The following is a 72,089-nucleotide window of genomic DNA, read 5'->3' as shown; positions in this document are numbered from 1 at the left end:
ACACCCACCTTCTAGTAATTCATATTAAGATTGGGGGTGAAAATTCTGCAAGATTCCTAATGGAATAATCCAAAGAATGGCTTTAGAGCTACAGGATGGATTGTTGCTGTTTTAAGAGCAAATGGAATCTTTATTCTGTAATCTTATCAGCATCAACCATTGCTCAAAAGCCTAATGCCAGGGTGGGCTGTGACTCCAAACTTGTCTTGACTGTGTCCAGGTCCATGAAATCCAGCAGATCGTCAAGTCAAGATTTTTTCTCTCTCATATTTTTCATGTTTCTAGAGAATAAGGTCACCTTTGTCAGACAAAATTGAAAATCATTTTTGAAAGCCCATGTTTCCTGGTTCAGCTTTTCCCATACCTTCGGGGACCCACTATCTCAATTTGGGAAGGTGCACCTGGTTTGGCTAGAGAAGGAAAAAGCATTCCAGAACATTCCACCAGGAGAGAGAAGTTGTACCAATCGTAGGTCTAGCAGCTGCTTGCTAGTCCAAGGCTGTCACTGCCCCTCTTGGGTGTTTTACTGAGCTCTGCTATGGCAGCTTCTCTGTGGACTCAGGTCAGGAAGGGGGTCAGAGCTGAAGCAGAGAATGCAAACCAGTCCCTGCAGAGCAATGTTTAATTTGCCTCTCATTCTATATCCTTGAAATAGAACACCTAAAAAAAATGTTGCTTATGTCCAAAACTCATTTTATTGACTATGAGGTAGGGAATACACATCTTGCCTAGAAACTACGCTCGTATATATGGGTACCTTCTGGGCCTCTTTGTATAGCCATGGGGGAACTGGAGCTTAGGAAGCCAGCAAGAAAAACTGAAATTATTACTTTTGTTGTTTATGGGAGTAATAAAACCCCTTGCTCTAATTCTGGAGACTCGGGTCTTCTTTTCGTGTGTGTAAAGCTAGCTTCATGTCTTACAAGGAGAACTGTGTGAAGGCGAGTACAGTGCCGTCTGCCCCGTACTCACCAGTCCCAGGAAACCATTCAGAAATCTAAACTGTGGCTTCTGTTGGTTTGTTATTTATTACCTCTGCTCCAGGTAGACCTTTGCCCTAGTGGCATATGTTGTATGGGAATGAGGTTGACTGGGGAAAAGCCCATCTGTGACAAGTAAAAGTTAGAGACTAAGAAAGTAACCTTGCTTTTCAAAGTCCTGGTCTTATTCCGATGTGTATCTGGGAGACGATGACGATGCTCACAAAGATTAACCATGTCGCAAAGCGTCTTGAATTGGAAAATAATAGAAAGCCGGGCTTCTGGCCTCAGAATTCTCCATAGCCCATCCACAGGTTATAGCGGTATTCTCTGAAGACCACTGTGCTAATTCCATTATAACTAACCTTGCCTCCCCAGAATGGGGCACTGCAAACTCGAAGACTGGATTCAACCAGTGGGACCTTTAGGCACTCAATAGCCAAGAGTCTCTCTGCAGGGGAGTAACAAGGCTCACGAAAGGAATCCTCGATTTGTTAGCCTTTGGCGTAGAGAAGTTAAGCTCCAGGGCATTGCTCAGCATGAAACACCTCCCTTTTAAAAACCATTGCACTTTGTGACATGCGGTACATAAGCGTGCTTGTGTCTGTGCATGTGGTAGGCATAGGTATGGAAGCTGGATATGCATGTACCTACGTGTAGAAGACCGGAAGGAGAAAACAGAAGAGGAAACCTAAATTGGACGGCATTACCAAAGCTTCATGTTGAAAGGAATACTGATTCAATGTTATTCTAGGCAGTACATGCAACTTTCAACCAGAGACTGGCAAGATGGCTATATTTTCAGATGAGCAAAGTGCATACTTCCAGGATGATGGAAGAATGTTTCAACATTAATTTTTTAAAAGTCCTTTTTATTGGTGAAAAAGTGCCAGGCTCACCCAGACTGAGCTGAGCCACCACTATTTGATCTGGACCAAAAAGTCCTCAAGGGACCAGGCCCCTCCCTGACAGAGCTGTCTGCACTTTGGAGGAGAAATGGTGTCTTGTGAGATGGTATGGAGGGAGCCACAAATCAACGAGATTTTCAGCCTAGTTTCATCAGAGTTCATCTGGCAATTTTCATTCCGCCTTTCTGAAGACCACAGAGCACCCAGAGCCAGTCAACGCTTGGAGCGCAAGGAATATTTGATGTCTCAAGCCTGAGTTGGGAGCCAGCAACTCTGGTTTCGAGTAGCCTTAGTCAACTTATTGACAACTCTTTGCTTTCGTTTTTCCATCTGTGAAGCACTTTTGCTCTTTTTGGCTAAATTTAAAACGCAGAAAGTAAAAGGTCTACGGTAGCTAGGCTTCAGTGTAAAAGCTTTCGTGTCTGGAGAGTTGCTGCAGGCTGCTTCAGATGTGCACAAATACCTTGCAGGAAACTGCCTCTAGTTCTCTCAGCCCTCACCACTGGCCCCCAGGAAACTGGTCATTCAGTGTGATGTTAGTTAGCTTAACTGAGGTAGACACGGGGAACCAATCTCAAACTGAGCTGAATTTATTAGTACTTTTCTCTGTCAGAAGAAACCACTTGGGAGCTTGACACTTAAGTGGCACAGAGTGAAGTTTAGGCAGCCTGCCTCTGTCAACGTCCTGGAGAATGAAACAAACTACACAGATGACAAAACCAAAGACTGCGGAGGGCCTGGCAGGGAGGTGTGTCTGCTGGTGCCAACCCATAGGCTAATTCCTCATTCTGAGTCTGTCCACACCCTGACACCTTTTCCGGCCCTCAAATTCCAAGAGATAATCTCAAATTCTTTCAACAGATTCCATTTTTTTAAAGCGTGTGCTAGTTGGAATGAGTCTCTGTTCTTTAGAAGCAAACAAAACTCCGTGCTTGAAATCATAGCCTCTGAGTCACATGTTTGGGAAAAGCTGTCACTGTTGAAGATATGAAAGGATTTGTAAAGGTGTAGGGGGGAGTAGTGTGTGTGTGTGTGTGTGTGTGTGTGTGTGTGTGTGTGTGTGTGTGTCTGTATGTATATGTGCGTGTGTGCCTGTATGTGTGTGTATGTGTGTATGTATATGTGTGTGTGCGTGTATGACTGTATGTGTGTGTATGTGTGTGTGTGTCTGTATGTGTATGTATGTCTGTGTGTGTGTCTGTATGTGTGTCTGTATGTGTGTCTGTGTATGTATGTATGTCTGTGTGTGTGTCTGTATGTGTGTATGTGTGTGTGTGTGTGTGTGCATGTGTGTGTGTGTGTGTTCCTGTGAAGGCCAGAGGTTGAGATTAGACACCATCTTCAGTTGTTGCCATCTTATTTTGGAGACCAGCCTCTCACTGAATCTGGGACTCCTCAATGTGGTTAGAGTGTCTGGCCAGCAAGCTCCACTGAGCCACCATCTCCTCCCCAGGGATGGGGTGGCAGACCAGCCGTCTTTTATGTAAATTCTGGGATTTGATCTCAGCTGTTTGTGCTTGCAAGGCCATAACAAAATGCCAGCTCCCTTATTCTTGGGAGTTCTTATATATTAAGGTCTAGTCAACTTGGAAAATTTACCCTAATATGTAATTGAGTAGAAATTCTGAACAACAAAGACTCATCTTTTACTACATTTATTTTTATTTTTATTTTTATTTTTACCAGAACACTTTTTGTACCACTCAGAGGCTAAACTGAGCACTGAGGCCTTGACTCACGATTTTTGTGTACGGTTGGTATGACTCTGGCTTTGGCCATGTTGACTCCATGTCCATGTATAAAATGCCATTTGCATTACCAATGGCCCATCCAGACTGTGATGTCAAACGGGCCAGAAGAATCAGAAACCGAGACACGAACATCACAGTTCGGCCTTCCCTGGAGTGTGAGAAGCCAGGGTATTGCCGTTCACAGGAAATTTGAGTGAATCATGACTCTTTCTGTCAGCCTGAGGTTGAAAGTGAAACCCTATCCAGCCATCAGGGTTTGCTCAACTGGAGGCTGCTGATGGTGGAAAACCAAGTACAGACTTTACTCATAGGTAATCCTAGACCTGTAGGTGTACCTGGCTCATCGCGTCATCAAAGGCCTCCTACCTCTGTCGTGTGTGTGTGTGTGTGTGTGTGTGTGTGTGTGTGTGTGTGTGTGGTGTGTGAAGCCAAGTCAAGTACACAGTTTCAAAAGAATTGACCTTGTGACATTTGTACAAGCTCCATGTCCTTGAGCATATTGCTAGCTTCTCTGACCTTCAGTTTCCCCAACTTTAAATGTGGATATTAGCTATCACAGTGACCCACAGGCTGACAGACAAAAACCACACGATCATCTCACTAGATGCAGAGAAGACATTTGACAAAACCCCATCATGGTTTTGAGACAGGCCTCTCACTGAACCTAGAACTCCCCGTGTTGGGCCAGCAAGTTCAAGGGATCCACCATCTCCTTCTCCCCAGGAATGTCTTGGAGAGATCAGGGGTAAAAGAGACACATAAACAAAATAAACTGTTCACTGGAAGCTCACAGCCAACATCTGCTTAAATAGAGAGAAACACAAAGCAATTCCACTCGCATGAGGAACAAAAGAAGGTTGTCCACTCTCCCCACTCCTATTCTGTATAGTATTCCAGGTCTTAGCTAGAGCACTAAGACAATTGAAGGTGATCGAGATGATACAAGTTGGAAAGGAAGAAGTCAAAGTATCTCTATTTGCCGATGATTCATTAATATACATAAGTGACCCTAACAATTCCACCAGGAAACTCCCACACCTGATGAACACATTCAGCAAAGTAGCTGACCCCCACCCCCAAATCAGTAGCCCTCCTAAATACAAATGACAAATGGACTGAGAAAAACTCAGGGAAACAACACCTTTCACAATAGCATCAAATACTATAAAATATCTTGGGGTAACTCTAACCAAGCAAGTGATGGACTTGTATGATGAAAAAAAAAAACAAAAAAACAAACAAACAAACAAACAAAAACCCCTCAAGACATTGAAGAAGATATCAGAAGATGGAAAGATCGCCCATGTTCATGGATCAGTAGGTTTAATATAGTAAAGATGGTCATCCTCCCAAAAGCAATCTACAGATTCAGTGCAGTTCCCATCAAAATTCCAACACAATTCTTCACAGATCATGAAAGGATGATTTTCAGCTCCATCTGGAAACAAAAGAAATAGACTAGCTAAAACAAGCCTGAGTAATAGAAGAACCATCTCCAATGTCAAGTCGTACTACAGATCTACAGTAATAAAAAGACCATGGCATTGGCACAAAACCAGACATATTGATTAGTGGAATTGAATCGAAGACCAAGACATAAAGCCACACCCACTGACACCTGGAGTTTTTTGTTGTTGTTGTTGTTTATTTTTTCATAAAGAAGCCTGAAAAAGAGCAACTTCTTCAAAAAATGGTGCTGGTCAAACTGGATGGTTGCCTGTAGAACAAATAGACCCATACCTACCGTCCTGCACAAAACTCAGTTCCAAAGGAATCAAAGTCCTCCACCTAAAAGTAGGTACACTGATACACTGAACCTGATAGAAAAAGAGAGGGGTGGGGGAGCTTTGAACACAGGAAAAGACTTTCTGAACAGAGCCTCAGTAACCTAGGCACTAAGATCAACAAGAAGTGGGACCTCAGGAAACCGAGAAGCTTCTGCAGGGCAAAGGACAGCACCGTTCAAAGCTGCAGCCTACAGAATGCACACTCAGTGGAGGACTAATATCTATGCCCAGGACCCGCTTGGGTCTGCACCAGGTTCTTTGCATATATATATATGCATGTATATATGTATATATATATGCATGTATATATGTATATATATATTATGCTTCCCACTTAAGAGTTTTTATGGGATTCTTAAGTGTGCAAACAAATGGGTCTCTGATTCTTGTGTCTTCTCTTGGAGTCTTTTCCTTCTGTTGTTTGTTTGGTCCAATTCTCATATGTTAGTTTGTGTTTTAGCATATTATATTATATTAATCTCTTAGAAGCCTGCAAACTTCTAATGAGAGACAAAAAAGTAGTGGATCCAGATGGGATGGGAAAAGGGAAGGAACCGGGAGGAGTAGAAAGAAAAGAAACTGTAATCATAATATATTATATGAGAAAAAAATCTATTTTCAATAAAAGGGATGGAGTCAAAGCCATGCATCATGGAGGTATGAGAGCATGTTATTGGCTACCTGACATTCTCTCAAGTTTTTACATATAGAGATCTTTTTTTTTATTAACTTGAGTATTTCTTATTTACATTTCGAATGTTATTCCCTTTCCTGGTTTCCGGGCAAACATCCCCCTAATCCCTCCGCCTCCCCTTCCTTATGGGTGTTCCCCTCCCCATCCTCCCCCCATTGCCGCCCTCCCCCCAACAATCACGTTCACTGGGGGTTCAGTCTTAGCAGGACCCAGGGCTTCCCCTTCCACTGGTGCTCTTACTAGGATATTCATTGCTACCTATGGGGTCAGAGTCCAGGGTCAGGCCATGTATAGTCTTTAGGTAGTGGCTTAGTCCCTGGAAGCTCTGGTTGCTTGGCATTGTTGTTCATAAGGGGTCTCGAGCCCCTTCAAGCTCTTCCAGTTCTTTCTCTGATTCCTTCAACGGGGGTCCTATTCTCAGTTCAGTGGTTTGCTGCTGGCATTAGCCTCTGTATTTGCTGTATTCTGGCTGTGTCTCTCAGGAGAGATCTACATCCGGCTCCTGTCAGCCTGCACTTCTTTGCTTCATCCATCTTGTCTAATTGGGTGGCTGTATCTGTATGGGCCACATGTGGGGCAGGCTCTGAATGGGTGTTCCTTCTGTCTCTGTTTTAATCTTGGCCTCTCTATTCCCTGCCAAGGGTATTCTTGTTCCCCTTTTAAAGAAGGAGTGAAGCATTCACATTTTGATCATCTGTCTTGAGTTTCATGTGTTCTAGGCATCTAAGGTAATTCAAGATTTGGGCTAATAGCTACTTATTAATGAATGCATACCATGTGTGTTTTTCTGTGATTGGGTTACCTCACTCAGGATGATATTTTCCAGTTCCAACCATTTGTCTATGAATTTCATGAAGGCATTGTTTTTGATAGCTGAGTAATATTCCATTGTGTAGATGTACCACATTTTCTGTATCCATTCCTCTGTTGAAGGGCATCTGGGTTCTTTCCAGCTTCTGGCTATTATAAATAAGGCTGCGATGAACATAGTGGAGCACGTGTCTTTTTTATATGTTGGGGCATCTTTTGGGTATATGCCCAAGAGAGGTATAGCTGGATCCTCAGGCAGTTCAATGTCCAATTTTCTGAGGAACCTCCAGACTGCTTTCCAGAATGGTTGTACCAGTTTGCAATCCCACCAACAATGGAGGAGTGTTCCTCTTTCTCCGCATCCTGGCCAGCATCTGCTGTCACCTGAGGTTTTGATCTTAGCCATTCTCACTGGTGTGAGGTGAAATCTCAGGGTTGTTTTGATTTGCATTTCCCTTATGACTAAAGATGTTGAACATTTCTTTAGGTGTTTCTCAGCCATTCGGCATTCCTCAGCTGTGAATTCTTTGTTTAGCTCTGAACCCCATTTTTAATAGGGTTATTTGTCTCCCTGCGATCTAACTTCTTGAGTTCTTTGTATATTTTGGATATAAGGCCTCTATCTGTTGTAGGATTGGTAAAGATCTTTTCCCAATCTGTTGGTTGCCGTTTTGTCCTAACCACAGTGTCCTTTGCCTTACAGAAGCTTTGCAGTTTTATGAGATCCCATTTGTCGATTCTTGATCTTAGAGCATAAGCCATTGGTGTTTTGTTCAGGAAATTTTTTCCAGTGCCCATGTGTTCCAGATGCTTCCCTAGTTTTTCTTCTATTAGTTTGAGTGTATCAGGTTTGATGTGGAGGTCCTTGATCCACTTGGACTTAAGCTTTGTACAGGGTGATAAGCATGGATCAATCTGCATTCTTCTACATGTTGACCTCCAGTTGAACCAGCACCATTTGCTGAAAATGCTATCTTTTTTCCATTGGATGGTTTTGGCTCCTTTGTCAAAAATCAAGTGCCCATAGGTGTGTGGGTTCATTTCTGGGTCTTCAATTCTATTCCATTGGTCTATCTGTCTGTCTCTGTACCAATACCATGCAGTTTTTACCACTATTGCTCTGTAATACTGTTTGAGTTCAGGGATAGTGATTCCCCCTGAAGTCCTTTTATTGTTGAGGATAGTTTTAGCTATCCTGGGTTTTTTGTTATTCCAGATGAATTTGGAAATTGTTCTGTCTAACTCTTTGAAGAATTGGATTGGTATTTTGATGGGGATTGCATTGAATCTGTAGATCGCTTTTGGTAAAATGGCCATTTTTACTATATTAATCCTGCCAATCCATGAGCATGGGAGATCTTTCCATCTTCTGAGGTGTTCTTCAATTTCTTTCTTCAGTGTCTTGAAGTTCTTATTGTACAGATCTTTTACTTGCTTGCTTAAAGTCACACCGAGGTACTTTATATTATTTGGGTCTATTATGAAGGGTGTCATTTCCCTAATTTCTTTCTCGGCTTGTTTCTCTTTTGTGTAGAGGAAGGCTACTGATTTATTTGAGTTAATTTTATACCCAGCCACTTTGCTGAAGTTGTTTATCAGCTTTAGTAGTTCTCTGGTGGAACTTTTGAGATCACTTAAATATACTATCATATCATCTGCAAATAGTGATATTTTGACTTCTTCTTTACCAATCTGTATCCCCTTAATTTCCTTTTGTTGTCTAATTGCTCTGGCTAGAACTTCAAGAACTATATTGAATAAGTAGGGAGAGAGTGGGCAGCCTTGTTTAGTCCCTGATTTTAGTGGGATTGCTTCAATTTCTCTCCATTTAGTTTAATGTTAGCAACTGGTTTGCTGTATATGGCTTTTGCTATGTTTAGGTATGGGCCTTGAATTCCTATTCTTTCCAGGACTTTTATCATGAAGGAGTGTTGAATTTTGTCAAATGCTTTCTCAGCATCTAATGAAATGATCATGTGGTTTTGTTCTTTCAGTTTGTTTATATAATGGATCATGTTGATGGTTTTCCGTATATTAAACCATCCCTGCATGCCTGGGATGAAGCCTACTTGATCATGGTGGATGATTGTTTTGATGTGCTCTTGGATTCAGTTTGCCACAATTTTATTGAGTATTTTTGCGTCGATATTCATGAGGGAAATTGGTCTGAAGTTCTCTTTCTTTGTTGGGTCTTTGTGTGGTTTAGGTATAAGAGTAATTGTGGCTTCATAGAAGGAATTCGGTAGTGCTCCATCTGTTTCAATTTTGTGGAACAGTTTCGATAATATTGGTATGAGGTCTTCTATGAAGGTCTGATAGAATTCTGCACTAAACCCGTCTGGACCTGGGCTCTTTTTAGTTGGGAGACCTTTAATGACTGCTTCTATTTCCTTAGGAGTTATGGGGTTGTTTAACTGGTTTATCTGTTCCTGATTTAACTTCGATACCTGGTATCTGTCTAGGAAATTGTCCATTTCCTGCAGATTTTCAAGTTTTGTTGAATATAGGCTTTTATAGTAAGATCTGATGATTTTTTGAATTTCCTCTGAATCTGTAGTTATGTCTCCCTTTTCATTTCTGATTTTGTTAATTTGGACACACTCTCTGTGTCCTCTTGTTAGTCTGGCTAAGGGTTTATCTATCTTGTTGATTTTCTCAAAGCACCAACTTTTGGTTCTGTTGATTCTTTCTATGGTCCTTTTTGTTTCTACTTGGTTGATTTCAGCTCTGAGTTTGATTATTTCCTGTCTTCTACTCCTCCTGGGTATATTTTCTTCTTTTTGTTCTAGAGCTTTTAGGTGTGCTGTCAAGCTGGTGACATATGCTCTCTCCTGTTTCTTTCTGCAGGCACTCAGAGCTATGAGTTTTCCTCTTACCACAGCTTTCATTGTGTCCCATAAGTTTGGGTATGTTTTACCTTCATTTTCATTAAATTCTAAGAAGTCTTTAATTTCTTTCTTTATTTCTTCCTTGACCAGGTTATCGTTGAGTAGAGCATTGTTCAACTTCCATGTATATGTGGGTGTTCTTCCCTTATTGTTATTGAAGACCAGTTTTAGGCTGTGGTGGTCTGATAGCACGCATGGGATTATTTCTATCTTTCTGTACCTGTTGAGGCCCATTTTTTGACCAATTATATGGTCAATGTTGGAGAAAGTACCATGAGGAGCTGAGAAGAATGTATATCCTTTTGCTTTAGGATAGAATGTTCTATAAATATCTGTTAAGTCCATTTGGGTCATGACTTCTCTTAGTCTGTCTACGTCTCTGTTTAATTTCTGTTTCCATGATCTGTCCATTGATGAGAGTGGGGTGTTGAAATCTCCTACTATTATTGTGTGAGGTGCAATGTGTGTTTTGAGCTTTAGTAAGGTTTCTTTTACATATGTAGGTGCCCTTGTATTTGGGGCATAGATATTTAGGATTGAGAGTTCTTCTTGGTGGATTTTTCCTTTGATGAATATGAAGTGTCCTTCCTTATCTTTTTTGATGACTTTTAGTTGGAAATTGATTTTATTTGATATTAGAATGGCTACTCCAGCTTGCTTCTTCTGACCATTTGCTTGGAAAGTTGTTTTCCAGCCTTTCACTCTGAGGTAGTGTCTGTCTTTGTCTCTGAGGTGTGTTTCCTGTAGGCAGCAGAATTCAGGGTCCTCATTGCATATCCAGTTTGTTAATCTATGTCTTTTTATTGGGGAGTTGAGACCATTGATGTTGAGAGATATTAAGGAATAGTGATTATTGCTTCCTGTTATATTCATATTTGGATGTGAGGTTATGTTTGTGTCCTTTTCTTCTCTTTGTTTTGTTGCCAAGACGATTAGTTTCTTGATTTTTCTAGGGAGTAGCTTGCCCCCTTATGTTGGGCTTTACCATTTATTATCCTTTGTAGAGCTGGATTTGTAGAAAGATATTGTGTAAATTTGGTTTTGTCATGGAATATCTTGGTTTCTCCATCTATGTTAATTGAGAGTTTTGCAGGATACAGTAACCTGGGCTGGCATTTGTGTTCTCTTAGGGTCTGTATGACATCAGTCCAGGATCTTCTGGCTTTCATAGTCTCTGGCGAAAAGTCTGGTGTGATTCTGATAGGTCTGCCTTTATATGTTACTTGACCTTTTTCCTTTACTGCTTTTAATATTCTTTCTTTATTTTGTGCGTTTGGTGTTTTGACTATTATGTGTTGGGAGGTGTTTCTTTTCTGGTCCAATCTATTTGGAGTTCTGTAGGCTTCTTGTATGCCTATGGGTATCTCTTTTTTTTAGGTTAGGGAAGTTTTCTTCTATGATTTTGTTGAAGATATTTACTGGTCCTTTGAGCTGGGAGTCTTCACTCTCTTCTATACCTATTATCCTTAAGTTTGATCTTCTCATTGAGTCCTGGATTTCCTGTATCTTTTAGACCAGTAGCTTTTTCCGCTTTACATTATCTTTGACTGTTGAGTCGATGATTTCTATGGAATCTTCTGCTCCTGAGATTCTCTCTTCTATCTCTTGTATTCTGTTGGTGATGCTCGTATCTGCGGCTCCTTGTCTCTTCCTTTGGTTTTCTATATCCAGGGTTGTTTCCATATGTTCTTTCTTGATTGCTTCTATTTCCATTTTTAATTCCTTCAACTGTTTGATTGTGTTTTCCTGGAATTCTTTCAGGGATTTTTGTGATTCCTCTCTGTAGTCTTCTACTCGTTTATTTATGTTTTCCTGTGTTTCTCTAAGGGAGTTAGTCATGTCTTTCTTGAAGTCCTCCAGCATCATGATCAAATATGATTTTGAAACTAGATCTTGCTTTTCTGGTGTGTTTGGATATTCCGTGTTTGCTTTGGTGGGAGAATTGGGCTCCGATGATGCCATGTAGTCTTGGTTTCTGTTGCTTGGGTTCCTGCGCTTGCCTCTCACCATCAGATTATCTCTAGTGTTACTTTGTTCTGCTATTTCTGACAGTGGCTAGACTGTCCTATAAGCCTGTATGTCAGGATTGCTGTATACCTGTTTTCCTGTTTTCTTTCAGCCAGTTATGGGGACAGAGTGTTCTGCTTTCGGGCGTGTAGTTTTTCCTCTCTACAGGTCTTCAGCTGTTCCTGTGGGCCTGTGTCTTGAGTTCACCAGGCAGGTCGCTTGGAGCAGGAAGGTTTGCCTTACCTGTGGTCCCGAGGTTCAAGTTTGCTCGTGGGGTGTTGCTTATGAGCTCTCCATGGGGGCAGCAACCAGGAAGATCTGCGTCGCCCTTTCCGGGAGCTTCTGTGCACCAGGGTTCCAGATGGCGTTTGGTGTTTTCCTCTGGCATCAGAGATGTGGGCAGAGTGTAGTCTCTTCTGGTTTCCCAGGCGTGTCTGCCTCTCTGAAGGTTTAGCTCTCCCTCCCACGGGATTTGGGTGTAGAGAACTGTTTATCCGGTCTGTCCCTTCAGGTTCTGGAGGTGTCTCAGACGCAGCGAATTTGCTGCTCCTGTGCCCTTATCCAAGGGAACCCAGAGGCCGTATACAGTTTCCTCTTGGGCCAGGGATGTGGGCAGGGGTGGGCAGTGTTGGTGGTCTCCTCTGCTCTGCAGTCTCAGGAGTGCCCACCTGTCTCAGCGGTGAGTGCTCTCTCACACGGGCTTTGGGAGCAGTGAGCTGGAGGCAAGGAGCGCGAGATTGGGACTCCCGATAAAAACCGGAAGTGTCCGGTCCTAGAGGAATTTTGCCTCTGTGTGTCCCGAGGCCACCAGTCAAGTCGCTTGCAGCAGAAAAGTTGTTCTTACCTGTGGTCCCGAGGCTCAAGTTTGCTCTTGGGGTGTTGCTTATGAGCTCTCCACGGGGGCAGCCTGGTTACTGGATTTTACCATTCATTTAAACACTTTATTAGCTGTTCTTATTTCAGTTGTACAGCTAAAACACAGAAGCTGGGTGGGAGTGGTGTACACCTTTAATCCCAGCACCAGGAGGTAGGTGGATCTGTGAACAGTCTGGTCTATAGATGAGTTCCAGGATAGCCAGGGCCTCTTTTTAATTACTTCTTGTCTTTTTTTCTGTTGCCGTTCTTTCTCTTTTATCTTTTCTGCTATTTTTTCTTTTCTGAAATTTTTACTTCTGGTTTGACTTCTGCTTCTTCTTTATTTTCATCATCATCATCATCATCCCAGTTATCCTTCACGTCCTCATCCTCGTCCTCGCCTTCCCAGCGGTCCCCGCCTGCCGTGCCACCGCCCGCGATCTTTCGCACCAACACATAGAGATCTTATGGGGAGAATTTAATTTGTATCCAGAGTAGCTCAGGTGGTCTTCCTGGGGAAAACTTCCAAGATCTAATGAGACCATTCCTATGAGAAAAATCCCCATGTTTCAGAATATGTTACCATGCTATTTTTGAAAACCTTAAGGAGTGGATTCAGGGAAACTGAATGTGCAGCTTTCCCCCTGCATGAGGAGTCCCATTTTAGTGCATTTTGTCTACTTTCTCCATCTTGACGTTCTTGTGGTTTTCCTCTCCGTGCCACACATCTGCTCCATAACCTGCGCTTTATTTTGATGGAGTCAATTGGCCAAGGAAACATATGTATGTGGTTTTCACTTCAAGGCCAGTGGGGTGGTGGTTTGATTCACACCAAGGGGATAGCTGGCAAGCATGGTGCTCACTCACAGTAGAGGGTGTCGTGCCAGGGTAGCTCCTAGAAGATGTGCCTACCAGAGCTCTTCCTGGGATCCCTATAAGAATTGGAAATTCTTATTTTCCTCCCTTTTAGCAACCACACTTCCCTATGGGCTTCTGAACTAACTTAAGCTGTTTCCTCTCCATCTCTGAGGGTCACTCGTGACTGGCATTGTAGAAGTCTACCTTTTGAGCTGTAAATAGCACTGGAGATGCCAAGACTCAGGAAGATAATACATACATTCACATAGATCCCATAATAGAATCCTGGCCTTATAATGAGCAGTGATTCCTATTCGAATAACTGGAGTCAAGGGATCCCCAGGAAAGGAAACGCCCTAAGGTATCCTTTAGAATTGAGTCAAGCTATCTGAGGAGATAAGTGTCACAGCGAGACAGAAGCTTGAACTTTCTCTAAGCTTTCACCCGCTCCCAAAGAAGCAGTATGAGGGCTACTTCTTTCTTCTTCATTAATTTATTTATTCACTTTACATCCCATCTGCAGCCCCGCTTTCCTCCCAGTCCCACCCTTACACGCCCCGCCCCATGACACCCCACCCGCCCCATGACACCCCACCCGCCCCATCCTTCCTTAAGAAGGGAAAGCCTTCTTGGAGAAGGCACCACCCTGTCCTGGGACATCCAGTGCCTATGATTCTTATTTTCTTTTCATTTATCGTGAGTGTGTGTGTGTGTGTGTGTGTGTGTGTGTGTGTGTGTGTGTGCGCGCGCGCACGTACACACACACACACACACACACACACACACACACGCACGTGCATGCTCCATTTTCATATATACCAGAAAAGTGACTTAGATTCTATTACAGATGGTTGTGAGCCACCGTGTGGGTGCTGGGAATTGAACTCAGGACATCTGGAAGAGCAATCTGTGCTATTGACTGCTAAGCCATCTCTCCAGAAAGGACTGCTTCTCAAGTCATAGCTCTAAGGAGCTGTCCTGCTTTAACTTCGAAGCCCCAGTGACAGACAAGAGGTCTCCTTCTTTGGGTAGCTCGGTACCTGAATTATCCTATCATGACTGTGGTTACTCTCTGGTCAGACAAGCCAGCATCTTTTCTAAAGTACGGGGTACACATCGGTTTCAGGGAGTAGATTCCTTGGCACAGGTGCATGCTCTATTAAGGTTTGCTGAGAATTCGAAAGCAAAAAGAAAGGGGGCTGGAAATCTGTCTCCTCTTTCCCATAGCTATGTGGCTGGTAGAGCAAAACACTCCCTCTGAAACTAGTATATTTTTTTTTATCTGTGCTTTAATAAAGTAATTGCTGAATTTATAAATACAAGTTGATTTTACATGTAAAATACCTACAAAAGCTTCAAATTAGCATGTGTTGATTACAGATTATTTAATGAGCATGGTAATTTATGTAGCAGCTATGGAGAAGATGGCGCACTCCCAGTCAGTACAAGTCAAGCCATCTAGTTGACCATCCTCTTTCAGAGCTCACGGCTGCCAGGTTGGAATGGCCAAACTGGCCCTCCTTAGCAGTGTCTCCTAGTCCTGCAGGACTGCGCATCTCTGTGCTTAAATGAGGGTTTTCTGTCATAACAAAAGAACACACACTGAGCAGCTTAAACAGCTGATGTGTGTTCTCTTGCTGTTCTCTGGGCTCTGTAAGATCAAGATTAAGGTGTCAGCAGTTTGGTTCCTAACAGGGTCACTCTCTTCAGAGTGTGGCTAACATCCTCCTTTCTGTAGCCATGTGATCCTTCTCTGTGGGCATGGAGACCATGGGCTCAAGCTCTGGTCCTATTACAAGGACTCAAACCTACTTCATGATCCAATTCAACCTTCACAATATTGCTTACAAAGGCCCATCTCCAATTACAGCCAAATGTGGTCCAATCATTATAGGGGTGGGGACACAAGAACGTCCATAGCAAGTCACCAATGTAAAGAATAAGAAACAAAATCTCAGTTAGCTCGGTGATGTTATTTTCTGTGATTACACAGTGTTTGTCTTTTATTTAACATTTGAAACTGGCTATTAAAGTACAAAGTACAAAGCATGATATTTTTGTCGGACAAATAAAGTTTTAGTTCACACCTAGAGCAGAATATTGTCTTTGGAGAAATCGTTTTAAATTAATGTCTTCACTATGAATTGCTGCTTGTAGTTATTGTTGAACTGAAAGATAGCATCCAGTACTCATTTGATTGCGTTCTTATATTGTTATTTTTAAGTATTTTACATATACACACTGTAGTTGTTTGAATATGCTTGGCCCAAACAATGGCACTATTAGTAGGTGCTGCCTTGTAGGTGGAAGTCTGTCATTGTGGGTGTGGGCCTTAAGAACCTCTTCCTAGCTGTCTAAAAGCCAGTATTCTGCTAACAGCCTTCAGATGAAGACATAGAACTCTCAGCTCCTCCTGCACCATGCCTGCCTGGATGCTGCCATGGTCCTGCCTTGATGATAATGGACTGAACCTCTGAACCTGTAGACCAGCCCCAATTAAATGTTGTCTTTATAAAAGTTGCTTTGGTCATGGTGTCTGTTCACAACAGTAAAACCCTAACACACAAACACACACACATAGATACACACACACACACACACACACACACACACACACACATCAAAAGAGAAAATCTTCCCTGTATTTCTCCAGTAGATTTAAAAGCATTATATTTTATTTAATGGTTATAATTGTACGTACCTGGCCCTGAATGCCAAGCCCCATTGGAATGGTTTCATCTGTAGAAAGGAAAATGAAAAAAGAAATCTATGCAAGATGCTCTATAGAGATCCTGAGGTCCCAGGTTTGTTTGAGTTAAGCTTATCTGCAGAGAGCTGGCTGGTCCCTGCTCAGACAGATATGGAACTTGGAAAATGTAAGCAAATCCGTTTCTATCCATCCATGGCTTATCCCCATTCCTTGGTTTTGGCCTCTTCTGCCCCATCCAGAGCACTGAGCACATAGCTATGGTCTACTGGGACTTTGGCCTGTAGGTTCCACCTACAGTTACCTCAACAGGCAGGCCTGGCAGGCCTAGGCTGTGTGCCTCAGCAATGACATTTATTCTCAGGAAATGAACTCAAGGAGGAGACAGCAAGGGAAGGACAGGTTCAAAGGTTGTTGGCTGGAAAACTTTGAAATCCCACATCTAGATCTTGGTGAGCAAGATCCTGGACAAGCATTTCCCCTTGTGTCTGCAGCTGATAGCAGAGATTGGCTGAGCAGTCACCCAGTGATCGAGGAACTAGTATTGACAGGCTCGATCCACTGGTAGACACAACTCGCCTGTAAAAGTGGTTCATGCAAGATGTACTTTCCCCTGTTTTTTCCTCACTAGCTCCCCGGATGGTCTGAATATCATGGAACTTAAGTGCCAAATCCTGGAACTGCCGTAAGAAAGCGTCCTGAAGACCTTCTACCCTTTACCATTGTTATCTATCTAATGGCTACAACAGAAGCTGGAACCATAGAAACTCAAGTCCAAATTTTAAACAATCCTAGAAAAACAAAAGTCCTCTGCCCCCTCCATGGGATAAGTGAACCAAAATAACTAGAAGATAAACTTGGAAGACTCTTCAGGTAACTTGATTTTATGTGTTTATATGTCCACACTTGATTATAACAAATGTGCGTCCATGTTTGTGTGTGTGTGGTGTGTGTGTGTGTGTGTGTGTGTGTGTGTGTGTGTGTGTGTGTGTGTGTATGCATGTGCACACATGCTTGCATTCATATGTTTGTCTGCTCTGGTGCACACAGAGTTATGCTTGTGTCCTTGGCTCCCCGAAGTCATATAGAGGGTGCTTTGTTTGGAATGCTGATGCCTGATCTCTTTCTCTCTCTCTCTCTCTCTAAAAGGTGTCAGCAGAAGCTGCAAAAAGGTTCATATCAGAGACTCTAACATCCCCTGAGGGAGTTTTCTGAGGTTCACACCTGAGGCGCCAGACTCCAATATTTCAGAGTAAGTACTCGACACGCTTTGCTTCCTGATTAAACCTGCATGTGTTTCGTTCTGGCTTATTACCGTCTGAGGCCCTGTGTTGTGAAACGAAGATTACTGGCATTTGCCTGCCAAATTCGGTGATTCAGAGCATTGTGAATTAGGATTCTTTAATTACAGAGATCAGCACCTGATAGGCTCATTTTGAAAGCGAAGCTAACCACATGTGCTCAATTTGTCTTTAACTAATTCTATCGGATCACATTCCATTTAAAGGTCTTATTGGTCTCATATCAATAAACAGCTTCATAACAAGGAGACAAGGAACAATAAGCCAAGTGCTTTGTGGAGATTCACCTGAGCCAGACAATGGGAAAGCGAGGTTCTTAATGCAATCAAATTCAAGCTGTGACGCTTCCTGCAGGCCGTTCCTTTGGTAAATTGCTAGTTGGTGTTATTATTCTATACAATACTTCAAAATATTTAGATGCAGAAAATTAGATGGTTTCAAATAGGAGAGCAGTTTTTTTTAGAAAGTGATTTGTGAGAAAAATGTAGAAGACTGTTTTAAGGCCACATTGTTTCCGATTACCTTCATTCACATTTAAATCTCTAAAGGAACTGCCATGTGGTGTCTGGTATTTACTGTATAGGTGGCTGCTTCCCTGCTCATAGATGCTAAATAGCTACATTAATAACTCGGGGCTATACACAGTCTACAAGGGCAGCTTCCTTAACAGATGCTGAAACAGAGTCCGGGGCTGAGGCACCAAAGCTATTTAGTTTTAAAGGTTATACACTACACGTATACATTTTCTCCATTATCTAAAGCGGTCTGCACTTAGCCTACGAACTCTCCACTCCACACTGGGATCTGGCCATCCCAAGTGTGGCGTGTCGGGCTGGTACACCGTTCAGTATGCTCTCAAGATCTTTCCATGTTGCCAAAGCCAGTGCCATTTCCCCATTCAACATGGGATTTTGCCAGTATCTACCTATGTCTTTTTTTTTTTTTTTGAAAGATTTTTTTTCAATGGGACAAGAAAAGGGGTAGGGGAAGGGAAACTTTTTGATAACAGTAGTTGTAGTTTTATTGTGTCCAACACATCAGTAAATGAACTTCAAGCCTGAAAAAAAAAAAGCGGTTTGTGGATAATAGTAATTTTAAAAATATGCAGAAAATAAAGTCAGAATAAAAGCATTTGTCTTCCTCTGCATCCATCACCGACAAAGTGTGAGCATGTCCAAATCTAGTTCCTCTTGCGATACTCCTATATTTTGTACAAGATGCCGCTAAACTTTTTAAGAAAGGTGACCTTTTATTCATTTTTTAAAGATTTATTTATTTTATGTATACGATTACACTGTAGCTTTCTTCAGACACATCAGATCCCATTACAGATGGTTGCGAGCCACCATGTGGTGGCTGGGATTTGAACTCAGGACCTCTGGAAGAGCAGTCAGTGCTCTTGACCACTGAGCCATCTCTCCGGCCTCAAATGCTGACTTTTTAAAAGGTATAGACACTATCCTACAATTTTCTAGGATCCTCCTCAGAAGCAGCATGTCTTGGTGCTTTTCAACTGTGCTTCTAAAGAAGTACGTTATCTGAGTTCCAATCTACATGATTTTCAAACAGAAGAGCATTCCACAGCATCGACAGTGTCCATATTTAGTTATCCTGAACACAAGTGTGGACACCTTGAGAGCCAACCGCAGGCTTCTCCTTTAGAAATACCTTACAAGTGGCTCAGCAATGACCTTCCCTTGGGAACTCTTTGAGACACGGGTCCCCTCCAGGAATCACTGTATTTTGTACTATGCATGGATACCTCACCCACATATCACTTGGGTCCAGTCCCCAGGAAGCAGGGAACGTTCTCCTTGCTCTTTGGATGCCCTGTAGCCCAGGGTTTTGATTCTTTGCTGTTGTGTGAATTACTTCCAGGTCAGGTCTCCTTACACAGTACTGAAGCACTCAACTGAGATCATGCTCTACGGTGGCGTCCAAGCGAAACTCTTTACAGAGTGAAGAGAAATCCTACAAAAGAAGACCAAGTACTCGAAAGCCTTATTAGGAACTAATATCCAAACTGTATATAAGAATTTAAGCGACTCACTACAAGACCGTAATAACTCAATTCTTATACCATGCAGCCATCATAATTGATAAGACAAAGAATGTGGGATAAAATGGGGTGGCCATCTTTGTTTCTAAATGCTAGATTATTTGTTTTGCTTATTCAGACCCCTAAGTTTCCTAGAACGTGTGGCCATGTTTATATACCAAAGGAGTGCTGTATTTTAGAATATTCATTTTTGTTCCCCTACTTAAAGGCACAAACATTCTTGGATTCAAGACCACTTAAAGCAAATATAGATTTAGAGAGAGTCTTAGGCACATTCTCACGCATCACCTGCCAAAGGACTGCTGTGCATTGCTGAGCACTTCAAAGCCATGATTTTGGCTGTGCCCAATTCAGGAATAAAATGTAGGATGCTCTGTGGTCCATTTGGAATCCTTTGCCAAGGTTTCCTTCCATCCCGTAGGCTTCCCTCACTCAGCTGATGGGTTTCTTTGCTATACAGCAGCTTTTTGCTTTCATATAATTCAATTTTTTTTCATTCTTGGGGTTATTTCCTATGTCACGGGAATCTTTTTACAGAAAATTTCTGCCCAGGCCAATGCCTTGAAGCGCATCCCTATAGGTTGACTCTTTTCCTTTCTGTTTTGTTTGTTTCTGTTTGGTTTTGGATAGACATTTTGTTTGAGACAGAGTCTCATCATGTCTCTTTGGTTGCCAACTCATTTTGTAGATCAGGCTAGCCACAAACTCACAGTGATCCGCCTGCCTCTGCCTCTGCCTCTGGAGTGCTGGGATTATAGGCGTGTGCCGCCAGGCCCAGCCACCTTCTGGGCAGTTTCAGTTTCAGGTCTTCTGTGTGTTCACAGATGCGTGGTAGGGGATAGGTCATGCAAAACATGGGAGAGTAAAGGAAATCTTAAGGTGGGGATGAAAATCAAGAGGCTGCTAGAAAACACGGGACAAGAAAAATGGGAGGCTGTTGGGGAGTGGGGGAAGAGGGGGATGAGCAGAGGGATTGGAGGGGAAGGAGGATCAATGGGCAATCAAAGTATGCACAGTAATGCCATGGTGGAGCCAGTTACTTTGTATGCTAACGTTTAAAAAGTTAATTAACAGAAGGCTTTGGGACTTGGAGCCTGGAGGTGGCTTTGGGATTGGAGGTGATTCTGTTTTGGAACTGTTGCGTTGTTTCTTTTTCCTCTTTTATTTTTTTTTCCCCTTCCTTTGGACAGGGTCTAGCTATGTATCCCAGGATGACCTCAAACTCAAGTTGTTCCAGCCTCAGTTGCTCAAGTGCCAACATTAAAGACCCATGCCATCAAACCCAGCAAAACTTTTTATAGATATAAATAAAATGCAAGGATATAGAAAGCAGAACTTTTAGCTCTCATACAATAAATACATTTTTCATTGCTTAGTGATAATTTCAAATCAGCCATTTAAACCCTTTTATTTTGTTCATTTCAAAGATGTTAGAACAAGTTTTCTTCTTTTTTTTTTGGATGGGAGGGGACAGTCTTATAAAACGGGGATCGTGGGTGGTCAGACTGAAATCTTATGGAAAAGATAAATCAAACGTTAAAACGGTGAGCAGCGCCGACCTTCCAAGTGCCTTAGTTAATCCTCGGAAGCGGGGAACGGTTTTAAGGATGTTGCATCAAACACTTAGAAGCCACCTGGGTACCCTGAAATACAGGGGAGCTCGATTCAAAAGAGCGAATGGTCCTTTTGCAAAGTGCTTGCTTAGTCCTGGGGGCGGTGGGTAAGTCGTGAGGAAATTCCAGCTCAGATACTTGTGGGCTTACCGCTGCCAAACCCGGGAGAGTCAAAGCGAAGCTAAGCCTTAGAAAAAGAATCTTGCCAAGGCGCTGTATTTAGTCCTAATTGTGGGCTGGGAGACTGAGGTCCTTGAGAATAAACTTGGACTCGCTCTAAGACACCCATCATTAAAACCAATCAAATCCAGCATGAAAAACTACATTTCACATAAGTGTTGTATGTTTCCAGAGAGAGAGAGAGAGAGAGAGAGAGAGAGAGAGAGAGAGAGAGAGAGAGAGAAGCTAAAAAGTGTTTTCAGTTTGGTTCACATGTTCTGAATACTGGCTAACATCCTAGCCCCAGGTATTTGGACAGCTTGGCTTGATTTGTAGAGTGTTTGGAAGTTTCTCTCATCACCTCCTCTAAAGGCGGGCAGCCTTGGGGGTCCATCATCACGTTTATTTTTTCACTGGTGTATCCATTTCTCTAGTTCCTGGCCCAGACTCAGGATGTAAAATCCATGGCTTTCCAAACATCTGTGATGTCAGCAAGATCCAAATCTGCTCCAAGAGTTGTATGTTTCTTTCTGAAGAGTCGTGTTTTCTCCACAAAGCGCCCGTCCAAGTTCTGCTTCAGGTATCTTTCTTTCTGAAAGTGATCCCTCCGCGTCCTTTTCTGGAATCACTGGGGGAAAGCTTGTGTGGTGAAATCCAATTGCTAGGTTAAAAGATGCTTAAAAGAAAGATGGGAATGATTAGTGGGGATGTCTCGAGTTGCGTCAGGCTTAAGGCCAGGAAGGAGTGATGGAGACCAGATATCATGCTCATCCCTGTAGCATCCAACTCTTACCTATGACATCCAACTCTTACCTATAGCTGACGGTTCAATGCTGTAGCATCCCACTGGGTCCTGATGCTATTTCTTGTTTACATGCTCTCTACAGGGGATCACTGAGAGGAGAAGAGAAAGGCAGTTAACTGGGCACCACTAATAGTCATGAAGTCCTCCAGCTCACCTGAGTATCAATGACCAGTGATACTTTACAATGAGGAAGATAAAGCACCAAGAGACCTGTATTGGACACAGATTTTGGTGAATACTCTAAGACCCACTTCTAGTTTCATGAATATTGTGTGCTCAGCTTTTCGTCATTGTAAGACAATATTTAAATAACCAGTTTATAAAGAGGAAAGGTGCATTGTGACTTGCAGAGTCCCCCCTGCCAGATTTATTTACTTTTACTTTATGTGTACCCGAGTCTCTCTCTCTCTCTCTCTCTCTCTCTCTCTCTCCCTCCCTCCCTCCCTCCCTCTCTCTCTCTCTCTCTCCCTCCCTCCCTCCCTCCCTCCCTCCCTCCCTCTCTCTCTCTCCCTCCCTCCCTCTCTCTCTCTCTCTCTCTCTCTCTCTCTCTCTTTCTCTCTCTCTCTCTCTCCCTCCCTCTCTCTCTCTCTCTCTCTTTCTCTCTCTCTCTCTCCCTCCCTCTCTCTCTCTCTCTCTCTCTCTCTCCCTCCCTCCCTCCCTCTCTCTCTCTCTCTCTCTCTCTCTCTCTCTCTGTGTGTGTGTGTGTGTGTGTGTGTGTGTGCGTGTGTGTGTGTACCAGCTGCATGCAATGTCTGAGGAGTCCAGAAGGAAGCATGGGATCTTCTAGGGCTGGAGTTATAGATGGTAGTAAGCTTCCATGTGGGTCCTGGGACCTGAACCAGGTCTTCTGCAAGATCAATGAGTGCTCAGTTGATAGCATATACATAGTATAGGTTTGGCTTTGATGTTTGTTAAATAGGACCTTTTTATACATCAAAACAAATTGCTATTTTCTCAGGCTTTGCTCTCAGTAGGTGATAGGAAGATGCACACTCAATTGCTTCTCTAGAAAAAGTGACAAGTTTAGCATGGGATTTAACTCCCTTTCAGTTCTCTGTTTATTGCCAATAATTAATATTTACATCAGAGAGCTCTGCATTGTGTCATGAAGCTATCCTGATAAAGTGTGGGGACTTTCCCAAATTTCAGTTGGAACAAGAGACATCAATCATGGTGTCTAATTTCAGATGTCTCCCAACTAGTATACCACCTACTACAATATAAAGCCTTTAGCCCAGTTCTGAACTGCAGCTAAGATTTGTTTTAAAAATATAGTGTTGGCACGTTCTAAACACTTTATGCATCTTAACTCAGTTAATACTACCCTCCCCCAATCTTGCAGATGAGGGGGTAAAGCTACTCATCTGTTGCGATTCTATAGAATATTACAAAAGGATACATTAATTCCAAGTTGGTAATGAATTTTAGACATATAAGCAAGGCAGTAGATGCTACAAATAATACCTTTATTGTTGCTAAAGGTGATAAATAAATAAAAAAAAGAGCCCCAGCTCTTCAGCCTTGCTGGTATTTACCCCAGGACACACACAATGTGTTCTTCCGCAGATCTCACCAGCCCATCACCGTTTTCTCAGAGAGCAAGCAGGCTGTTTATCTCAGGCAGCATGCATGGGCCTTGCAGGAAGCTTAAGCTGAAAGCAGGGCCAAGAAAAAAGAACTGAGCATGTGCAGTTCCTTCCCAAGGCTCCGTGCCCCACAGCTCCCCCTCCTGTGGGGAGAAGAAAATAGCGAGGAGGAAAAAAGGTAGTCATGAGGTGAAAGCATATCCAGAGCCTGAGATGTTCTCTCAATGCCATCATCACTGCTGTCACCACCGTTACCGTCACCATCTCAAGGTCCATTTCTTGATACCACACACGTAGAAATAAATCTATACATATAATAATGTGCACCCTGAGGATTACAGGCTTTAGTTCGAATGCCTATATTAGTTTTCAATACTTGATTATGAGTTTTTCAAATGTATAACAAAGTTAAAAGAAGTTGACAGGCGATGTGTAGCACGAAGCACACAGATCAGTTTAGTCCATGGTGCTTGTGGGAAGTCACAGAGGAAGAAAGGGGAAGGTGTGCCTGGGACAGGGTTGCAGTGCCTAACCGTAAACATGGCTACTCAAGTGCGCACCAGAGACTGGAGTCTCAGTGATGCACATGCAGAAGCAAGGGGGACTGATAAAAAAGTAATCACAGAGGGCTTAAATTTGTGAAAGTTGTTGACAAATTGTAGTCACAAGCCACAGTTTGGAAGTGTTTTCATATTTATTATTTGTGCTGCTCCAGGTATGTTTGTAGATGGTACTGTCTTAAAGTAACAGTCCTGAGTTCGTCACTGCTTTATGCTGGAGCCCTTGGTAGCAATCACAGGAATACTATGGCTCTTATTTTGAACATCTGCCTTACAAGGAAGATGGCAAATGTCACCGTATGATACACATGGTTATTATGTTTCCAAATCCTACAGTTAGTGCAAACATGTGTGATCTGCACTGCGTCATGCTCACAACACTGAAAATCAGAGTGTTGAAAAGAACAAACACCTAACCACGTGTAACGGCTTCATGGTATAGAAGAGAAATCACAGCGGAAAAAGAACAATCTCCATCGGACATATTTAGTAATACTGGTTTGTGGCAAGGGGATCAGACAGAATTTGGTGAATTCAGTGGTGATTAATTATTGTACCGGTTATCACCCCCTCCCTCCGTGTGCTGACTGTGCCGGTCCCGCCTGTGTATTATCTCAGGTCTTTAGAACGACCTCTAAAGAAACCATCGCTCTGGTGTTTTGGCTGAAGATACTATACAGGTAGTTGTCTATGGCCATACAGTTTTAACGACCACACACCAGAATCCAAAACTCCCTGGCTCCAAGAATTCATGCTCTTCTCCTTGAGGCTTCGCGCTGTGTAAGGTAGACCCTCACTATTTCCATAGCCTCGATCTGAACTCAGTAAAGAAATGAACTAGGGTTGGGGATTTAGCTCAGTGGTAGAGCACTTGCCTAGCAACCGCAAGGCCCTGGGTTCGGTCCCCAGCTCCAGAAAAAAAAAAAAAAAGAAAGAAGAAATGAAGTACCTAGATGATGAATCTTGTTCTTGTCTTTTTCTCTCAAACAAATCCTCCAACCCTTATTTCATGATGGCACTGTAACCCACACCAATAATAATAATAATAATAATGATAATAATAATAATAATGATAATAGGTGTCTGAGACACTGTTGTTCTATTGCTGTGAAGAGTCGTCATAACCAAGGCAACTGTTATGAAAAAAGCATTTAGTTGGGGCTGCCTTACAGTCCAGAGACTTAGTCCATGGCCATCATGGAGAGGAACATGGCAGGCAGCACACGGGCAGGCAGAAAGAGGCCAGGCACTTCGCTGAGAACAGTATTGGAGGGGAGAAGGAGGGACACTTCAGAGTGTGACGGAGGGTCAGGCAGCATTTTCAAAGGTCACTTAGAAGGACTGTAGGAGCAGAACTTAGGAAAGTAACATAGGTTTGCTCTTTATCACTGCATTTGGGGAGAAAGGCTCAGGCTGTGGGCTTCAGTTCAGTCTGCCCATTACCTGAGTCACCATTTGCATCCGACTCCATAAAACTTTGATCAAAGATCATTTTTTTTTAAACCCTTAAATTCTTCCAGGTAACAGATTGCTTTCTCTGAATCACTCCAATTTTTTGTTGTTGTTGTTGTTGTTGTTCTAAAATGGAGAGGAGGAAAATAGTTAAAATTAGCCACCTTTTTATAATGCATTTGCTGAAACTAATTAGTAATTATTTTTTAACATAGCAGTTGGTGTGAGAGGGGTGATAATGTATTTACAATATAAACTTAGCATCATTAATGAGATTGTTATTTCTATATGAAAGTGAGACTGCTGGAAGCTGCTCCCTTGGTGACAGAGCGGCGGACTGTTTATAAGACTCTTAAGAAGTGGCCCCCACCACAGTAACGTGTGACATGTCGTCTCCTTGAAGAGAAATGATGTGCGAGGATTTTCAAGACCTTCCATATTGAAAGAATAATTCTTTTTATCTTGATAGTTAATGTTTTGAGCTTTTAAACCCCACAAGATTATGGCTCTGATACGATAAAATACGGAAGACCAAAAGTCCCAGTTCCTGGCAATGAGTGTACCTTTCTGTACTAATTCTTGTGCAATCTAATATTAGCCCTTTCCCTTCTAGATTCCCATATTTGGATTCAGAGCGAGACTCTCCCTTTAACTCCTCATTTAGTCGATGCTGGCACTAGCTTAGCTCCCCCGTCAGCTTGATATTCAGCTTCGGTCTGACCTAATTCTACTCAAGCAATGAACGCTTTTTGGTCAAAAATAGTTAAGAGCAAGGAGAGACAAGGAGGAGTGGGTAAAGTGCCACACCTTTCTTACATGTGTGTTAAGGTATTTGCAGCATAAACCAAGGCATAGGTGTCTTTTGGAATCTGCAGGAGGAGAGGTCCTGTACCCATCCATACCAAACTCTGAAGACACACAAAGTCCTTTAGTAGAAAGTAGCGCTGTGTTGGCATTCAGTCTGTCCACCTTCACATCCTCCTGGATACGTTAAGCCATCTCTAGTCACATCCTCGTACCTTATAAACGCTTTATAAGTACCACAATGCTTAGGGTTGGAGGATGGGGGGGACAGCCTACATAGATTCAACACAAATGCAATATACCCAGGAATAGTTCCCACTTGGAGTTGGTTGCATCCGCGGAAGCAGAGAACACAGAAACAAAGAACTGATTGTATTTTTGCAATATTCCGTATACAGTGAGCATCTGGTTGCCCTATATCTTAGACCTGTGGTAAAGTTTAATTCACCTCATCATGCAGACACACAGAGGAACCTTCTGGGAGGCAGAAGTATCAGAGTTGGTGGTCTCTGCCCTTGGTGTGAGGTTCCCAGTGGCCTTCCAAGAATCAAGATGACTGTCCTTGTTTATGAGTTGGGCGTCACCAGATGCCCTGTTTCCATCTGTGTGACATGCCACGGGGAATCTCTCATGTTCAGTAAACAAAGGACTGGCCTTGGGCTGGCCTTAGCTGCGTGTTCTGCTTGCTGATGAAGCACTGCTCTAATACTCAGCAGGCAACCTAGGAGTCAAAACATCCATAACTCAGCTCCAATTTGAGGAGACAGAATTTATCATTATTTTTCCATTTTATACTTTTTATTTTGCCTTAGAACTCCATTCCCATGAACAGCCCCAGATGTATCACTCTGCTTTGCAAGACTTTGAGTTTCATGCCTGAAGTCTTCATAACTCTTTTTTCTTACAAAAAGATCAGTTTCCCCAAGCACACAGCCAGTCAAAGCTTTTGCTTCCCAGACTCCCTCATAGCTGATTATGAACCTGTGAAGAGATTCTGGCAAGCACGATGTAAGCTAAAATATGTCATGGAACTTCCAGAATACTTCCTCACCCCACCTCGCTGCCCAAAACACTGGCACCCTCCTCGGCTACCTAATTATAGCTTTTTTGCACTTCTACTCTGTACTCTTCGGTGGAATATATCAAGAACAACTTAAAGTCAAGGACTACTTTTTAAAGCAGCAATGGTGTGTGTGTGTGTGTGTGTGTGTGTGTGTGTTTTTGTGTGTGTGTTTGTGTGTATGTGTGTGTGTTTGTGTGTGTATGTGCGTGTGTTTGTGTGTATATGTGTGTTTGTGTGTTTATATGTGTGTGTGCATGTGTGTGTGTTTGTGTGTGTGTGTGTTTGTGTGTGTATATGTGTGTGTGCATGTGTGTGTGTTTGTGTGTGTATGTGTGTTTGTGTGTATATGTGTGTGTGCATGTGTGTGTGTTTGTGTGTGTATGTGTGTGTGTGTTTGTGTGTGTATGTGTGTGTGTTTGTGTGTGTATGTGTGTGTGTATGTGTGTGTGTTTGTGTGTGTATATGTGTGTGTATGTGTGTGTGTTTGTGTGTGTATACACTCATAGGCACACATGTAGAGTCTTTGGGAGCATCTGTAAGGTCATAGAAGTCATGAAAGAAATAATATTCAACATGAAATGAGTCAGAGTGTGAATAAAACTAAGTTGGCAGGAGTAAGAAAACACACAACACATACATAACCTCAAGGCACATACACAATACATATCTATTAATGCATGGCTTGACTGAATTTCTGGACTGGTGTTTGTAACTGGACTCTGGATGCCATTTACTTTTCTCGTCTACTCACAGGAATCTTAGCACATATTCATCTTTGACACCGTGAAGATGAGACGGAGGAAGGTTGGGTTCCCCCTTTACAGACACAGAGAGCCATGGATGCTCTGCTCCCTGCTGTCTCTGAGAGAGAAAGAGAGTCCCTTAGGAATAAACTCTGAGCCAGACACAGTTGTTCCCTCTTTCCAGCACCTGGTACCCCCATCTCCAGCTTAGCTGGAAAGCTACTGAGGTGACTTCTTGACATAGAACAGAAATCATTAAAAGATTTTCTAACAAATTCCTTCTAAACATCAAGCTTCTTAAGAACACGGGTGTGGATGAAACTATCTTTGTAGTGTTTCTGTAATACACATACATAAATGGAGTAGAATGCCCCACCCATTGTAAAAGATGCTGATGAAATTCAATTTCCCACAATAGTGCTAAGTCCAATAGTAGTTAGTTCAATAATATTCCCAGAGACATAGGATTTAATAGGAAATGTTTCAAAGTTATGGCAGATAAGGAAGGTTGGCATGGATACCACACATCTTTATCTCCCTCCTGATGATATCACAACTTGGCTTCTCCATCCTGTGATAGCTGACTAAGCCTGGGCTCTACCATAAATTGAATAGTGGTTTAAGAAAGAGTGAGTGATTTGGAGAAAGAACGTTTCTGAAGGAGTTTCATGGTTTTGTAATCAGCACAAATGTAGCCAAGATAGGAATGGCGACAGAGTCATAGCTTCACCCCCAATGCCCCTGCGCTGGGGAGTTGGACTGAGGAGTTGTAAGTGGGTCTACTCTGATTACTCTTTTGTAGAGAGATGTGGGTAGCTATGCTGTGTGCCACAGAGCCTGGCCACATAGGAACTTTGCTATGATTCTCCAAGCTCAGGAATGAAGGAATGAAGAAGGCAGGAGCTGGGGAAAGCACGACAGAGGTTGAGCATGGTTCTCTGATGCCCCGTGGAGCGCTAGATAGGTCTGAGACTGATCGTTGTGGGGATAAAAAACAAAGTTTGTGCTACGTCACTAAAAATTAGGGTTTCCACTGTCTCGACAGTGAACCTAATTAACATGGCGAGCTGTGGGGCACTATGCAGTCTTTCCCTTCCCTCTGCTAGGGCCAACATCTCCTCTCATGGATAGGGATTAATAAGAAGGTTCTTTTAAAAAATGGCTTCACTTCTTTGCTCTTTATGTCTTTCTGCTTTTTTTCTGACAATGTCTCCTTTGTATGGACTGTTAATCCATCAGAGAGGGATGGTGGTGTTTGTAACAAGGTGAGTACTGCAAAAGGCTGAGCTGAGCCCCATGGGGCTCTTCCCATAGTGTCTTCACTTCTGTGAAGTTTGCTTTCTTCATCTCAGAGCTACCGGGGCCATACTCCCAGGCTGGCTTGCCAGTGTTCTGCAAGGTTGCAGGGAGGTGACTTTGCACAAATGGCTCTGGAATCTTTGGGGACAGGAAAGTACCAGGGGCTTGCTGCATAGAGGGACCCGAGAACATGTAGGAAAACCAACTTTCACTGTGTTCGATGACAATGAGTTTCAAGAGGTCTAGATGTGCCCCATCCCCTGGCCACCTTGATGTTTTCTGAGCTTCTGACACAGAATGACAACCATTTCTATTCTTCCAAGGAAAGTCAGACAAATGGCAGCAGACTCCTTTGTGTGTCTCTGCAGTTTAGGTCACTGTAACTTTCTAGTCCCATGCTGTTAACAGAAAACTGGCTTGAGAAACCATCCATGCTGGTGCTTTTCCATTGCACCCTTGAGGTCAAGATCCAGAATGAAGGAAGTCTATCCCAAAGAATTCCGATGAAATGATCACACATATGGATCCAGATGTGTTTCTGGTCACTTTCATGCCAGGTCATCTAGACCAGTCCCTGAAAACTGCATATGAGGGACCAAAACCAGGCTGGTTTTTAATCCATCTCAGTTGAAGACCAGCCCCAAGGGGCTATGACATCAAAGAAAGAGGCAGCCACATCTAGAACCACACACAGTACAATGTACTGGGCACTTCCTGGTAGAGTTTTGGTCCCTGCAACACCAAGGCCAGGAGAGTCCCTGAGGCTCAGAAAAAGAAGCCTACTGCCTTCAGCTGATAATAGAATTAGTCACATTAGTCACATCCCTGGAGTTTCCCCTCTGTTGAAAAGGTGCACATACCACTCCAGTGGCTTCTATGGTTTACCGAGAAACTACGTGAGAAAACTAGCAAGGGTTATCCTGGACACCTGTGGTTGACTCACGATAACTGCAGTCATGTCAAGCTGAGCTCCTACAATGAAAGGATTTGACATGAGGGGTGAAGGGTCCTTGCTTCTGTTGGCTGCTGTTTTAGGATGATAGTGATACTCCGCTTACATTGCCCTGAGTGGGTTCTGCTTCCAACTCTTACCTGCCGTACAACTTTGGAAAGATAATTTCCCTCTCTAGCTTCAGTTTCTTCTTCTGATCCATGGGGGCTATGATGGTATCTTCTCTGTAAGGTTTTCTGAGGACAACATGAGGTATATACTCCTTGACAGAGTGCTATAATAATAACCATCGCTTTATATTCAGTAATACTACTAGTAATTAATGCTATTAGTAAAAAGAAGATTGCATTATCCACTGCATTTAATGACTGTGTTCATTGTGAAAGGTCTCTAAGAGACAGAACAGTCTGGAGTTCTTTGACAGAGCATCAACTGATATAACAGCTGTGTGGCATTTACTTATCTGTCTCTGGTTCTTGTCCAGGTCAAACCAGCAATATCTATAGGTGTCCCACTCTGCAACTCACCTCTCTCACCTCCTGCTGAAAAGAGATGGTCTTTTCACAGTGGCATGTCCGTGGACGGCTCTTTTTCTCTGATACAAGGAGAAGATACTAATGTGGTCTGGGTGGACCAGGTTACCAGCCAAAGGGCCCATTCATTTTAGCCCATGCGTAAACTATTGAAGATGCAGTGAGACCTGCAGGGCCTGGTTTTTCTGTTCATTCTGTCCTTGGGTTGAATACTGACCCCAGTTCCCACTTGTACTGGCTAGTTTTATCTGTCAACTTGACACAAGCTGGAGTTATCGCAGAGAAAGGAGCCTCAGTTTTGGAAATGCCTCCATGAGACCCAGCTGTAAGGCATTTTCTCAACTAGTAATCAAGATGGGGGAGAACCCAGCCCATCGTGGGTAGTGTTATCCCCTGGGCTGGCTGCCTTGGGTTCTATAAGAGAGCAAGTTGAGCAAGCCAGGGGAAGCAAGCCAGTAAGTAACATTCCTCCATGTCCTCCGCATCAGCTCCTGCTTCCTGACCTGCTTGAGTTCCAGTCCTGACTTCCTTTGGTGATGAACAGCAGTGTGGAAGTGTGAGCTGAATAAACCCTTTCCTCCCCATCTTGCTTCTTGGTCATGTTTGTGCAGGAATAGAACCCTGAGTAAGACACACCCATACTTACAATGCCCTCCTCACCTTCAAGGATGCTTCAATATCATTGTTTCCTTCCCCAGATTCATTATATATATACACATATATTATACACACACACACACACACACACACACACACACGTGCACACTTATGTGTGTATGCAGGTTCACTTATGCATGGATGCCAAAGGGCAACCTCTTGTGGTTCCTTAGGAGCTACTCAACTTGCTCTTTGAGACAGGTGCTCTCCTTGGGGCTCATTAGGTAGACTAGACTTCCTGGCCAGCAAGCCCAGGAACCCGCTTGTCTTTGCCTCTCCAATGCTGGGATTACAAGGATACACCCATGTCTGGCTTGTTATGTGGGTTCTGGGGATCACACTGAGATCTTCACGTTGTGCTGCAAGCACATCACTGACTGCACCATCTGTCCAGACCTCACAACTTCATACATTCAAGATCTGACTTGTCCTAACCTATCCTCATGAAGGGACTGGTTCTTTCAGAGACCCACAGGCATGCCATGGTGCCCATAACCCTTCACAACAGTTTATTTGCATAAGTGTTTTTATGTCTTCTCTTTGTCTCTCCAATTCCTATCACAGTACCAGGGATGCTTCTTATTAAAACGCATGAGTCTTCTGCTTTACTAGAAATGGATCATTTTACAGTTTGACCTAGAGTAGGTACTTGGGCAAAAACCTACTCAACCACTGCTAAATATTCCAAGACAGTGTGGGGTTTGGTAACTTAGCAATAGGCTACAATCAATCACAGCATTACTTGAAAGTCAAATACATTTCCTTGTTCAAGTCTCAGTCCTTAAAGTTATGAACCAGTTTTCAAAGAGACAAGCACAGAGCAATGGTGAAGGCCAGTGGTCAGGCTACTGTGTCTCACTTGGTGGAGACTGTTCCAAGTCACATTTTCCTGATTACTCCTTTGATCTTCTGTAGTCAAAGAAGCAAAGCCATTGGGGCTCCAACACCTCAGATATAGATTACCACACTGTGATCAACTTGACACTGAGATGACGCCTGACATGGCAAGAGTCAAGTGTCTATCCCTGTTCTATTGATGAGCCACAAGGGGCTTTGTGGATTCTGTGACTGGAAGAAGAGTAAAGTCAGATGCTTATAGAGGCTGAGCTGTATCTATCCATACAGATGAAGGGGGTAAAACATGGAAGACAGAAAATAACGGAGGGACACGATGCAGGATCCTGAGAAAGCTGTGGCCATCCAGCCCTAGCACCGGCTTCTCCACCCGGTGTTTCTAGACCACAATCTTTTGGTTTGGTTTGGTTTGTTTTTGTAACTGTTTATTGGTTCTTTGTAAATTTCACATCATTCACCTCAATCACACTCATTTCCACCTTGGACCGGCCCTCCATCCTTGGAACCTCCTCCCCTTCAACAGAAAAAAACGTTATCCCATTATGCAAGCTGTAGTGTGTCGCAGTGTGTCCCACAGTATACCCTTTTGTCCACACTTCTTTGCTTGCAAATGTTCATTACAATGACTTGTCTGATGGTTTGTTACAAGGCTTCTAGTACTCTGTCAGTACTAGAACTTCTCTGAGACTCCTCTTGAGTATCCTGTTGTAGGTCCGTGTCTTGGAAATCTTTGGAGATGTGTTCTGTATCTGTAGGCCCAGGCCCTTCACACATTCCAACAGCTCATTGGTAGGGTAGATGTTGAGGTGAGCCAATTCAAAGCCCTGGATCTGGCCTGAGAAGTATCTGAGCTGGTCAGACCCCGGGCTCACCCTAGGGGCCTGGTTTACCTATACCCTCATCACCAGGGTTAGGTCTACTGTGCTGCCCGGGTGAGGTGCAAGGCACGCTCTCTCACCTGCCACAGGTGGTGAAGGGGGAGCGGGAGGGGGAAGGAAGGTATCTTTCCCTCCCCCACACTACTCAGGAGATGTGTGGTAAGCCAGCTCTCCCACACTCACCCACAACTTCCGCAATGAGCAGGCATGTTCTCCTGAGTACTGCAGCTGGCTAGGGGCAGGTTCAGTTCTTCTACTCTCATGCCTCCAGGGCCTACTCTCCCACAATGCCCAGGTGAGGGGTGAGGCCAGTTCTGCAAAGTCAACATGTCCCCTGGTAGCAGCACAGACCACAGACATCCACCTGGCCTCTGGTGATAACAGACTCCTGCTACTGCAAGGCCACAGACATGGCTCCTAGTGGCAGCACAGGCCAGGCCCTCACCAGGGTCCCAGGTGGCATCACCAGCTCTTCATATCTGGCTGTTCCTCACTACCCTGGAGTCTCCAGTTCTTCCTTTCTTCTGTTTTCTTTTCTCTTTCACTTCTTAGCCATTTACTTGCTCCTTAGTGGTTCCCGGGCTCTCTGGGTGATGGTGCCTGGCAGGGCTAATCTTGAGTATGTTCTGTCTAACCTTCCCCAACTCCATGCTGGTAGACATCTCAAGCTAGCTCCCTGACCAGACTTCATGATACTATTCTGGTGGTCATCTCAGAATCATTCCTGCCCTGGACCCTGGCACGGAACTGGGAGAGACCTCACATATTTCAAAGAGAAGTTGTAAATGTAGATCTTTATACAAAAAATTCCTGGTTTTTGAAACACAGTCAAGTGTAACACACAATCTAACCTTGGGCAAGCAGGCAACATAAGAGCTCCGAAAATGAAAGGGAGTCCTACAGTCAAAATACTCAAAGAAAAATCTAATTTTAAACACTTATCATTCCTGAAAATATTCTGGTGCCTGTTGGAACACATGTCCCAATTTTTAATTTAGAAAATACAGCTTTGATACTTCTAATTTAATTGCCACTTTAGACTGCCTTAGATATTAATAGTAGTCTCCAAAGTCCTAGACTCAAAGAAGAAACAGGCTTTCTCATATTAAAGGGAGAGAAGCAGGCTGAGTTACACGGTATTTATTTTAAAGAACCAAGAATGTTATAAACTGCCTCCATGTTTTCTAAATCTCAGTGCATTTTTCCTTTGCATTCACTTGCTCACATCTCTCAATATGTAAGTGTTTGGCTGGATTATTAGGAAATTATACTTGAGTCACTCCAAGAGATTTGGTTCATGATGAGGGCACACATTATTAGGGAATTACTGCTCCCTCCTAAAAGTTCTGATCCAATAGCAGGGAAAGCTGACAGAAAGCTCCCCAACCCACTACCCAACAACATCCAGCATCCTGCTACCCAACAGCCCACCACCCAACGACTCACTCCCCAAGAGCCCACCACCCAACGGCCCACTACCCAATAGATGGTAGCACTAACTTCCCTGAGATGTGCACCATCCATCGCTGGGACAGAGCATGCAGTTTGCTGTGGTGTGGCAGTGAGCACAGAAGACCACAAAGTGAGTAGCAGGCAGAAAAGGTTAACCTGAAGAAACCCTTATTCCCTCTTGGCCTTTCACCCTAACTAGGAAGCCTGGGGCATTTAAGGTCTGCCACATTTCTCTGAAGAGCCAGAAACAATATCTGATGAAGCAAAGCCTTTGAATAGGAAATGGGCAGGTCCTCAGTTCCAGAGCTGGAGCCGCTCACAAGGTAATAATGCCACTGCTTTTCCTGGTGTCAAATGCAAACACGTTCAACGGCCCAATGGTTGTAGACACAAGGGTGTCTTCAGATGCTCATATGGAATATGAGAAACAACAACAAAAACGACATCTTGCACTCACCCAAGTCAGATAATTACACTGACTGCAAAACATGCAAGCACAGAGCACTAGAAATCTTTCAGGGGGTCCTTTGTGCATGCCCTGCCTTTTCCAGAATGAGACTAATTTGCTCTTATTTCAGCCAGCTCCAGCAAAGAAAGTGGATGAAGGAGAGAAAGGAGAATGAACTGTCAGCGTTATTGAAAAGACTCATGGTTAGTCACACTCTCTCACAGGCACCACACCACTCATTAGCAGACCTGAGAACTGGCATGCCTCCCACAGCTGAGCTCAGGGCCTGGCAGGCCCCGGGGGACCCATGAAGCCCTGTGTTCTCCCACACCCTCCAACGAGAAAGGCCAGTTTGGGCAAGCCTTAATACAATTGAGTACCTGGATGCTAGGTGAATCTGTTTTATGTTCTGTGTTGCTTAAAATATAATTATTCAGGTGTTCAGCTGGTGTGAGTGTCATATCTGTGTTAGGATGACACAGTTACCTACCAAGAATGGCCATTTTTCTTTCCAGGTTTCCCACGGAGCATCCAAGAAACGGCTAACTTGTCTGCCTTGTCTCCACCAGTTAAATCTGTTCTTCCTGGAGCTGGAGGCATGTGTCTTGCTTGTCCAGCACCAGTAATCATAACTTAAACTATAGGGATGGCCACTGAAGAACCCAATCATCAATGACACAGCCAGGAGATTGACTAGCTGTGGAAAAGCCAAGTGACTTACTGCATAGCGTAAAGCAAAGAAGTTAGGTACTGCTCTTTGTGTGGTTTCATCCCAGTTGTTGGAGCCGTATCCTTGTCTAAAGATCCGATTTCTACTCAGGACAGCAAACCACCCCTGGTATTATTGAAAAAAAACACTGTTCTAGAGTCATAACTCCATAAAGTTAGAACAAGACTAAGCAAAGAGATCTGGCTTCTGTTAGGAAGGCTTGTACTCTCTACAGAGAATCTCAAGTAAAGTACACGAGGCCAGGATAGTGTAAATGAATGCGAAGAGGTGTCAACCACAGGGAATCATGGGTAACATTAAGCCATGATGGCTTGGATGAAGAGAGAAGCATAGACAATTGCATGCTTAGTTCTGGAGTCTCTCCTGCCAAAAGTCATCGAAACGTTGGGTGTCAAGGCCATATTACACGGCAAACATTCTATGCATGCTTAGTTTGACTACATTATGGTACCTGAAAACAGTGACTTTGGCCCTAAAAGAAATCCATCGTGATGGTGGGGGGCAGATGTGATAAAGCCTTGGAAACACTTGTGTGGGCTTTTAGAGTTTTCTAAACTCTACAAAACTGTAAAGCACTCCATCTAAAAGACTGATAGAAATGTGAAAGGCATATGTCAATGGACATTCAACTTATGCCAAGCATAACAGTTGCCCAATCTGCCTCCCAGGGAAGGAGAGGCAGGCCTGAGCAAATAAGAGCTAGTTAGTTATACAAGGTGGCCTGAGGTACCATCTCTCCTTGTTGGCTTCACCTGTCAACTCAGCACCAGCCAGAGTTATTTAAGGGGGGGTCTCAGCTGGGGAGTCATCTTGATCAGATTGTTCTGTCAGCTTGTCTACGGGGCATCTTCTTGATTGCTAGTTGATGTAAGAAGACTCGGCCCCACCATGGGCAGCATCATCCCTAGGCAGGTTAACCTCCACTGTACAAGAAGGGTAGCTGAGCATGAGCCTTGGAGCAAGCTACTACCCACTGCTCCTTCATGGTTTGGGCTCCAGTTCCTGCTTGAGCTTCTGCTCTGATTTCCTTCAACCATAGATTGTGACCTGGAAGTCTAAGATGAAATGAAATAAACCCCTTCTTCCTCAACTTGCTTTTGATCATGGTACTTAGCCGCTGCAAAAGAAAGCAAACTTGGACACCTTCCCATTATCTGAGTCCTCCAACCTCCCCTTCCCCACCCCATTGTCTGTGCTCCTGAATAAAGAGGCAAAGATTCATTAGTAACAGTTTTCTTGACCACTGAAGGAACTTATGAGTTGCTGGGATTCCCTAGAACCTCCTAACCCAAGGAGGCCGGACAGCTGTTTTTGACCACAATGCTCATCTTTAGTCTGGCTATTACACGTATCATAAACACACACCAACCCACTTCTAAAGGCGTCTCGGATGCACACAAATGGCTGTAACAAGAAGGTATCCATCAGCATGCAACACTTTCATTGCAGGGCAGTCATAGCTGTTGAATGAAGATTTACCTGTGCTTTGACAGTATCTATGAAAAACACATCTGCATTGAACAAATATAAACTTTTTCCTTTTCTTTTTTCACCATACAATATACACATCCATGACAGCTAATATTCCCTCACTGTTTACATTTTTATTGTGCACTATAAGTAATACGAACATTATTTAAAGTGTAGCGAGTATGTGTAGGTTATATGCAACTACTGTGCCATTTTATATAAATAACTTAAGACACCTTAGAGTTCGATGTTGGAGCAGGATCCTGGAGCGCGTCTCTCATCACCCCAGTGGACAGCTTAGCTTTCAGAAGAAAGTAATACAGTTCTCATACTTTTCTCACATACCATCCAGAGTGCTGTAAGTGCACTGACAACATTGACACTCACCCCTAGGAGGAAATAGTTTTCCCATTTCAGAGACTCACTCACCACACCATTAGGATATGCTAGAGTTGTGACAAGAACCCACCATCTTATGGCTTAACTACTATGCTATTTAAGATATGTGGGCATGATTTCCTGTGGACACAGGTTCTTGTGCACTCAATGGACTTCTGAGAGTTTGGGAGGATGACTATTTGGTGACAAAAGGGCCTGCCTATAACAGGACAAATAATCTGAGGAAATAAGTCTGTGGGAGGCATGGCTTTTGCAGGTAGCCAGCTTGGCTCGTCTTCCACTGATGGGGATTCAGCAGGCCACCTTCATCTTTACAATCTTTATCGTGACCCACTGGAGTCCATGTCTCATGGGGTTCAGGAGCTGATTCACAAAAATAGAGCTAAGCAGAGGTTGGCCACTAGAAATGCTGAACATCTCTGAAATGAGGTCACTTGAAGTTAAAAGGACATAAATATAAAGAGAAGGTTTAACATTATCTTCTTATTTGTCATGGAGACTTGTAAACCTCCTCTTAAAAGTTTTCTTGAAAATGGCTGCTTTTCCTCTCTTGGCTGCAGTTGCCATCTCTGCTTAGTTTTTTTTTCTCCCCAATATTTGGTAAGTAATTCATATCTTTTTTTTATGAAGTCACAGGGGAACCTCGCTGTGCCATACTTCAACTCTGAACCTTCCAGCTGCTGTTCCTGCATTCTCTGCGAGCTTCTACTGCTGTATGTCGAGCAGCTCAGCCCTGCCTTGCCCTTCCCATCACTGTCATTTGCACTGACACCGCTCCTCACAGCTTGGACATGTGTTGACAGGGCTCTGGCCGTGAGCCTGCTTTCCTCATAGAGGTCCAGACCCTGTAATAACTGGATTTTCTCTTGTGGTGAAGAGTAATTGGGTTAAATGGAGCAACATTTGATTCTGACTTACAAATGGCCTGATCTAGTTTGGGCATCTGTGAGCCCCAGGCAAGAATGAGCAGAGCAGTTAGACAGATGTCCTCTGGCTGTCCTGCGACAATTTCAGTGCCCACTCAGGAAACATCACATGGAAATTTCTGGACAGGCAGCATTAGGAAGGAAGGAAAGCATCTGAGAGAGTCAAAAGAGCAGGAAGCAAAACTTGATCATATCACAATCCAAACCTATGGCCACGCAAACGGTTTGATGGGAACGGAGGGAAACGCAGACCTTCACTGACATTTGTGTGGGAGGGGATGTCGGGTAACACTGGCAAGCAGGAAAAAAGCGGTTTGCTCTGGTGGTACTACAGAGTGTTCACAGTCAAAAAGTCACATGCTTTGGTGAATAGGCACCCCAGGTCAGTCTTTGTCAAGAGTAAATTATGCGGGTGTCTTGGTTATCTAAAGGTAAATTTAAGAAACAAAAATGTGTGCCTTTAACCATCCAAATAAATCATTTCTTCTTTTTTCCTGGATAACATTAAATATAGGCACTGGCATCTACTGTGTAAGGGGGAAATGGTAAGGAACATGGGGGTTATACATCCAAACCTTTTTCTCCTTTGACATCACTGTTGTTCCTCTGAGACCTCTACTCATATTTCGTACATCAAACCAAGTCTCCTTGTAGACTCTTGACCTTCCTCTCTAAGCGCCTCTGTTTTATAATCCCACAAGGTCAGCATGGAAACAGAATGATATTTTAGTGCTAAGAGCATCTGGAAATTCAATCCTGCTGAAGATTCCTTCTATTGCCAGCAAGACCTCTCTCTGTCCCTCCACTCTGGAGGACCCCTCCCTGTTGGTTGGTGGCTGGAGAGCTGTTGAAATGTCCAGTTGTGAGGAACAACACTTCACCTTAACTTCACCCCCAGTCTGCCAGAAGTAAAATAATAGCTTGAGATTTTTAAGATCAGACACGGCAGCCAAGCAACCAGAGGTTAGTAGGGTAACGTTATTGTCCTATCAAAAATCTTGGACTAGATGTGCTTGTCCAGATGCTAACAGAAAAGAGGGTTGGTTGTGCGGTGAACACCCCTGACTTCTCTTCAGGAGCTTCAGCTTGAATATGAGCAAGTGCATCTCAGGGTTGTGAGAGAACGGAAGTCCTCAACACCCAATAATGTTTAAATTATGAGTTAAAACAAATTAATGACTCCCAGATGGGAAAAGTTTCCACTGGGACATAGGAGTCATCACCCTAAGAAGAGGTCCCAGTGCCCTCTGTGAGTGCCAAATTGGTTCCCAACTCAATAATCCTTTAGAGTCAACTGTCTCTTCCAGGGAGAGGCTGTACCAGGAGGTGGCATGACTCACTAACAGGGTTGCCACAGCAGAGACCAAGTCCTAGCTGAACCCTGAGGAACCAGCCAAGGTCTGATTCAAACCTAAGTGAGGATGATGAAGGAGCAGAGAAACAGACCAAAGGTGCGCTCATCTAAACGTCTACCTGTGGTTGGACATCACCAGGGAGCCTCTGGATGCACGCAGTCATACTCTTCAAAGAGGCGCTCCCTCACGTGACCTTGCTTATTCCCCACCTTGTGCATGCTGTCAAACTAAATGAAAAGAAAGTGGGATGCAGTGATCCAGTGCTACCTCAAGTAGATCTGAAGGCAAGTGACCCGGGCAGGAATTCTCCCGTACAAGTTGGGACAGCATCATGAGGCCTCTGGACCTGGCTGAAAACTTGAGCTGAGGAGAGGAGCTGTGTGTTCCTTTTCTGTAGTGATGTTCCTCAGACCTTCTCACTCTGTACACACCCCCTACAGAGGTGTATTCACAGCCGTGGAAGCCTCGGTTGCCACACACACACACACACACACACACACACACACACACACACACACGATCGACAAATGCCCAATTCCAGATCCTTGGGTCAACAGTGTCTCCTAAGCTTCACTTCACTCCACAAACACTGATATTGAGCCTCAACGAAGCCAACTGAGAACTAGACACAGGGAAATCAGTAAAATGTGGTGTTGGCTGGCAAGGCTCAGGGATGGCTTGGGGTCTATTGCTTTTTTTGTTGTCTCACTCAAACTTGTAGCAGTAAAACCAGTAACAATGACTTTTTAAAAAAAATCTGCTATTTACTTGTAATTTAGCAAATTACTTCATTCTGTCTGCTCAGTATAAAATACCTTTTTGCCCCCAGAACATGCGCCACATTCTACTTCAGTCTGAGTGAATTATTTTAGCTTTCAACTCCATTGTGACATTATTAAGGGCGAGATGGTTAAGGGGCTCACATTCATAACTGGGGTCAGGAACCTTTTGAAAGGGTTTGGGAGAACCAGTGTCTCCTTGTTTGTCTTTCCCTTCTTTTACCACAAGAGGACATGATTTTTTTTTCCCATCCAGAGGACACAGGAAGGAGAGAGAGTACCATCTGGGAAACAGAGACTGAGCCCTCACCAGACACACCTGCAAACCCCTTGGTCGAAACCTTCTCAGCCTATAGAGTCATGAAAAGTGAAGTTCTGCTTGTAAATCTCCCAGTTCCAACTGGTTATGACACCTTCCTCATGTGCACCACGCCGGGCTCAGGCTTACCCCCTCAGCACAGGTCCCTGCCAAGCTTAACTGACAGAGAGTGACAGACCAGCTTACAACTCAGGACTAATACGCTATGGATCATTTTAGCAGTGATACTAAGAGCACTGTGCTTTGTCATTTCGCTTTCAGATACATGAGAAGAAAAACATGGCGCTGAGGGATAGCAATTTAAAATTGAAACAAAACAAGCTTACCACTTCTATTTGTGCTTCCATACCAATTAAGCACATTTAGAGATTACGAACTGAGTTCCTAAAAAAAAAAAAGGGCACGTTTTTCTCAGTTTAGAATGAATCAGAGACTTTTCAATATCATCTAATTAGAAATATATACATATATGTATATAGATGAGGCTGAGTGTATCATATACAACCACAAATTGTGTGTTAATTAATACCTGTTTATTGTTCCCAATGACTGTGTAAGCGCCACCAACTTGAAATTACATAGTAAATGTCCCCTGATACAATTATATTTTATTTGTTTCATATGCTGGGATTATCTGTCAGATTTTGTTTGGGGAGGGGATATTTCGCGCTAAAGAAATTTAAGACCATAGAACACACTTAACAGTTCACTGGCCCCTCCATTGCCCTCTGTGTCTCTTCGGCCTCCCTAGCCCCCACCCCGAACTTATGTCTTCCTTCCTCTGCTATGTCCAGCACTTGAGGACCCTTTCTCTTTTCACCTTCCATGTCTGCTGTCCATCACATTCCGGCTTCTCCAGACATGAGACATGCGTTGCCATGGGAATGCTCACCTGTGCACTTCCTGTGCGGCTGTGATCTTTCGTTAGCATGTCTGGGTTCCTGCATGGGAAAGGCTGTGCTTGACACATTTAGGTCCATGCTGGCTGCTCACTGCTAGGCTCACACTGTCTGCTAAATAAATGTGAGTCAGCTGGAAGAAGGAGCAACCGAGCAGGAGAAACAACAACCAGGATTCAGTCCTTAATGAACTTAAGCGTTAAGACGTTCAAAACATTTGCGCCTGGTATTTACTGCCTCCTAAGCTGCTCTGTTCCTAGGACTGCCTCATTTGGCCTCAAATAAGCTCCTCGAAGTAAGGAATATAATTTTCATGATCATTTGTTTCGAACAAGAAAATAACGAATGGAATAAATGATGTAACTTGATCAGACTTTCCCAGCTAGGAGAAGGCAAAGTAACGCTTGGATCTCAAGCTCCTTCCTGTTATGAATCCTTCCCAGAGTGTGCGCTGCTGCCAGCACAGCAAAGCCTACGTACAGGGAAGTCGGGTGTTTCCTTGGTTCTCCAAAGGCTTGAGACCTGTCTGCCAGAATAGGTTTGTCAGTCGTCTACATTTGGTGGTCCCAGAGTACACTGAATTTCTCAATACTGATTCCAGTGCTGTCTCTTCTTGCCAAGCCAGTGTGGCTTGTTCCTACATTGGCCTGTCTTTGGGAAAGCCAGCGAAAAAGAAGTCGAGGGACCCCGTGCCTTAAACACCCGTGCAAATGCTACTCTCTATTGGCTGGCTGAGGCCCTCTGAAGCTGCTCAATAATATTTTAAGGGCATCAATCACCCCAGTATACCACTGCCTGCTGTTGGGATGAGATACACAAGGAATGCCTTGTCTACTAAATCCCTTTCTTACATTCTAATGACTTAATTGCAACGTGTTGCGGAATGTGAAAGCAGTGAGTGCTTGCTCCAATTCTAACGAAGGTTGGTGTGAATGAGATTCAGCTGTGGCATTCTGGTGTGATTTTCCTGACTGGTGCTGAGGTGTGAACACAGTCCTGTGCATGTTAGACACATGCTCGACCACTGACCTACATCCCTGTTGAGATGTGACGTCTGAGCTTGGCAACCCTGAAGTTTTCTTGCCTTTCTTCCTAGTGGGCGTGCATCTTCTAGATAGGCGAGGCTACATCCCAGATAAGCGAGGCCATGGTAGCCTTACTCTGTATCTGGCTCTCCACGTGGTGGCAGCACAAAGCACTTCCTGAGGGAGGAGCTAGATTCAATCTTTGATTCTCAATCTCTTCCTTTTCTTCAGAGGCAAATGGCACAGACTTTGAAGTAACAGCAAATATCGTTTGTGTCTGCTGTTCTGAAGCAGTCATTCAAGAGAGACGTGGGGCTTTGTCAAAGTCACACTGAACACATTTCATCATGCCATTTTCCACAGGGAGGTTTTTTCCTTTCACAAAATTATCTACAATTAAAAACCGGAGAGAGATTTCTCCAACTGTCACAGCCTTTTAGAACGTAAACTTTTTTTTCAAAAACAGTCATTTATAATGCCAGTAATTTTCTCTCTCTATCCTACCATTATTAAGGCTACTGGTTTGGGGGTTTATTTATTTATTTGCAGTTTGTTTTTTAAAACTCAGTCCCAGTCTCTCTGTAATGCTCACACAATGGCCTGTCTCTAACTCCACCCATTGCCATGGAAGTAATTATTCTACTCACTCAGACAGTCAATTTGCTACAGAATCAAAGAGGAAGCAATTGGGTTCAAAACGAAAAACAGTCCCTCCATGGAGCGCGATGAGTAGGCAGGATGGAGAGAGCACAGATTTATGAGGGAGGGTGCTTGCCAGCCCATTGTGAAATGAAATATCATCTGAATAAGACAATGATATTGAAGTGGACAAAATAATTATCAGAATCCATGATTAGGAGATTCTGAATGAATGGCTCGCTATAGAACTCATACTTCACACAGCAATATTCTGAGTGAATCCTTTCTTTTTATGGGAAAGGAATCACAAGATCCATGTTTGGACATGATTTAAGTCATCTTGTCCTTGATAGGTTATTTCTCCAATGGTTAAATGAGCCAATTCAAGCCAAATTAGACATATTAAAGGCAGGTTTATTGGGAAGCGCTCTCAGGAAAGTTCACAGACCCCAAGGATTGAGGTGGGGAAGGGGACGTGGGGGAGAAAAAGAGAGAAAGGGCTTCGGCAGAGAGAGAAGGAAAAGGAAGGACTATGAGCACAAGGAGGACAAGAAGAGGAGGAGGAAGAGAAAGAAGGAAAAGGAGGAAGAGGAAGAAAAGGAGGAGGAAGAGTAGGAAGAGAAAGAAGGAAAAGGAGGAAGAGGAAGAAAAGGAGGAGGAAGAGTAGGAAGAGAAAGAAGAAGAGGAGGAAGAGGAAGAAAAGGAGGAGGAAGAGTAGGAAGAGAAAGAAGAAGAGGAGGAAGAGGAAGAAAAGGAGGAGGAAGAGTAGGAAGAGAAAGAAGGAAAAGGAGGAAGAGGAAGAAAAGGAGGAGGAAGAGTAGGAAGAGAAAGAAGAAGAGGAGGAAGAGGAAGAAAAGGAGGAGGAAGAGTAGGAAGAGAAAGAAGAAGAGGAGGAAGAGGAAGAAAAGGAGGAGGAAGAGTAGGAAGAGAAAGAAGAAGAGGAGGAAGAGGAAGAAAAGGAGGAGGAAGAGTAGGAAGAGAAAGAAGGAAAAGGAGGAAGAGGAAGAAAAGGAGGAGGAAGAGTAGGAAGAGAAAGAAGAAGAGGAGGAAGAGGAAGAAAAGGAGGAGGAAGAGTAGGAAGAGAAAGAAGAAGAGGAGGCCAAGGTGTCTAATTGGGAGCAGGGAATGCCAGGTAGGAACTGAAGGATGCTGGGAAAACCTGGGGGCCAGGTCTGCTTTGATATGTAATATATGCACCTCAGCCCCTTGTCCTGGGGTCTAGGGTCTGAAACCAAACAGTCGATCTCTCTGTTCTGGGGACGGTTTAAACCAAAACTTCCCCAAGCATATCAAATCTACACTAGAAAGATCATGGAATAATCCTGAGGTCAAGGATCAAGAGGGCTCCAACTACATCGTTAAAGCTTTTGTCACACAAAATACACAGAACCCATGGTCGGCAGACCCTGATACAAGCGGGAGTTCTGTTCCTCTGCACCCTGAACACAGTAACCTAAAACCACAGGGTTATTCAATGACGAAAGGAGTCGAAGGATGAGACTGCTTTGTAGACCAACACTACCTTCCAAATGCTACTCACTGTTCTTTCCGCTGTTTGTCACCCACTGTCACACACACACACACACACACACACACACACACACACACACACACACACACACACACACACACACACCAGTGAGTTACAGAAGGCAAGCTTTACCAGCAATCTGTTTTTTGTTTTTTGTTTTTTTTGTTTTGTTTTGTTTTGTTTTTTTTTTTATTAACTTGAGTATTTCTTATTTACATTTCGAGTGTTATTCCCTTTCCCGGTTTCCGGGCAAACATCACCCTAGTCCCTCCCCCTCCCCTCCTTTATGGGTGTTCCCCTCCCCATCCTCCCCCCATTGCCGCCCTCCCCCCAACAGTCTAGTTCACTGGGGGTTCAGTCTTAGCAGGACCCAGGGCTTCCCCTTCCACTGGTGCTCTTACTAGGATATGCATTGCTACCTATGAGGTCAGAGTCCAGGGTCAGTCCATGTATAGTCTTTAGGTAGTGGCTTAGTCCCTGGAAGCTCTGGTTGCTTGGCATTGTTGTACATATGGGGTCTCGAGCCCCTTCAAGCTCTTCCAGTTCTTTCTCTGATTCCTTCAACGGGGGTCCTATTCTCAGTTCAGTGGTTTGCTGCTGGTATTCGCCTCTGTATTTGCTGTATTCTGGCTGTGTCTCTCAGGAGCGATCTACATCTGGCTCCTGTCGGTCTGCACCTCTTTGCTTCATCCATCTTGTCTAATTGGGTGGCTGTATATGTATGGGCCACATGTGGGGCAGGCTCTGAATGGGTGTTCCTTCTGTCTGTTTTAATCTTTGCCTCTCTATTCCCTGCCAAGGGTATTCTTGTTCCCCTTTTAAAGAAGGAGTGAAGCATTCACATTTTGATCATCTGTCTTGAGTTTCATTTGTTCTAGGCATCTAGGGTAATTCAAGCATTTGGGCTAATAGCCACTTATCAATGAGTGCATACCATGTGTGTTTTTCTGTGATTGGGTTAGCTCACTCAGGATGATATTTTCCAGTTCCAACCATTTGCCTATGAATTTCATAAAGTCATTGTTTTTGATAGCTGAGTAATATTCCATTGTGTAGATGTACCACATTTTCTGTATCCATTCCTCTGTTGAAGGGCATCTGGGTTCTTTCCAGCTTCTGGCTATTATAAATAAGACTGCGATGAACATAGTGGAGCATGTGTCTTTTTTATATGTTGGGGCATCTTTTGAGTATATGCCCAAGAGAGGTATAGCTGGATCCTCAGGCAGTTCAATGTCCAATTTTCTGAGGAACCTCCAGACTGATTTCCAGAATGGTTGTACCAGTCTGCAATCCCACCAACAATGGAGGAGTGTTCCTCTTTCTTCGCATCCTCGACAGCATCTGCTGAGTTTTTGATCTTAGCCATTCTCACTGGTGTGAGGTGAAATCTCAGGGTTGTTTTGATTTGCATTTCCCTTATGACTAAAGATGCTGAACATTTCTTTAGGTGTTTCTCAGCCATTTGGCATTCCTCAGCTGTGAGTTCTTTGTTTAGCTCTGAACCCCATTTTTAATAGGGTTATTTGTCTCCCTGTGGTCTAACTTCTTGAGTTCTTTGTATATTTTGGATATAAGGCCTCTATCTGTTGTAGGATTGGTAAAGATCTTTTCCCAATTTGTTGGTTGCCGTTTTGTCCTAACCACGGTGTCCTTTGCCTTACAGAAGCTTTGCAGTTTTATGAGATCCCATTTGTCGATTCTTGATCTTAGAGCATAAGCCATTGGTGTTTTGTTCAGGAAATTTTTTCCAGTGCCCATGTGTTCCAGATGCTTCCCTAGTTTTTCTTCTATTAGTTTGACTGTATCTGGTTTGATGTAGAGGTCCTTGATCCACTTGGACTTAAGCTTTGTACAGGGTGATAAGCATGGATCGATCTGCATTCTTCTATATGTTGACCTCCAGTTGAACCAGCACCATTTGCTGAAAATGCTATCTTTTCTCCATTTGATAGTTTTGGCTCCTTTGTCAAAAATCAAGTGCCCATAGGTGTGTGGGTTCATTTCTGGGTCCTCAATTCTGTTCCATGGTCTATCTGTCTGTCTCTGTACCAATACCATGCAGTTTTTATCACTATTGCTCTGTAATACTGCTTGAGTTCAGGGATAGTGATTCCCCCTGAAGTCCTTTTATTGTTGAGGATAGTTTTAGCTATCCTGGGTTTTTTGTTATTCCAGATGAATTTGCAAATTGTTCTGTCTAACTCTTTGAAGAATTGGATTGGTATTTTGATGGGGATTGCATTGAATCTGTAGATCGCTTTTGGTAAAATGGCCATTTTTACTATATTAATCCTGCCAATCCATGAGCATGGGAGATCTAGCAATCTGGTTTTGATGTTGATATTGGCTGGTTTTCCTTCGGATTGTGTTGAGTTTAGGTTTTTTTGAGGCAGGGTCTCTCTGAGTAGACTCCTTTGACTGTCCTGAAACTTAAACCAGGCTGGTCTCAGAGTCGGAGACCCTCAGCTTGACTCTTTATCTCCTGAGTGCTGGGATTGAAGGTTTGCCCAACACGACTGGCTCTGATCAAACTGTTAAAGGGCATTTCAGAAGCTTCGAAGCAGGGAAGAAGGTATGGTCTGAAGAGGAGGGAAGCGTTGGGAACCATGTACAGGGAGCACTTCTGCCTCCTTCTATAGAGGTGCAGAACTGGACACAGAGGGTGTCTATGACTTAGAAAAGTGACGACCTGTGGTGCTGTTGGGAGGTAGTAGAATCTTTCACAGGTGGGGACCACTTCTGACCACTAGCGATTGTACTTCTTATGCTTAAAGTCCCGCCATGAGGAAAATAGTTTATTCTACCACATCCTCCTTACCCCAGCTCCAAACCATCAGAGCCAATTGGTCACAGTCTGAAATCTCCACAACTGTGAAACAAAATGAAAAAAAAAAAAACTCCATCACTGTAATTTCATTAATTGGGGAATTTTTTTAGAGTACTGAGCAGCTAAGGCACATGGGAAGTTCAGCCTGGACAGTGAGATTGTAAGTTTGAGTGATGCAGACCTGGAAACTGCCACTATCCAGTCATGTGACCCCCAGCTATTCCTTCACATATTTGATTACACATTCAAATCATGCGCAGAAACACAGGATCTCAAGTCAGGCAGTGTGAGTTCCGATCTTGATTCCTCAAATGACTTGAGAGGTTATCTGGAGATAAATGCACACACTAGCCAGTGTTTATGGGGCATTTATGAATGCTGGCACTGTTCCAAAGGCCACCCAGGTATTAACCCAGGCAGCCTTTGCAATTACTGTATGCCTTAACCCAGTTATTACAGCTACCTCCCAGCTCCTAAAACAGAGGACAAAGCTGGACCCAAAGTCCTTCTGTGGCCAGGCAGAGCTCCCATGGCATGTGGGCGGCACATGTATGTGTGAACATACATCACAGGCATGCTGGATCCTTCTGAAGAAATGCACGAAGCTCACTGACTGTCCCCTGGTGAACACTTGAATTATTCACTACTAACCGTAGTTCACTGTTTGCTGCAGGCCTGTTGTGCCAGTTGTCTTGTTAGATACAACCGATGCTCTCACCTCTAGCTCGACTCCATAAAGACCACAGAACTCCTGTTCCTCGTGGCTCCAGGGATCAAGCACAAAGGGAAAAGAGCTTAGGATGGATAGGTAGGTCTGCTTTTGGATGTGCCCAATAAAGGCAGGGCAACCATTTCTTTATTTTAGCAGAATCTGATCTAATTCCCTGTAAAGGGAAAAATTCAACCCAAAAGATATATCCAACGACAGTTTTGAACAAATCGACATCCGCTGATACTGTAGCAAGTGTCTAGAATCTGCTCCCATTGCCAAAATAACCACTTTGGGTGTGATCCTTGGCTTGGTAAGCTAACCCCAGCCCTGCTGTTATGACAGTGGACACTTACCGGAACATGAAGTGCCTATTGGTCCAGGGCTTCCTGACCCTATGCCTAAAGAGTGCAGTCTTCAGGGTCTTGCAAACAACACCTGTCCCTTTGCTTTGTATTGATTGGGTGTTTATAGACTGTTCTCCTGAATGCACTCCCTACCACCCTGGTATACCCTGTGCTATCAGTTTTGAATTGTAAAGATACCAGGGCAGAAACCAGTGGCCTATACTCTTTTCCATGTCCAAGAACAAACTACAGACATACCGTGAACCTGACAGAGAGTCTGACAGTGCACCATGATTGTTTCATCACAGATTTCTGGGAGAGACAAGCCCACAGCAGTGTGCCACTAATCTGATTTAGTGGGTATTTCCTGACCTACTCTGACCTGAAGTCTCAGATGGACACTTACCAGTTCTATTACTTTCCACGTGACTGAAAGTCTTGTTCTTCTGCTTCATCATGTGTAAAATGGAGAACAGACTACTTGTGAAGCACATAAAGAAGTTGTTACTTTATTTAACCTTCATGGGCCCCAAGTAGGAAGTGCTTCTCTTTTCTCATGCCTGCAGAAGCATTCAGCTTCGTGAGTAGCACACCTAAGTCCTCCCGGTTTATAAACAGCAGAGTGGAGACTCAAATACAACTTCGTTCACTTCAAATGTTTCAAAACTTTGGGCTGTTTCCCCTTCTCCAAAGGGTGAGGACAAGGAAGGGCTACCCTCAATAGGAGAGATCTACGCAGCACACATCAGATCACATTACCATTCAGCTCACTGGTCCTTATACTTTTGTTTGAACTCCGGGCCCAGGATTCCTTGGTGTCTGTGTTTGCAGGCCCATGCTCAGAGAGATTCCTGGTAACGGTTTCAAAGAGAAGCAAAGGTGAACGGACTTTAAAGATCATCCTCCTTGCCCTGTGCTGGAGGTCAAGTCTTTCCACTGAGGCAGCCCCCAGGAGGAGGTGCACAGAGCAGGAAAGCTGGTTCCAAAAGCCTTGCTGGTCACTGGGGGCAGGCGGCCTCCAAAGGGGCTTTATCTAAAGGGACTTGTCATTGGAATTCAGGCACAGGTAAATACAGTTTATTTGTGCCAACGGTTATACACCCAGCGGAGCTGCTGACACAACCAGGGTCCCTTGGGGTTGTGGCATGCACTGTGGAGGAATTGTACCACGGGGCTGGCAGGCGAGTGACAGTGGAATTCCTCACTTTGGAAATAAGGATTTTGGAGCCTTAACAGTGTAAAATGGTGCCTCATGCCATTTCACTATGCTCCTCGGCCATTCCTCCTCTTCCCTCTCCCTTTTTTATTACCATTCACTTATAAAACAGTGATCATTTAATTCAGCATTGTTTCTGCCTTGTGCAGTTAGAATTATTTCTTTCACCCAAACTTCATCAGATGCCGCCTCCATCAAGCACCCCTCCCCCATTTATACTAAAGGTAATCTGTCTCTATTTTTCTACCTGTTTCATACTCACTCTAGAAAACATTTGTTTTTCTTTGTATTGCCACAGCAAGACGCTGAGCACGAACACTACCTTCTTGCGATCTGTATAGATCAATGGGTTAAATAAATGACCAAGTAATACGTTTGGAGTAAATAACCTGTCGAAATAAAAGTTTATATCTAAAGATAGTAGGCATTCTGTTAGGTTCCCAAAGCAAAAATTCAGTGGTCCTTTGTAATCAGAACAATCTGTTGTGGTGTGAAGTGCAACACACACACACACACACACACACACACACACACACACCCTTAGTGCTAACAGAGTAGTTTGCTCACAAAGTTTGAAGGCCCCTCTCTAGGACTTGTACTCTTTTCTGAGGCTATATCTTGTCTTTTCCAGGAGGAAAACCCAAAGTAGCCATTAACTAAATATTTTCTTCTTCTTTTTTTAAAGAACTATTTGTTTATTTTATGTATGTGAGTACACTGTAGCTGCTTTCACACACACCAGAAGAGGGCATTAGATCCCATTACAGACGGTTGCTGGGAATTGAAGTCAGGACCTCTGGAAGAGCAGTCAGTGCTCTTACGCACTGAGCCAGAGCCATCTCTCCAGCCCTACTTTCATGTTTTTAAATCATTACATTGTGTGTGTGTGTGTGTGTGTGTGTGTGTGTGTGTGTGTGTGTGTGTGTGTGTGTACGCGCGCGCGCGCGCGCGTGCGTGCACGTGGATATACAGAGATTAGAGGAAAATTTTTAGCCCAGGTCTTCGGGCTTGGGAGCAAGTACCTTTCCCTGCTGAGTCATCTCACCTACCCCAAATACTTTTATTTTTAATGCTATAAAAGGATTCCACTGGGGCTGGAGAGATGGCTCAGTGGTTAAGAATACTGACTGCTCTTCCAGAGGTCCTGACTTCAATTCCCAGCAACCGTCTGTAATGGGATCTAATGCCCTCTTCTGGTGTGTATGAAAGCAGCTACAGTGTACTCATGTCAAACAAATAAATCTTTTAAAAGATGTTATTTAAAAACATAGTGAGCAGAACATTATAAAGTGGGACATTTCAATGTTTTGGGTTCTCATCATTCCCTGACCTTTTCTAAAGAGAAGAGGAGTCATTTGGGAGCTGATGCTATAAAGGCGGGACAGCCAGCCCTTGTGTGCCTGAGCCCTCAGTGGGGTATGTGTGCATCTCTTGTTTTTCCTGGACTTCCTTCAAGGGATGCTCCCAGTGTCTCTGGAGAAGTGCTAGCCACCCATTCACCCCAGTGGAAGACACGTGATCATCAAATCCCCAGAAGGGCCCAAGACGCTTACTGCAGAGCTATCCATGAGGGGTGGCCTTCTAACCCTTTGGAGGACAAGCTGAGAGTCTAGGAGCTTCATTCCTAGGTGATGATGCTATGTGGACTCGGCCACAGTCAGGTCTACTTGGTGGATGACTGATGCCCCGAGAGTGTTTCCTAAGAATTCTGCACAGAGACTTCCGGGAGATCCCTCTAAGAACTTGCAGGAAATTATTTCTTCTTTGAAAATTCAGGTCAGACTTCAGGGATCCATATTTAATGAGAGCCTCAGTGGTTCTCACGGTATACCTGAAGCAGCCAGTATCAGCTGGATGGTGCTTCACTGGCTTTTCTCGGATGCAGAGATTTACTCTAAAAGTCTTGACATTTGTCAGAGTCCCCAGGACCTGGTCACCTAATCCCAATACACACACACACACACACACACACACACACACACACACAGAGAGAGAGAGAGAGAGAGAGAGAGAGAGAGAGAGAGAGAGAGAGAGAGAGAGGGAGCTTTAATAGGCTTACTCATATCTATACAATAGCTAAGGAAGTTCCTTGGGTCACAAACGTTTCCCATGTCTTCTATTCTCCCCAAAAGGACACCCAGATTGTTCATTAATCCTGAGTTAGGAGAGAAGCCATCCATCAAGTTCTATTTTTAAGGTACAGAATACTAATTGCCCCATAAAGCCTTGAGAGCCAAATCAGAAGTGTTGGGAGGTTTAATCAAAAGACGGTGCTGCTTCTCCGAGTCCTCAGCTTTCATAAACGCTAAAATTATCCCCAGCTCCTCCGAGCGTTATTTGCAGTTCCATATGGTCCCTGTGCTAGCGATCCAGCAACTCATCAATCTGTTTACATACTATGGTATACTTAGATTGATAGTTGACTTCCTTCGGAGACGCTGCCTCGCAAAAGACTTAGAAATGACTACTTTGCAGTAATAGAATAGATGTCACGCTAAATGGAAAATAGTAATCATTCGACTACAAACCAGGGCCCTTCCTTTATATTTACACACACAGCATCCCTTATTTATACACAAGCACAAGGTCTGACTGGGTCAGAGTCCCCAACATTTTCAACTACGTCAAAGGCTATGTGTTGATTTCCGAAATAACAACTAAAGTTCTAGATATAAACAGCCTCACGTCGAAATGTATACACGGTAAATATATAGCTATCAATATACACAGAAAATTGTGCAGTTACTCCCTTTCTCTGCTTGTTTTTAATTTATTGGTATATGTCACAGTGGTATTTAAAATCTACAGAGAGATGTCAACAATGGTTGAATAAGTAGCCCCCCTTTTTTTTCTATTACAGTACTACAGAACCATAAAGTTGGTTGAGATTTTAAAGGTCATCTACTCTAGCTTCTAGGCAAATACAAGAGTCTCTCTTTTATGAACTAACAGATAGTTGTGTGTATGCTTGAATACCCTGCATGATGGGAAACTCACTTCTCCACACAGCTAAGTGTTGATTAAATCTTTCTTATACCAAGCCAGAATATGTTCCCCGTAATTTCCATATCTGATAGAAATGAAACTCGTCTTCCCTGTCAAACTAGATCCTTTATATTTTCCACTTAGCAGCAGGCCAAGCTCAGTGGCTGCGGCACTGCTGGGCTGGCCTTGGCCTGCTTATTGCAAGAAAGAAGGACAGAGAGAGGTGTGGCAGAGAGAGGAGATCATGAAAGAAGGGGAAGGGGCGAGAGGGACAAACGAAGGAAATAGTAACATCCTCCCACTAGGTAACCATTACAATTCGTAAACACCTGCTATTCCCAGCTAATCACTCTTCAGTTACCATGAGATATTTGGGGCAGATAATGTGATCTCCTGGTAGATCTCCCTGGATGAAATATCTCTGACATGCCAACCACAGTGTTCCTGTAGCTACGACTTCACTTTCTTAGGGATACATCGCCAAACCTGCACCCACCCAGGTTTGCTTGTTGTTTTGTTTGTTTTTATGAGTTGCTTAAATGTCTTGGTTTCCCATTCTATACATGTATCTTCTCCAGTAGAACTTCACTGTCTCTCCCTGCTGTTCACACGGGCCTTCTTTGGAATGTCAAGTGATTCCAATGGTTGATTGAGTCATCTCAACTCTAACTCTAGCCAAGGTTACCAGAGCATCTTCTTTCTTGACCCATAATTCCCATGGAGAGTAGAGTCCGATGGTGGTGAAGTTATAAATGATAAGACAATGAAGCTGGGGCCAACAGGTCATCAATTTTCATGCAGAGGAACAAGTAGAGAGGGTCAGTTTACAGGATTGTGGATGGACAACCAGAGAGAAGAGAGACAGATTGGGGGGAAGGGGAGAGAGAGAGAGAAAGAGAGAGAGAAAGAGAGAGAGAGAGAGAGAGAGAGAGAGAGAGAGAGAGGAGGAGGAAGAGGAAGAAGAGGAGGAAGAGGAGGAAGAGGAGGAGGGGGGGGAGGAGGAGGGAGGCTGCCTCACTCTGACTTTTCTGCCTTTTCTGTTTGTTACAGTTAGACAATCACCAGCCACAGACCTTCCCTCTGTGCATGTGACATACTTGAACATACATGGACGCGCATGTGGATGTCAGAAGTCAGCATCATGTGTCTTCCTCAGTTCTTCTCCACCTTGATTTTTGTTTGTTTGTTTGTTTTTTGAGATAGGGTCTCTCCCTGATCCTGGAGCTCACCGATTCGGCCAGACCTGATGCCCAGTAAGACATGGGATCCTCTCTTCTCCACTCTACAGCAGTGGGAACACAGACACACGGCTGCACCCAGAGTGTAAGTAGGTTCCAGGGGTTCAAGCTCAGGTCCTCACGTGTGTGTAGCAAGCACTTTACTACTAGGCCATCTCTCTAGCCTGCCTACTGAAGTTTATATTTCCAGAAGACAAGAACATTTTTTATTTCTATTGATTTTAATTGTTATTTTGCTTTATCTACATTCATTTTACTTGTTGCTGGCTTTTTTTGTTTGTTTGTTTGTTTGTTTTGTTCTGCTCTGTTTTGTTTGTCCATCGTTTTGGTGCCTCAAATTTTCAGATTGCTAGTTCATAATGTCTCTCTTCACACTTGCAAGTGACGCATTTCAAAATCTTCACAGTATTGTCTGTGTGACAAAGACAAATAAAGCTGCGTGTGATCTGGACTCTGTTAGTCCATCGTGAACTCCCATTTTTCGAGAATGTGCCGGGTGTCTAATTGTCTAGACTGGAATTATAAGGAGTACTTAAGGATGCTCTTACTTTTGGTCTTCTGGGTCTTTTTTATCCCAAGGCACTCGAGATGCATTCCCGTTCTCTCAACATACCTTTTTATTCATCTTGCTGGCTCAGTCGTTTCTTTGTCGTGTGAAGAAATTGACATTCACATAGGGATGGGATAGGTGTCATCTTAAGTGCTTCATTCATAGCCCAATATGTGATTACAGATGAGCACTCTCAGTCTTAGTATGCCGTTATAAATAAGAATTCTTCACTTTTTAAACATCTGTTAAATCTGACTACACACAAACACATGCACACACACAACCATGACTGCAGCAAACACTTTGTTGTGTGTTTGGCTCCTATTTTGTTACATGTTGTCTTGTTATAAGTTAAATGCCCACAGCTTCTCAGGTAGGCCTCAGTATCCTATACATTTCTGATGGCTAATAACAATTATTTATTTATAGTTGTTATCAGTCTGTGGTTTTGTTTATAATTTCGACAAGCAATAGAACTTATCAATAATGTGTTTATAATTGTTATTTATTTATAACTATTAGAAATTTATATTTTCAGACAAAGACCCACCACTTATGCATTATGGCTGGAAACTGGTGCACAGCAAGGAGATGTTAGAGCAGAGATATCCAGTTAGGGATTGCCTCCTAAACAAAGAAGACCAACTCTGGCATATCTTAACCGCTGTGCTCATGAAACATTAGCTGTCAGTACTGCGGTTACTACTGTTACAGTGTTCATCTCATTAAGATCACAATATCCATCTGTGGCTCAAGAGAACTTGACTATTTCACGATCTAGTACCTCCCAACATGGCTACTAATAAACCAAAGTCATCCACTTGTTAAGTTAGTGATCGATAGTCACAAGTTCTCACACTATTCATGGGCTTTATTCGATGCTGCTCTTTTAAGTTATTAGTTCTGTAAAAACACATTTTGACATTGCAATGATGCTTCAAAAATGAGCATATCACAAAAAATACACAGAGAGTTGAAATAGTAAACTCTTAGCCCATTATAAACTTACAGCAACAGCTTTTGCCTACACATTCCTCTCTCTTGAACTCTGTTCAAAGGTAATTACAGTCACTCATCATTCGAGCACATCCACACTGAAGGCATGTGTTATTGAGGTTCTATAATCCTTTTTACATACATTTTTAATTAAAATAGAGCTAATGGATTCTTTTTTATGGCTCAACACGAGCACACCCATAATAAACACACCATGGAGGAGTGAGAATATTTAGTGGTGAGATGTTACTGAACCCTACATCTTGGGGTGATAAGGCGGAATGCTGGGTGGTGATAAGGCGGAGAGGCTGGACGAGACTCCAGACCAGTGATTCTCAACCTTCCTATTGCCGAGACCCTTTATACAGTCCCTCAGGCTACGGTGATCCCCTCAACCATAAAATGATTTCATTGCTACCTCACAACTATAATTTTGCTATCGTGATGAATTGTAACGTAAATGGCTGACGTGCAGGGTATCTGGCACGTGACCCTTGTGAAAGGGGGTCGCAAGCCACAGGTTCTGAACCACTGAGCATACGTTTGTTCATTTTCCACTCCTAAGACAAACTGTCAAAGAAAACTGACACTCCGGAGAAAAGGAGAGTTGGGGCCTACAGCTGCAGAAGTTTTATCGGATGTCACTTGACACCATTACTGTGAGAAGGCAGAGCACACTGCAAGAGAACAGGCAGTAGACGAAAGCCTTGTACCTCAGACAATCAAGAAAGAGAGAAAGAGGAAGATACAAAGATAAGTTAAACTCTTCAAAGGGCCCTCCATTCTGTAACCTGTTTTCCTCAACCAGACCCATGCAATACATTGATGTAGTTAGCAGCCTCCTGATCCAATCACCTCTCACAGTCACCAGAGGGGATCCCAGTTAATATATGAACCCTGAAGGGATACTTCATAGTCAAACAGTAATATGGGGCTAAGCTGAATGTCACTAAGAGAACTCTCCTTTTTTTATGAGTGCAGAGAGAAGGCAGGATGAGTTGGTGGTAATCCTGAAATTTGTAATAAGGATTAAGAATTATCCTGGTATTAAGAACCTGTGATCCAAAAGCCTGAAGCAAAGCAATGAAAAGTTTAAGGCCAGCCCAGGCTACAGTTTAAGGCTATTCCATGTCATTTACCAAGATCCTGCAGTTTTAGGCTAGCCTATGTCGTTTACCAAAGTCCTGTCTCAAAATAAAAAGTAAAAAAGACTGGGGCTATAGGTTAGTGACAAAGTATTTGCCTGATCCACATAAGACCCTGAGTTCAAGCCTCAGCATGTCAAAGGAGGAGAAAGAGGAAGAAAAGGAAGAAAGAAGGAAGAGGAGGAAGAGAAGGAAGAGGAGGAGGAAAGAGAATCTTGATATAACTATGTTAACCAAGAAACATGGATACCTCCCTATCGCCAAAGTTAGTGAGAAAAGTTTATTGGAACTTAATGAAGATGAAGAGATTATTAAACACTACTCAGAGGCTCTCTACTAATCTCTAGCTTTAAAGTACATGTGCTGTCTAGTTTTATGTCAACTTGACACAAGCTAAAGTCATCTGAAAGGAATCTCATTTGAGAAAATACCCCCGGAAGATCAGCCTGTTGTAGGGCATTTTCTTAATTAATGACTGGTGGGGAAGGGCCCAGCCTGTTGTGGGTGGGGCCACCCCTGATCTGGTGGTCCTAGGATCTATAAGAAAACAGGCAAACAAGCCATGAGGAGCAAGCCAGTAAACAGCATCCTTCCATGGACTCTGTATCAGCTCCTGCCTTCAGGTTCTTGTCCTGCTTGAGTTCCTGTCCTGACTTCCTTAAGTGATAAACTACAAAGCGGAGCTTTAAGCCAAAAAATGGTGTTACATCACAGCAATAGAACAGAACATTTGTCCGTGATTTGAAGAGGAATTCTGCCAGCACACAGAAGTGGCCTGCATTGGGAATTGGCTCAATCCATAAAAGTATTACTGTACCACCTGGATTACCTTAGGCCCACTAAGTTGACAGTTGCCATTATCCACTTATGTTCTTCCCCAGGGCCTCAGAGAAAGAGAGTTAATTTTAGTTTCTACTCCTCGAATGTCCTCAGTGGAAATAACAGCCTCTTGCTGCAACTAGCACATGTTTAACTGACAGGTCTGGGCCTGAGTGGCGACTGACTGAGGAAAGATTCTCTCTCTTCTTCCCAAGGGTTCCCTAAGTTTGTCAGACTCCGAGCACTCACCAGGAGCTAAAACATCCACATGCTTCTTAGACCAAATGCCTTAAAACCAACTCGCACACAAAATTCTTTACACTAACATTCCTAGCTTTGTTTGTGTTCACCTAAATGGGAAGGACGTTCATCTCCTTCAGTTGGTGGACGGAAGCCTGTCGACTGTTACACCCTGGTGCAGTGGACATACTGAGCGACACGAGAGGAACCAATGGTCGGTACGTAGATTCACTTCATGTGTGCTAAGCTAAATGAAAAGAGGCAGACACAAGAGCCTCCACACTGCATGACTACACAGGAGTGGGATGCAGAAAAGGCAGAAATCCAGCAAGGAGTTACCAGTGCTTAGAATAAAGTTGCCACAGATCGTGACTTAAAAAGGCATAGGGGATTTGGGGATGAAATGGGACTGTTCTGTTATTTGATCATGGCAGATGCTCACACAATAATATATCCCCTAAATTTTAAGTATCTGTATACCAAGAAGAATACATTTTAGTATATATCATTCCTTCAAAAGTATGACTGGAGAATTTTTAAACCTTTTTATTGTAAATGAAGGGAAAAGTATGAATGACTGAGATCATATAGTTGCTCTTAATCCCTTGTGGTGGTTTGAATATGCTTGACCCAGGAAGTGGCACTATTAGGAGGTGTGGCCTTGTTAGAGGAAGTATGTCACTGTGCAAGTGGACTTTGAGACTCTCCTCCTAGCTGGCTGGAGGACAATCTGCTCCTGGCTTCCTTTGGATGAAGATGTAGAACTCTCAGCTTCCCAGCACCATGCCTGCCTGGACACCGCCATGCTTCCCACCATGGTGATAATAGACTGAAACTCAGAACCTGTAAGCCAGCCCCGGTTAAATGTTGTCCTTTACAAGATTTGTCTTGGGGCTAGAGAGATGGCTCAGCTGTTATAGGCTAGTCTCACAACCAAAAATATGAGTTGCCATGGTCCTGGTGTCTCTTCACAGCAAAGGAAACCCTGACTAAGACACCCCTATACATATTCAGGTAGTTGTTTTCAAGTGGGAATGATTATATTGTTAACTGAATAAGAAGTCAGGGGTGGGTTATCTGACCCAGCTAGGCAAGCTGATAGATGTTCTAGGGACACAGACAGCAGTTCAAACTGGATCTCTAGACGTCATGAATAGTGTACATTGAGATGGTAAAGAGGTAGGGTGGAAGCTAATCAATGTCATGGGTGGAGATCCTCTAGGGCAAAGGGCAGATATCTGAATGTTCTGTGAGTGAATGGATACTGCAATATCTAGTTTCTCAGCATTCCATGTGGTTGGCCTTTTAAAGAACTTTCTAAATAGGATTATATCCTTGTAGTTAGGAATGTGACTTGGCCAGAGAGCACCAAGGACTGAACTGGGATGTAAGGCTTCTGAGATACCCATGTTCATCTGGTGTTGAGATGAACCACATTCATCTCCCTTCTGTTGAGTCCATCACTAGAACAAAATAACTAGTACTGTGTGTGTGTGTGTGTGTGTGTGTGTGTGTGTGTGTGTGTGTGTGTGTGTGTATGTGTGTGTGTGTGTGTATCTCACTATAAAAGTGAACACTGGGGAAAATGGTAAATTTTTGGAAAAAAAAAAAAAGAAACAGAAAATATAGAGTTTTTGTTTGTTGTCAGGCCAGGTGGCATAAAACCAAATATCTGATTCACAATGAGACGCTCCAGGGAGGCATTGGTATGTTTGGACCAAACAGTGAAACTACTTAGATATTTGGAATTTTTGGGTGAGTTGCCCAATATTCCCCAAATGTGCTGATGCATTCAAAACCTGGAATGCAGGGTTAGTGAAAGTGGAGGAAACACGGAAATGGTGATGGCCACGTGCTGGGTATACTCACATTGCAGCCCACACCCAGTTCCTCTTCATAGGTAGACCACTAAGTGTCAGCGAGACAGAATAAAGGGCAGACGTGGCTTACATCTGCCCACATTGTCCCTGTTATCTAACACTACACACACGTGAGACCGTGAAGACATTGGAAGTTGGACATCCACAAAGCATTTCAGGGTCTCACAGAGTTCTGTTGGTGGCTATGAACACTGCTAGGTTTTTCCCATAGGAAAGAATGAACAATCAATCAAATGTCACACACATCCTCTTGGTGTGACAGACCCCACTTCTCTATTGCACAAGAAGCACAGGTCATGTCATGTTTTGGGTTGGCATAGGAACAGTCATGGAAATTTTCAGAGCAGCAGGGTCAGAATGTCAGGGCATTCACAGTAGAGGAAATGCTTGCAGTGACTACTGATAAGTCAGTCAGACCCTCTCTCATCTCTCTCTCTCTCTCTCTGGCACACTGCCTAAGAGTCTAGTGTGGTTCTGTGATACTTGCACAAAACGCATGGCATCTTCTCAACACACCTCTGTTTGAACACTTTCCAATGTTCTTTTTGTGCCTATGGGGAAAACTGAGGCCCAGGAACACGGAATGGGGGCCTAGTGAAGGTGGAGGAAACGGGAATGGGGATGGCCATGTGCTGTATGTATTCACATTGCAGCCCACACTCAGTCCCCACTTCTTAGGTAGACCAGTATGTGTCAGAGGGACATAATAAAGGACAAAAGTGACCTACATCTGCCCACATTGTCCCTATTATTAACCTCCATGCTTGCTTTCTCCAAAAACCTCAACTTTGCCTATTGCCCACCGGTAAGTGCAAGAGAGAGAGGCAGTGGAATTTCTGGAGTCCAAGAGCCTTAAAGGACGCCAGCCACACTCTCAATTGTGTGTCTCAGTGCTCTCTGAGCTATTCTCCACCAGTTTTTATACAGCTCCACTGAGCAGACGCACCTCCAAGGACAGACTGCTGTCACTGGCCATTGGACTATTTTGAAAGGTCTCAGATACCTCTAATAAGTGGCTGGCTTTTTCAAGAACATTTTAAATTAGACTACATTTTTTTTACTTGTTAGTTCTGTTTAGTTGGGTTGGGTTTCAGGGAGCTGGATTGAATGTTTTATTGTGTTTCTTCTTCCTCCTCTTCCTCCTCCTCCTCCTCCTCTTCCTCCTCTTCATCCCCTTCCTCCTTTCCTCCTCTTCCTCCCCTTCCTCCTCCCTTTCCCCTCCTCCTCTTCCTCCTCCTCCTCTTCCTCCTCCTCCTCCTCCTCCTCCTCCTCTTTCTCCTTGGGCTAACAACCTTCCTTTCTCAGCATCCTGAGTGCAAGGATTGCAGACAAATAACACACAAATGGCTGTGACTAAATTTCTTAAAGTATTTGACTTTTTCTGTCATTCTTTCAGGCTACACTTGTGAGGAACTCGAGCTTTTCTGAGGACATTTTCCATTGGCGCCACTATTGTCCTTTGCATTTCAGTGAGATGAGTGCAGAAATGGTGATTCTCAGGTCTTGGCCTGGTTGAGCAGAGACTTCTTCCTAAGTTCCAGGGGGAACCTGCCAGCATGACCTTTCCTGGAAAGACTTCCAGGGTGAAAACAAAGGCTTCTCTGGGCCAGAATTCCTTCCACATCAGAGGCAATTGTCCAACTCATATGAACATAGAAACAAGTAAGAGCAGTAGAGAGATGTGCTTCCTGGTGTTTTAATCTTTCATGGCCCTGGGTTCTATGGGAGCAACAGGAGGAAAGCACATGGACTCTGTAAGAAACACAGCAGCCCAATTGCCCTCATGACCTGCTTCTCATCCCAAGAAGCAGCAATTTAAGGAGTTAACCTGTGGGTGTGTCTGCACCTTGACTGTATGTTCTAAGGGCAAAGCAGTAAGAATCTCTTGACTTGATCCAAATCTGATCGAAAGCACAATAGATTCTGCAGAAAAGATGGCCCAGGACTGTGGATGAGCTCTCCAAAACTGCTCTCATTAGAACGGGATCTGTGGCCAGGGTCTCTTTGGGGCATTTGACTTCTGGGGGATTGAAGAGTGTGTGGAAGACTGCCAATGACAATTCCTATGAAAACGTACAACACCCACATACATGCTCAATACTTGGTAGCTTATCAGACCAACAGTTATTCTTTTGTTCTGTTTCCCCAGGTCAGAGAAAAATATAGACCTAAATTCCAAAGGTGATTAACAAATGAATGTACCTTATTTCTGTGATTTTAAGCCCTCTGGGGAAAGATTCAGGGAGCTAAGTGAATAACAAGCAGTAGTATCTTTCCATCTCTCTGGCAGATCAAACAGTGTTTGCTTTTTTAGAAATTAGTTTAGCTTTCCAGTAAGGTTATCATACACGCTTTCCAGGGCCTCTGATTAGATAGTCAAGGCAACAACAGGGGAACCAAAGCGAATGTGCATTTGTTGGGACATGGTGATAGCTACAGAGAGTAGAGGAAGACAAATAAATACAGAAAAAAAACAGCAAGTAACAGAAAGTCTTAGGACAAAGCCAGTCACTGTAACTCCATCACAGTTGGTCCTAAACTATCATGCCGCTGCAGATCAGGGTCAAAGGCTACCCAGAACCAGTAGGTTAAGGAAAAGGAAAAGGGTAGAAGTATTTATCATCTCTCACCTACTTTGCAAATCAGGCTATGTCTAAGAAATATTGTTCATGGACGAGGAAGAGGAAGAAAAAGACAAAGAGGTCCAGTTCTACAGTTGTCCCAACCAAACACTTGCCATGGGAGGCTCCTGGGGAGGGTGGTTGCAGACAGCTTCCCTCCTCTGCTTTGCTGTCAGTTTGTTTTGATTTTGGTTTTCTTTTTCTTTTCTTTGTCAAGGGAATGGAAAGCATATGAGAATATTCACCTGTATTTTTATTTGTAAATTTGAATTAACAATCTCCTTCTTACAATGCGGAAGGAAAGGCAGGTGGACAGCACGCCTACTGGACTAGGGTCCTACTATGTTTAAAGGACCAAGGTCCTGGAATACGCTTGCATGGTTGCCCTGGAGAACAAATTCCCAAACGAGTCCCAAAGAGGTTCTGTGGCAGAGCACTCTTCCTGCCCAGCCACTGGCTCCGTTCAAGTCACCCCCTTCAGTTACACATGATTTTTAGCCAATGTAGGGAGGGGAAGAAGGGAAAGATCTTTTCTCCTGCTTCAGTTCCCAGGGCCAGAGGCTTTTCCTTGGCCAACTCAGGCCGACACAGCCGGTCAAGTTCTCACTATATGTCCCCTCATCCTCCCACTAGGGCTGAGCCAGGCTCACAAAGCAGAGGCTTTAAGACCATCCCCCACCCTGCTCCACAGTGGGATCTGCAGAGTTTGTTTGAGTCGCATGTCATTTGACTGAACCTTAAGTCAACTGCACCAGGACCCTGCTGGGGGCCGGAGCCTACGAGTGTGTTTAACTGGACTGTGCGCTCATATTTGGAACAGCCATCCTAGAACTAGGCCAGAAAAGTCAGGTGGAACTGCAACTCTGATGTACCTGTAACTGATAACGAGGGCAAGGTTAGAATTCAGTGAGTTTAAAGTATTGTTTGACAACTGAAACAATCCAGTCCACGCCCCAGTTAAGGTCATTCTCCCAAATCTCCAAAGAGCCTAGAAGGTCACTCATTCCAGCCTGAACTGGGGAAAGACAATAAAGTAAATACCATGTTCTCCAGAAGGAACCTCGTCACTCACTGGTCCACATCAGAATAATTCATCCTTCCGAATAAAGGCACCCATTGACTATGAAGAATTCGGTCCAATGCCACCTCTCCCTGCCTGTCACCCTGGCCTCAGTCACCCTCATACTCCTTTCACTTTCCCCTAGAAAAGCAGATATCAGATCCTGAAGAGAGCAGGTGTCTTCCCCAAGGCCAACCTCAGGAAGTAAGTGACACACCCCACTCTACCCACCCCCTCTTACCCCAGGCAGGTCCCTCGGTCTCTGCCCTCCTGGATAAACCTGGTTCAAGGTTGCCCAGCAGCCTGGTGTTCCAGCCTTTCGGAAACAGTGATGGATTCATTTAGATCGGGGGCTACCGAACTGGGAGCTCAGGTGCTGCAGAAATGGCAGGTGGTTGGAGCTGACTTGACAGCAATTAAATGTACAAATCTTTGATTAGGCTCCCAGGCATGGAGTCATTAGCAGCCCTGAAGGGACCAGCTTGCTTTCCTCTGCCTCATTAGCTGTTTCACCGATGTTACTTTAAAAAGCACCGGGGTGGGGGTGGAGAAACCTCTCCGGTACGATGAGGGAAGTTGAGTGACAAACAGGTCATTGCTTTCTCTGCAGGGTGGTCCCTGACATGACAGTGCGTATCTGCTGGACTGTAAAATAGGCCCATGCCTGCCTCAATTGATTCAGTAAATTCTGTTTAGGGGGAGCACTCCTCTGGGGTTCAGAGTCCCAGACTACAGAGAAGCTAGCGCACTTCTCTGCAATTTTCTGGTTGACAGCTAGGTTTGGGGTTCAAAGTCCTCCCTGGGCTTCGTGACATCTGCATTATTATTCTGCACAGCCTAGCTCTCTCCACCACTCACACACAGAGCTATGGTGTAGGTTTGCTTGGTGGTATTGGAGCATAAGAGACGGCTAAAAACAACTGTGCTCATTAAGTAATCTCCCCGATAGGCAGCACTAAAATGAAGGAACTGTGTCTCCCAAACTCATGTGTGGTTTTTGATTTGATATGAAAATAATTCATTCCAAATTTGTTTCTATTGTTCTCAGTCTGTCAGTCCCTGGATTAATATTTGCAAACCTCTGAAAATGTTTATTACCTATCAGAAACCTCACGTTGATTTACATGGGAAAGCTGTGGAGAAGGATAACCTCCATTTAAATTTAGACTCTATCATAAAGAAGCATCAAGCATCCCTTTCCTGGTTTACTTATTTGACAAGTGGCTGTCCCGGCTCTGCTTTTTCTGTGTATCATTTTACCGATGAAGATAAAAAGGATGAAATGATGGGGAAATCATGCCAGCGTATGATAAGTATCTTATGCGTCTTAACTCATGCAATCCCACAGGGACTCTTTAAGACAGACCTCTCTATTATTTCCATTTTAGTCATGAGAAAGAAGCAACACAGAGCAAGGTTACCTCACCTACAGTCACACTGTGAGTGAACAGCTGAAATTCAAGCTGCTGACCACAAACACCACAACTGTCACTCCAACACAGTGCAAGTTAAAGACAGAGCTGGCAAGATGGCTTGGCAGATAAAGGTGCTTGCTGCTGGGACCTGGTCACCTGCATTTGGCCTCTAGAATCTACATAAGGGTGGAAAAAGAAAGGACTTTACAAAGGTGTCTTATAACCTACACACACACACACACACACACACACACACACACACACACGTGCATGCGCGCAAAAGGTAAAGAGAAAAAATTTATGAGAATTATTATTTGCCTATGGAAAATAATTCACACTGGAAATGATGCTTGATCCATGTTTTTGAAAGCCACAGCTTTCAATGTAATGAGACTTTCCAGAAGATTGTAGGGTAGAGTTTGGAAAAACAAAGGCATCAGATACATGAGAACCTTGGAAAAATTTGAAGAAAGGATTCTATTAGTTAGATTGGAACAGAGGGGATCTTTAGGAACTGACTGAGGTTTGGGATGGAGATGTAGAGCACGAGAGAAGCCGAAAGAAGGGGAAGGAAAGGGTGGGCTATGGAAAAGCAGAGAACCAACGTGAACAAAAGAGCTCCAGTGAGTCCAGTGAGAGAAGCTGTCGGAAGGTCAAACGGAAACTAAACATGAGGACCATTCAGCCAGAGGGTACATTTAATTCTACAAAACCACTGAAGGTTTTAGGAGTGGGAGATTAAAATTAACATCATCTATGAGAAACATGGAAGGCAACAAAGAAATATAATCAAATCAGTACAACGAAAGGGTAGGGATTTTTTTTTAGAAAGAATAATAACCTACCACATAGAGTTTTATCTAGATCAAATATGCTGAGAAGAGGGATTTCTTTGTCAATTATACTTTGTTCTATAAAGGTACTGCTGTCTTTAACAACATATCCTTGTGGCATTTAGGTGAATGATCTTTTGTCCAGAGTCTGGGTGACACCCCGCCTATCTGTGTGAACATCAAATGGGACAGGCCACCAACAGAGTTCTATACTTCAAAGTTAACAAGTAGGAGGAGCTTCCTAAAATATCTCTCAGAGCAGCCAGAGAGCATGCTCAGAAGTGCTTGGAGTCCCGAGGATGTCTCAATCATGCATCTGGAGTGATGGGCTCCCCTCTGTCCACTGCATTGAGTGGAAGCCCTAATCAGGGAGAGGAAATGATCATTGTTTCTGTGCTGCCAACAACTCAAACAGATGGCCAGGTAGCACCTTGTTCTCTGTGTCCTGAAACTTTCCAATAACCCACTGACTTCTCTTACACCTTCTCTTGCCTGTTTCTTTAGAAAACAACCTCTACCTTCTGACTTCACAGTTGCAGGCTAACTGGGTTTGTACCCCGCCGTATATTCTAAAACTGGCTTGTTTGTGGATACCCCTGTTCTTCCTGGTCATTTCTATTGAGTTGGAAGGCCTTGCCTCTGCAGGTCTGGCTAAAAGTTTACTCTTTTGATAACAGTACATATTATCTTTGCTGCCTTTCAGGTCCCTGGGGAAATGTTTGATTGCTATGGGAGGTCATCCAATGATTTGGGGGTTCCCAAAACTTTAAGCTGATACATAACCCCGGGGCAAAGAGACGACAATTAAAGTTAAAGGTATTGGCTTTCATAATTGTGATTTGGAGTTAAAATGAAAATGGGATCTTAGCCAGTTAAACAATAATGATTAGAAGACACATAATTTCTTCTGAGGTCATTTTCCCCCATGAGTCTTTTAGGGATAAACAAGAAGGTAAAAGAAAAAAATCACTGTTAGCATTGGGAGCCTGTGTTCCTGGCTGTTCCTTGAAAATAGGGTTTGCCTAGCATCCCTAATTATCTTACATTCCCGGACTTTCCCTGCACCTGTGAGGCCAAGATGTAGTCCTGAAGGATTGTTCCAGCCATATTTCTTGTTCTGTATTCAACCTTTTAATAGAGTGACCAAGTTATCTGGTAACTAAAATGGGCTTTGTAATAGATTCTTACATTTTTCAACCAAGCTTTGGATCTGATGTTTCACCTGTCTCTTGTCCTTGTTAGACACTTTTTTTAGTGGAGTTTTTATGTTGCTAAAAGCTTACTATTATTACACGCAAGATGTGAGGTTGCCCATCTACAAAAACCTTAAAACCCACTTACCTTCTTGGCAGAGTTTCACAAACTGTGGACAAAGGCTCAATTCTGTTTGCTTGGTTGTTCTAGGGCCAGCAGTTCTCAACCTGTGGGTCGCAATACCTTGGGGGTTGCATTTCAGGTGTTTACATTACAATTCACAACAGTAGCAAAATCACAGTTATGAAGTAGAAACAAAATAATTTTATGATTGGAGCTCACCCTAACATGAGAAACCATATTAAAAGGTTACTGCATTAGGAAGGTTGAGGACCATGGCTCTAGTCCATCCGTGTTCATCTGTCTCCTTGGGAACTCTAATTCACCATCTCTATTCTTTTTCTTTTGCCTCGGCAGCATCCTCCTCTTCGTAAGTTCTTTTCTATTAATGAAAAACTTTTTAAAATTTTGATGATAGAACTTTAGCAGGTAAAAATGCTACCTGGGCAAATGACCTGGGTTCAAACCCTGAAGCACACCTAATGGTGGGAGGAGAGAATTAACTTCATAAAGTTCTTTTCTGATCACTGTGTGCACACCACAGCATGCATACCCACATGTACATAACACACACACAACAACAATAACAACAGTACAACAACTTCTTTGATTTCTCTTAACAGAAGAAATACAATACCCTATGTAGTAGTTGCCATTTCATAGCTATGTCAAAATACATAACAAAAGACACTGAAGGAAAGGAGGGAGGGAGAGAGGTAGGGAGGGAGAGAAGGAAGAAGGGAGGAAGAAAGGAAGGGAAGGAAGGAGTGGGAAGGAAGGGAGGGGAGGGAACAAGGAAGGGAGGGGAAGGAAGGGAGGAAGGGAGAAGGAAGGGAGGAGTGGGAAGGAAGGAAGGGAGGAGAGAGGAAGAGAGGGAGAGAGGGAGGGGGGAAGAAGGGAGGGAGGGAGGGAGGGAGGGAAGGAGGATTTATTTTGATCCACTGGCTAGAGCTGCGGTCCATCACCATAGGGAAGATTGACAGTGGTATCATCAGGTAGGAAGAGGACAAAGCAAGCATCTACAAGGCATCTACATTCAAGAGGTGGAGAGAAGCGGATGTTGAGGATGCGTTTGCTTCCCTCAGCTTTTTTCCAGCCCATGAGTTAAAGCCATCCACGTTCAAGATGAGCCTTTCCTTCCTCAGTTAAACTTCTCTGGAAACTCTCTTACAGACATGCTCTGAGATGTGTCTCCCAGATGACTGTACATCCAGTCAAGCTAATGGTGAAATCCACCTTCTGTAACTGTTTTCTGCCACCTCCTTCTACATGCGTTTCCTGTTCTCAAAATATCTCAGATAAAGTCTGGGTCCCCTGACTCTCCTTCCTTCTCACACTCTATCCTCTTCCCATCCGCATCTCCTTGCTAAATCAGTTAGCCCCTTCTCCATCTTAACTCAGGGACAGACAGATGGTACTCGAGATGGCTCATCAGCTCCCTTCTTCAAACTCTATTCTAGTTTCTATCACACCTCACCCTCTTCTCTCATTTTCAACCTCTCTCATATACTGATAGTTTTCTTCCTTGGCTCCTGAAATAGTGCTATGCAGCATGTTTCTTCCTTTCTCCCCTTTTCTTGCCTTGTATTCTTTCACAGGAAATATCTTCTGTCAGGGTTGCAGCATCTAAATCAGACCCTACCTGGTATCCCCTGGAGGCCTCAAGGCCATAGATACCATGTCTTTTTGTATATTTTCTATACTCAGCCTTTCCAAACAACCTCATCTTCATCGTTCCTACACACGCTTCTCTTACAGATCTCTCCTGTCAACAGGTGGGCCACTATTTATCCAGTCACCTAGGTTAGAAACCCTGAAAATGACCTTAGTTTTTTTTTTTTATTTTCTTCACCAATGCCTACAATGTCGTTCACCACCCAAGTTCTCAAGACAAAAACAAAACAAAAAGCCTTCCTTCTACCCACAGTTATAATCCTGGGTATGGTCTCTCTGTCTTCACTGGGGAGGTACCCATCCTTTCTGCCCACTCTTGCCTTCCTCAAATCTACAGTCATATCATTTTCATGCTTAAACCCCTTATTAGACAATCCCCCCAAGTAAAGTTAGTGGTAATGCTTCATTATTTTTTAATTCCTCCAAAGATCTCCTGTAAGTTTTCTCCTCTCTCTCTCTCTCTCTCTCTCTCTCTCTCTCTCTCTCTCTCTCTCTCTCATTATTTTTTATTTGTTCTTTGAGAATTTCACACAGCATACTCTGTTACTTCCCATCATCTTCTATATCCTCGGCCTCATAGTTTATTGTGGCATCTTGTTGTATCGTGGATGTTGACTGTCTACAAAAGTTTCATGGTCTATGCTTTGATCCCAAGGGCACTCTTAAGGTGTGGTAGAGACTTAAAATTGGGGCCTTGTTGGAGAACTTCACATCGATTAGACATGTCCCCAGAATGACTGGAAAGACTCTTGCTTCACTCTTTGCTCCCTAGCAAAGCAGTGAATGGGTTTCCCCCTCCACATCCTCCTGATACAATATGTTACCTAACTATACCGCCCAAGCAACAGGGTCCTCTGAAACTGTGAGCCAAACAAATGTTTCATCTTTACGAGTTCGGCATCCTAATATGTGTCATAAAACAAGGAGCAACATGCTCAGTCCCCACTGCTTCCAGAACATTAAGACACCAATGGTCAGCTCTGGCATTGTCAATACCACCACTTAACCATGGCTACTGAGTAAGTTTTCATCATGTATGAAGTGCTGGGACAATCTTTGCATGTGTACTGTATCATTTAATCCTCACAATAACCCTGTCTAGTACACGCTTCCATGATTCTCACTCTATACACAGAAACTGGGTCAGATTGAGGCTAAGTCACTTGTGAAAACTTGCACAGTGACTGAGGTCCTAGATGCTAATCTCCCTTTTCAACTTTCCAGGCAACTGATCACCTCCCATGACACCTCTCTTGAACATTGCCCTGCCTCTGGCCTTTCAGTCTCCAAGTTCTTGCTTGTACTGTCATGCCTATCTTCTCTACCTCTGTGGTTCTTGTCAGTGCTTCAAAAGCAACTCAGGCATAGTTTTCTACAGCATAGTTTCCCCTTCCCTCCCCCCGGTTGAAGTGATTATCTATTTGGAAAGTCATTAAAACAAGATTAATCCTGTAATGTAGTGAAGCCCTTCTTCATGGCCTGGACCTGCTTGCCCTTACTGTCATTGAATTGTTCGACTCCACCATGTGCTCCCCACCATGATGTGTGGAACCCTCAGAAACCATAAGCCAAAATAAATCTTTCCTCATTCAGGTCAGTCTCTCAAGCTGATCTCCTATGCCATGCTCAAAGCAGAGGACTTCATTCAGTTCTTCCCTGTCTGGTACTTTCGGACTGTCAACCATTCCCATGATCCTCCCCATGACACCTCAGCTCTTCTCTAGACAAGCTTGTGAGGTCTACCACACAATCCAGTGCTCCACAGAGGACTTCAAGAAGAGTGACCAAGCTCCTCTGCTTCTCTGGAGTCTCCATTGCCAAAAACACTCTGGTTAGCCTGTGGGGCCAGAGCCTAGGAAATCACAAGATCTCACATGGTTAGTACCTTAGCTCACTTACTATTGCTACCACAAAAGTATCTTAGATGGCATACTGTTTGTTAGGATGTTTTATTGGATTGTGGCTCTGGACTCTGGAAGTTTAAGTTATCATACCTGCTTCTCCTGTGCACCCCATGAAGATCTGCTTGCTGCATCAAAGCACAGCAGAAAGAATGGCACGTTGTGAAAGAGTAAGCATGCTAAATCAGGTCCCTCTGCCTCTTGTCATAAAGCCACAAATGCCATCATATCATGGGACTCCTCCCTTCTAATCTGGTCTAATTTTAATTACCTCCCAGAGGCCCCACCTCCAGACAGCTTTAAGAAGTGAATTTAGGGATTGTCTTGTCCAGACACCCAAACCGAAGTACTTACCTTTCATTCGGTAGCTTAACCAAAGGAGAACTAACAGACAACACACGTATAGAGTGCCCACAACTCCTAGGAAATGCCCCCAAATGATGTAAGATATAAATGGTAGCTGCCTGCATGAAAATCCTACAAGATTTGGAGCTGGAATCAAGTCAAATCAAAGAGAACAATGAACACGCCCTTGCAAGGTGTGATGAAACCAGCTCCTCTGTGGTTACGTTTCCCACTTGATAAGCCTTGTGATTAGCCAGACAGTGTTGTGAAATGATTATGGCCAGTGTACAGACCTGCACAGGTGAAAAAAAAAAAAAAACCTTGTGATCAGTCACAGAAGATTGTCCTGTGGGCACATCCCTGTCAAGGAGAAGTCAAAAGTGCATGTGGTGACACTAGGGGATGTCCTATGATATAGGAAAACATGATAAAGAC

General features: G+C 43.6%; 1 long non-coding RNA gene across 1 annotated transcript; it reads right to left on the bottom strand.

Annotated features, from left to right (window-relative positions):
• Nucleotides 1-18,817: 18,817 nt before the first annotated feature.
• On the bottom strand, nucleotides 18,818-64,578 carry LOC134485912 (uncharacterized). The gene is made up of 4 exons (XR_010064279.1): nucleotides 64,414-64,578; nucleotides 25,772-25,906; nucleotides 22,191-22,271; nucleotides 18,818-22,053 (listed from the first exon to the last, which is right to left on the bottom strand). It is a non-coding gene; the product is annotated as an uncharacterized LOC134485912 (long non-coding RNA).
• Nucleotides 64,579-72,089: the final 7,511 nt, after the last annotated feature.

The sequence above is a fragment of the Rattus norvegicus genome, chromosome 2 (genome assembly GCF_036323735.1).
Source record: "Rattus norvegicus strain BN/NHsdMcwi chromosome 2, GRCr8, whole genome shotgun sequence".
In the NCBI taxonomy this organism is placed as follows: domain Eukaryota; kingdom Metazoa; phylum Chordata; class Mammalia; order Rodentia; family Muridae; genus Rattus; species Rattus norvegicus.
This window is presented reverse-complemented; position numbering and strand designations above follow the sequence as displayed.